The sequence below is a fragment of the Cucurbita pepo genome, chromosome 11 (assembly GCF_057944985.1).
Source record: "Cucurbita pepo subsp. pepo isolate OVF chromosome 11, ASM5794498v1, whole genome shotgun sequence".
Classification (NCBI taxonomy): domain Eukaryota; kingdom Viridiplantae; phylum Streptophyta; class Magnoliopsida; order Cucurbitales; family Cucurbitaceae; genus Cucurbita; species Cucurbita pepo.
In genome coordinates this window covers 14,049,673-14,100,319 of record NC_141808.1, presented here as the reverse complement: position 1 = coordinate 14,100,319, position 50,647 = coordinate 14,049,673, and the positions used below count along the sequence as shown (strand labels likewise).

The following is a 50,647-nucleotide window of genomic DNA, read 5'->3' as shown; positions in this document are numbered from 1 at the left end:
AACTAAAATTAATATTTTTAAAATTAGAGGTCCAATATATATATATATATATATATAAACATAGAAATTTAAAGATTAAAATAGGGTTTAAACCTAATTCATTAATAAAAAAAAAGTAATTAATTAAAAATTTAGGATATTCGAATTTCCTTTAAATAAAATTACACGTTATATGGAACGAAACATTTTTTATAATATGTAGAAACTTCTCCATAGCAGACCCATTTTAAAATTATGAGGCTGACAACGATATATAGCCGACTAAAGCAAACAATATCTACTAGCAGTGGCTATAAACTGTTACAGTAGTAGTGTGACAGCAAAGACGCTAGCCCTAATGAGAGTGATTAACAGGGGGAATAAAACATTTTTTTTTGTGGTTGATTTATTATTTACCATCATATCCTTTTTAATATAATTTTTTATTTTTCTAATTCAATTTTTTTTAGCGTCAAGTTTTAATAATACTCTTAAAATTTCTAAAATACCTTTGAACTCTCAAAAACATTCCAAGAATTCCCTTGTACTTTCCCTTGTAAGGCACAATAAAAATTTTAAAACTATTAACCTTTATGAGTGTCAGTCTACATTTTATAAAGCGTTTTCTTTTTTAATTTTAAGAGTAGTTACGGTAAAAATTATTTAATATATTATGTAAAAATGAAATAATATTAGATATTAGTGAAAATTTTGAAATTAAGGATAAATGTGTTTTTTAAATATAAAATTATTATTGAAAATTTGGAAACTAAAAAAGCATTTTTAATAGAAGTTTTTTTATTTATTATTAATTTAACATTAAACAAAAATAGTAAAATAGATTATATTGTAATAATTATATCTCTTTATCGAATTCAACAAAAAAAAAAAAAAAAAAAAAAAAAAAAAAACACTAAAAATTTCAGAGTCAAATAAATGGAATTAAAAAAGTGAAAAAGTTTTTATTTTTTATTTTAATCTTTTAATTCGATAATTGAAAAAATATTAAAAATATTTTATTTTCTCTGGCAGTACAGAGCTGAGCTGAGCAGTGGCAGAAGCCTCGAGAGTTGGACCGGAAGTCACATCCTTGTGAGGTTTTCTCGGAAGATCCACCGTCAGATTCCACCTTCCCGTCTCTTCCAAAACCCGATCTCCACCGTCCGATTTGCTTACTTTTTTTTTTTTCATCCACCAAAATTCCCACCGGCCCTACGCTGCCGTCCGTGGGCCGGACCGGCCGGTTCCCTCCCTTTCTGTACCCCTTACTTACTTACATGTACCTTAGTCTACCACGTCCTTGTACAACGTACTACAACCCACCTATAATTATTGGTTTTGGTTTGGTTTGGTTCGGCTTTAACGGAAATTCTCTCGAGTTAGGTTCGCCTCAAATGGTGGGGAATCTTAGGCTTCAAATAGGATCGAAATAAGATTTATCTCGATGTAGTATCGTAATCATAGTAATGAAGATTCGAAATCTTCAAATTTAAAGAGGTTTATGGGTATTTTGATTGTCGAGTTGTTTATGTTAGCTCGAATTCTGATTAATATTTCTCAAATTTGATCTCAAATGGTGTGAGAATGAAGAGCGGAAAGCTTGTTTATTGAAAAACAGAAAGCTTTTGTGAGATCTCACGTCAGTTGGAGAGGAGAACGAAACATTCTTTTTAAGGGTGTGGAGACCTCTCTCTAGCAGACGTGTTTAAAAACATTGAGAGGAAGCTCGAAAGGAAAAGCCTAAAGAGGATAATATTTGCTAGCAGTGGGGTCGTGCTGTTACAAATGGTATCAGAGCTAGACACTGAATGATGTGCCAGCGAGGAGGCTGAGTCTTGAAGGGGGTGGACATGAGGCAGTGTGCCAGCAAGGACGCTGAGCCCCAAAGGGGGTGAATTGGTGGGTCCCACATCGATTGGAGAAGGGAACGAGTGCCATTGAGGACTTAGCCCCAAAGAGGTGTGGATTTGTGAGATCCTACATCGGTTGGAGAGAAGAACGAAACATTCTTTATAAGGGTGTGGAAACCTCTCCCTCGCAAACGTATTTTAAAAACCTTGAGGAGAAACTCGAAAAGGAAAGCTGAAAGAGGACAATATCTGCTAGCGGTGGGCTTGGGCGGTTACAGCTTTTGTCCTTGTTCACATGTGGGAACTTTTTTCTAACGGGTCAACATAACCAAATAAAAAATAAGGTTCATTACTCAACCCAGCCTTACTCTACCTTTAAGATTGTTACGAAGATGAAGAATAATTGATGCTCGTAATAGCGATCAGTTGACTTGTAAATGTTTAATATTTAAATATTATATGATTTTTTGAATAATTAAAAAAAAAAAAAAAAACAACCCAACCCAACCCAACCCGAAAATGAGAGGGTTATGTTGGGTAATGAACTCTAGTTAGGTGATTCAGGTCACCAACCAAACCGTTCTGAAATTTTGGATTGGTTCAAAACTTTTCTCAAACCCCAACTCGTGCACACTCGTAATTCTGACCCCAACCAAACCGCTCTGAAATTTGGATTGGTCGACAACTTTTCTCAAACCCAACACAGTCCGAACTCGTGCCCTACGCGTAACTCTAGGTTATACAAGTCTAACCTATACGCCATAACTTATATACCCTACATAAATTATTGAATGAAGATGAATTTAATTGTCTCCTTAACAACTACCAAGTAATGATATAGTGTTGAATGGTCTATTGTGATATAAAGTCATTGTTTAAACATTAAAGGGTTTGAATTTAATTAGGGATAATGTGGTGACCACCATAATATGTCTAATTTTTAATTAAATATATTAAAAATATTAATGAAGCTTTTGAAAAGATTGCGATTATATTTTTAAAATAAAATATTAACAGATCATCTAAAATTAATTTATTAAATTTAAAATTAATTTTTGTTTAAAAAATTCTCAAAATTTAAATTTTAATAGACATAAAAACAAGATATCTAAGGATCTATTAACACAAAATTATGTAGGTAATACTTAATTTTTGAAGTTTAAGAATTTATTAAATTCAAAATAAAAAATGGAAGAACTTTACGATTACGAACATGTTTTAAATATGTTTACAGAACCTAAAAGAAGACGTTTATTCGGAAAGTAAGTTCACGAGCGTACTCTTCCGTTATTCCATTCGCCGTTTTGGAAGAACTCAAAGCATAAAAGATTTTTTCCATTTAAGACATCAAATTTAGTTAGGCAAATAAAAGGAGTGGAAAGAGGAGTTTCCATTTTCCTTAAAAAAAAAAAAAAATTAAGAACAAATAAAAAAAAAAATAAAAGAATCACGTGGGGATAAAAAAGAGCAATGCATATTTATTGCATGTTGAAAAATAAAAAGACACGTGAAAAATGCATAAGGTGTGAGGATTTATGCCAAAGAATGTCTAATTAAAGGCGTTATTGGATGTCATGTGGGTGTTTAGCTAAAAATGGTTGATACCTCACTGGCATTCTTTGGTGTCCACTACCACTATGATGATACTATTATGATGATGATGGGCGTTTGGCTTTTCAATTTTCATTTGCATTTTCTTTCGTGCTCGTTTTTGTTTCTGTGAGTTGGGTTGAATTGGATCGAGTTGAGACATTATTTAGATTAATAATGATCGAGTTGGTTCAGGTTGTTCGTGTTGAGAATTATTGGGAATGAGTCTCACATTGGTTAATTTAGTGGAAGATCATGAGTTTATACTCAAAGTGAACAATATCATACCATTGTGGAAAATCGTGATTCTTAATATGGTATCAGAGTCATGTCTTAAACTTGTTAGATGAACACGACTCTCCACAATGGTATGATATTGTCCACTTTGAGCATAAGCTCTCATGACTTTGCTTTGTGCTTCCCCAAAAGGCCTCATACCAAATCCATGATCATTCCCTACATTAGCCGATGTGGGACTTTCATCGTCCAACACCTTCCCTCGAACAAAGCACGCCTCCCCTTAATCGAGGCTTGATTCCTTTGGAGTCTTAGTCATTTTTTACTGCCTTCATGCCTTTGAGGAGGCTTGATTCCTTTTTCTTTTGGAGTCCTTTGTTCGACATTTGAGGATTTACCGATCTATTGGTAGGACTAAGTTTAGGGCATAACTCTGATACCATGTTAGATTGTTGGATGATGAAAGTCTCACATCCGCTAATTTAGGGAATGATCATGGGTTTATAAACAAAGAATACTTTCTCTATTGGTATGAGGCCTTTTGGGGAAGCTCAGAGCAAAGCCATGAGAGCTTATGCTCGAAGTGGACAATATCATACCATTGTGGAGAGTCGTGTTCATCTAACAAAACTTAGCCATGACAATAGAATCCTTAAATATTAAACGAAGAATTGTGAGCCTCGAAGGTGTAGTCAAAAGTGACTAAAGTGTCGAACAAATGGTGTACTTTGTTCGAGGGCTCCAGATTATTGGGAATGAATTCCAGATCCGTGTTTGAAAAAATCTTACTGTAAATCGAATTATTGATATGTAAAATGCAAGTCATTTTGGTGGTGGTTAGTGGTTTTGAGTTATGTGGTCATCTATATCAACGCTCTGAATATAATGATAAACGTTTGTTCACCAAGTATAATAGCTAGCAAACGAGTTTTAAAACCATGAGGTTGATGGTGATATGTAACGAGCTAAAATGAACAAGATTTGCTAATGGTCAGCTTGGGATGTTACAAATGTTATCAAAGGCAGTCATCGGATGGTGTGAGACATTGGTCGGAGTAGGGCTATACCCTCTCCATAGTAGACGCGTTTTAAAACTGTGAGGTTGACGACGATACGTAACGAGTTAAATGTTTTAAAACAGAGAATATTTACTAGCCGTGGACGAATTAAAACATTAAAAAAATTCAATAAATCAAATTATAAAATAGTAGACATGTTGAATCGGCTACAAATGTTATTCTCACCTATGCAAATCGAAAGACAAGTTCTTACAGACAAGAGTTCCTAACTCACCCAAGATTAAGATCGAGTCGCATATGATCATCCTTTGAAATATTAATATTCTCAATTAACGGATTTATAAAAGGAGATAAAATATTTCGTGGTCAAATCTCATGCAAGCTCATTGCATAGGATATCCCCATACACATATCTCCACATGAACGATTTGGATCAAATCATTTGTAAAATTACAAATTGGGCCATATCAATAATATTATCGGGAGAAGACACTCAATCTTATCCATATACTATAGACCTTGTGACAACCATATTTTTCTATTAAAAATAAGATCGTTATTGCATGCTTGACATGACCATTGCGTACGGAAATATTCATTTAAAATGTTTCATAGACGATGTCATAGGCTTAAACGTTCGTAATCAAATCTTTAAAACAACAGAGTGGAAAATAAATAACGTGAAGTTTAAATAAAATAAACTAATGTCGTGATCTAACCTAATGACTATAAATAACATGAATGCATCTACCCTAACTTCAATTCCATGGTCATCACCGTGGTGTTGTCATCCGTGCAGATGTGCCTTATCTTTACCTGAAAAATAACAACGTAACTTGAGTATTTTAAGAAATACTCGGTAAGTAGCCCCACTATTGGGTCAGGAAATGCATACACATGCAATATGGAGGGATCAATCATTTTATAAAAACATCATGACATGGCCTTAGGCTACTTTTTAGTCGTGGGCAGCGTTCGATGTGTAGTACTTCCCTACCATGGTCTACGCAAGCGCACATGAACCCACTAGGTAGGCTCGAATACGTACCCCTGGGCTTGGCTTGTCGAACTAGCGCATGCTCACTCTACTAGTCATCGTGAATGGAAAGAGCATGGTTAACATCATGGCGAACATAAATGTTGTAAGGTACGCATCCATACTAATTACAACGAAAAAATATCCAGATGCATATGATACAAAAAAATGCATGAGATCCTTATAGCTTAAAATCATGACATAAATTAACGAGGAAAGAAAGTGAGGTGTATTTTAATTTATTTTTCGTTCTTGGAAGTACCTTAAACATAGAATAACTCGGGATACTTCTCTATTATTTCATCTTCCCATTTTCATGTTGCATCCTGTGACTTATGATTTTTTCAAAATACCTGACGAATGTTATCTCTCTAGTGTTTGAAGTCTTTATTTCTTGAGCTAAAAATTGTATGGGTCGTTTCTCGAAACTTAGGCTCAAATCTAATGACAAAGGCTCATAGTCCATCACATGGGTCTGGTCAATTACGTATTTATAGAGCATTAGACACTTGGAACACGTTATGCATAATAGAGAAGGTTGATGACAAGGCCAATCAATACATCACTAATATAATCTAATCTAAAATTTTGAAGGACCCAATGAAGAGTGGGATTAACTTTTCTTTACGTCCGAACCTCTTCAAGATACCCTTCATTAATTTTTTTTAATAATTTGTGGGTTTGTTCGAGTACTTGAATCTTAACCCTTGCTCTAGTTTCTTGTCCGTGGTTCTTGGTTCTGGTTCCTTTTTCTTGTTCTTTGAAACAGTCTCTCTAGGATTTATGGTATGAGACATGGACCTAATAACTTGTGTACAAGGCTTCATGGTTCCAAGCAATACAATCTAAAAACCTACGTCCATTACTTAATGCATTCCAAGTGGCGTAGTCTGAATGTGCATCAGGGCCTCATGCATTCTCTGCAATACAGTTTGGAAACCTACACCCAAAGGTTGTTACATTCCAAGCAGTAGCCTAAGTCATGAACATGTTGTACAGTAGAAAGTCTAGGGGTTCTTGAGTTATAAGTCTATTGATCTTTGTATTTTGTTTGTGAGTGGTACCTAGTAGTCTTCATGTCTTAGTGGACTTAGAGTGTTTTCTTAGTTTCATGTGTTCTTGCTCCGAAGGGTTATTCTTAAGGAACATTTGCGACATAATTCTTATCATAAATTTTTAAGCCCCGATTCAAGCTCATAAGTCATGAACATTTCGTAATAACAAGCATAAATCATTCATGGTTATTTGATTCCCAACCAAAACATTCGGTTTAGATCATTAACTTTCGGTTCTTGTCCTAATTCTTCCATATTCAATTAAGTTTTACTTAACTTAAGTGATATGAACTACGACCAAGAAATTTCCATACCTCAAGGTCCAATTACAAGGACGAGAGTCAAGAAGCTACAACAAACCTTGTACACTTATATTCAAGCTATGGTGAGCTCATCAAAGAAAATTCTAAAAGACGTTGGAAACCTCCCTTATATGTTGTGCAAAGTTGAGCTTCAAGAAAGAGATACATTAAATGCACATTAAGTTGCATTCAATGAACTCAGCTAAATTTATGGAACTAGTCCAAGGGTGACTAATAAACAGATTTCATTCATTGCACTACTTAATTATAATTTAAATATTTGTTTCTCATGTTTAAGCTAGTTTTTTTTTATGATAGAAGTTAAGGTTATACTGTAACTCACATGCCATATTCCACCGTTAACTAGCCATTTTACCATGTTCCACTATTAACTAGTCATTTTAATAGGAAGATTATTAATATTTCTCGTTTACTAGCCAATTTAATTTGGGAGTTATGTGTCAGATGGGTTAAGGTTGTAAAGGCTATATAGAGCCTTTCTTTTCTTTCATTAGAGTTCTCTCCTTTTGGAATTAAAAAAGAATATAAATTTTTTTTTACGTTTGTTGAGGGCTAAGATTTTCTTTGCAAATTGTTGTATTTAGAACTTGGATGCTAGAAAGTGGTATTGATCAAACTTCTTGTGGGGTGATTCGAATCACGAGTTTAGAAACGAGTTTTCTTTACTCCTGATATTGATCACAGATCTTGATCATCAAGGTAATCTATTCCATATTTGTTCCATACTTTCTCCTGGATTGATTTCATATCATTAAGGCTCATATTGATTTCCAAGCATTTCCTACCCGTAAAACTTGAGAGAGACTAGATTGGCTACTAGGAATTTTATGTCCCTAAACTATGTCTAGACCCATTACATAACGTTCCTCCTTTAAAATGGTCTACTATGTCTAGAGACATTACTTTGAGAGTTTGTATTGTTAGGATCACACAACAACGCACACAATCGATCGAGATGAACACAAAGAACAGGAGACATAAAATTCAACGAGGAATATTTGGATAAAGGTTTTTATCTAAAGAGTTCAAATTATATCTATATTGTTTCAGTTTACTAAATATAACTTTTACAAATTTAACCCAAATATATATATTTACACGTGCAACGGTCAAGATTCACCGCCACCAGATATTGTCCTCTTTGGGCTTTCTTTTCTGGGCTTCCCCTAAAGACTTTAAAACGTGTCTGCTAGGGGAAAGTTTCCATACCTTTTACAGAGGGTGTTTTGTTCTCCTCCCCAACCAATGTGGGACATCACAATCCACCCCTTCGGAGCCCAGCGTCTTCGCGAGCACTCTTTCCTTTCTCCAATCGATGTGGGACCTTGCCAAATCCACCCCCTCTTTAGGGCCCAACGTCCTTACTGGCACACCGTCTCGTGTCTACCCCCTTTGGGGAACAACCTCCTTGCTGGCACATAGTCCAGTATCTGGCTCTGATACCATTTGTAACTGTCTAGATCCACCGCTAGCAGATATTGTCCGCTAGCCTTCTCGTTGTTCCTCGAAGGGGGGTAGACACAAGGCGGTGTGCCAGTAAGGACGCTGGGACCCGAAGGGGGTGGATTTGGTGGCGGTCCCACATCGATTGGAGAAAGGAACGAGTGCAGTGAGGACACTGGGCCCCAAATAGGGGGGATTGTGATGTCCCACGTTGATTGGGGAGGAGACAAAACACCATTTATAAGGGTGTGGAAACCTTCTCCTACTAGACTCGTTTTAAAGCTGGAAAGGGAAAGCCCAAATGCAATATCTGCTAATGGTAGGCCTGGGTCGTGACACCACCAAAATATTTTACTCCTTTTAGACCTTTATTAAGCTATTATGACCGGGATATATACTAGATTAAGAACCTCTCCAAACATCTAGTTTGCGATATTTACAAAACCTACGAGCCTAAGTGAGTCAAAAAAACATTATCATAACTCATAACTATGTCGAAATTTAGAGAAAATCTTTGATACATTGCATTTTTTAACTCGTGTACTCGAGAGAACCTTTATTTTTGGAAGAATACATGTCGTTGATGCGCTAATCGAGTATTATTAAGTAAACCTCTAAGTTTGTTTTTCAGATTAAACAATAACCTTAAAAGGACAAAAACACTTCCTAAATAATTATCAACCAGAATTGAGACAGGCGCAGCTGGGCTGGAACATGGCCACACTCAACCAAAACATTAAAAATATAAATATATTTTGCTCTTCAAAGACCAATAATTCATGAGGTTATGGGCCTTTGTCACTCTTTGTCTATGCAACCCCCCTCGGTCTAATGATGTAACGTGGTGGAGTACATGAACGATCTGAGACCACGTCCCAATTTGAGTCATCCTGAGAATCTGAAATCATTCAATCCATACAAATACAAATAAGACGTTATCTTCTTTCTTCAGATGCTCAATCATATAAATATCAAAATTAAGAGTGCTTGACTTTGAACATGTTCGATATTTGACGATGCAAGTCAAGTATGTAATGTGGTCATGTCGTAAGAGATACAGAGGAATGTTAGAGCCATTAGATACCAAATCTAGATTCCAAAACTTAGTTCGAATCTTGAGCATGGAGCGTTACAAATAAAATTTGTTCTCGTTAGCAGAAGCCCATTCTATCTTATGATCTCTCTCGGTAAAATTTTCTCAAAATATCACTTAACTATTCTCAACTCACAAAAACAAAGTTTATACTGATCCACCCCAAACTCGAGATTACATCCAATCTTCGATAACTGCAAATTCTATTACAATGGAGACTCCAAATACCACAATCTAGTATCTCGGGATTAATAAAAAAAATAGATATTAGAGATCGTGCAAACCTAACTTCAGGCCTCACAAAAACTTAAAACAGTTTTTGGTTAAAGACGATAACTTCGTAAAAACTAGACATGCCCACGAACAATTTAGAACGAAAATTTCAAGGTAAAGAAAAGATCTAACTCGGAAGAAGAAAATGAACACGAAAAGGGTCGAATACAATTTTGAAAACGCTTTACTTGCTTGAAACATCAATATCAAATGATAGGACATGTCTAGACCCTATTTGAAGGACAAGAAAATGGGGTATATTCAATCCATTTTAGATATCTCATAGCTATTGCAATTTGCAACTTCTAAACCATCCTAATATCATGTGTGGTAATTGAGGTGACACATGCCCAATTTAGCTCATCGTTTCGTCAACGTGGATCAATCTTGGTCATAGATAATAAATTTGATTCTAGTAACAATCGAGAACGGATAGCTCGTAAATAGTCAATCTGAATAGCTCATAACTTGCAAATACTCGACTAATATTTACAACTTCTTCGTCATGGATCAGTATTTAGAGTGTGACGTTGTACGTGAATCACTGTTTGGAGCTTGACACTGTTCATGGGTCATTGACAAGACACTCGTGATCATTAGAAAAATTGTTTGTCGGGTTAAAGGATATTAACGAAACTTTTAAAATATTTAAAAAGTACGGGAACGACAACGAAATTTGGTCGAATGGATATGAGGATAGGATGGTGTTAATATAATTGGAATGGGAATTAAAAAAAATGGGGAATTGTTAGATAGGACGAAGGAACACCATATCGAGGATATTTGATTTCGGTTTTATCAGAGGTGTCAGAGCGAACCGGGTGGTCTAGTCTGTTCCCGAACCGGTTCGTCGTAATGGGGCTCCACGCCGGACCTTTTTCCGTCACCGTCAGGGCATTCTCGACCATTTACCCATCCCCTTACTGCCACTTCCAACTTGGGATCTACGCCTTCTCTCTCCTCATCTCCTTTCTCGCTCTAAATTCTCCTCCACCATGCCTCTCACCTTTCACTCTCAGCCCCTCTGATTCACCGGCGCCACTCTTGCCCCACCGGAAAATCGTTCTTCTTTTGGTTTGTTGGTGTTCATTTATATTTCTTGTTCTTGAGTTTTCTTACTGGAATGTTTTGATTTTTGTAGTTGCCGTTTGTATTCTGTTTAGTTCGTCGTCTCTTGGCTCGTTTATTGTTGTTCTTCTTTGCCCTATTTATGTGAGTGGAGATCGAGGTAAGTTGTTTTGTTCTTTCTGGTTTGTGAATCGCTCCTTTGGCGATGATTAGCTGTTGGTGCATTTTTTTTTTTTTTTTTTTTATATTTTGTGTTTCTGAGTTTTGAGGTTTGGAATTTGTGAGTGTGTGGGGGTTAAATGAGATGAAATTTGTTGACTGTGATGCTACTGGTGAGTTCAGTCGGTGAACTGATATGGTAATGTCTAGATACTGAGATTAATTTGAACTACTTGTATTGTTTTTTTCTTCTTTCAATAGTTTCAATGATTGGCGGCTAATGAATGGTTAACTTTGGAGCTCGTCCTGGTGCGTCCAGGAAAAGAACAAAAGAAATAAGACTGTGTGTTGCTCGGAGTTTGTGCACAGAATGTGAATTGATTTTGTGAACGTTTCGGCTGACCTTAGCCGAAAGATAAACGAAGAGTCGTTCTAGCTTACTTTAGCTTGAAGGAACCAAAGAGTACACACACACTACATGCCATCTTTTTGCCAAATGTCAAATTTCTCTCTGTTTCAGTCACAAATTTGAACACAGTTTTTGATTTTTGGATATTAGCTAAGTGGATTACAGCAATCTCCTGTCCATGTGCTTCCTTTTTCAAGAGTAACATGATAATGTATTAGAATAAGAAATCATTTATATGCTTGTTGAGGGTTTTATTTCTCCTTTTTCTTGTTCAATCATTCGGGTTGAGTCCGGAATTAGAAGTTTGCGGTAATTGACTCCGGAATTAGAAGTTTTTACTTTGCTAGATTTCAAAAGGTACTATGAATATGAATTGTGATGGAGATGAGAACTTATGTTCATACTCATGAACGCTTATGATTGTAATTTTCGTTAGAATTTTGTTCTACGTAGTCTTCAACTTTTGCTTCAATTTCCCCTTATTTCAGGTTGGAGAAACATGTCTACCTCTAGACCTAGTCAGTCTTCTAGCAACTCTGGGCGGTCCAGACATAGCACTAGAATTATTGCTCAGACATCTGTTGATGCGAAGCTGCAAGCTGATTTTGAGGAATCTGGGAATTCGTTCGACTACTCAAGTTCAGTGCGTGTCACTAGTGATGTTAGCGGAGATCAACAGCCTAGGTCAGACAAAGTTACTACAGCTTATCTCCATCATATTCAGAAAGGCAAACTTATCCAACCATTTGGTTGCTTGTTGGCCTTAGATGACAAAACATTCAAGGTTATTGCGTATAGTGAAAATGCCCCTGAAATGTTGACCATGGTGAGCCATGCTGTCCCAAGCATGGGGGATTACCCTGTTCTTGGCATTGGCACAGATGTAAGGACTATTTTCACCGCACCTAGTGCTTCTGCACTGTTGAAGGCCTTGGGCTTTGGAGAGGTTACACTTCTTAATCCTATCCTGGTGCATTGCAAGACTTCTGGAAAACCCTTCTATGCAATTGTTCATCGTGTTACTGGAAGCTTAATCATTGACTTTGAGCCTGTGAAGCCTTATGAAGGTCCAGTGACTGCAGCTGGAGCTCTACAATCATATAAACTTGCCGCCAAAGCGATTACTAGATTGCAGTCTTTGCCTAGTGGAAGCATGTCTAGGCTTTGTGACACAATGGTTCAAGAAGTTTTTGAACTAACAGGTTATGATCGAGTTATGGCTTATAAATTCCATGATGATGATCATGGGGAAGTGATCTCTGAAGTCGCAAAGCCCGGACTTCAGCCATATCTTGGTTTGCATTATCCAGCAACTGACATTCCTCAAGCTGCACGTTTTTTGTTCATGAAAAATAAGGTCCGGATGATTGTTGATTGTCGTGCAAAACATTTAAAAGTACTCCAAGATGAGAAATTACAGTTTGATCTAACTTTATGTGGTTCAACTTTAAGAGCTCCACACAGTTGCCATTTACAGTATATGGAAAACATGAACTCTATAGCCTCTTTGGTTATGGCAGTTGTGGTTAATGAAGGGGATGAAGAAAATGAAGGCCCTGCTTTGCAGCAACAAAAGAGAAAGAGATTATGGGGCTTGGTAGTATGTCATAATTCAAGTCCCAGATTTGTTCCGTTTCCTCTTAGGTATGCTTGTGAGTTCCTAGCTCAAGTATTTGCTATTCATGTGAACAAGGAATTAGAGTTGGAAAATCAAATTATAGAAAAGAATATTCTGCGTACGCAGACACTCTTGTGCGACATGCTAATGCGTGATGCTCCTTTAGGTATTGTGTCGAGGAGTCCTAACATAATGGATCTTGTCAAATCTGATGGGGCTGCCTTGTTATATAAGAAAAAAATTTGGCGATTAGGATTGACACCTAATGACTTCCAGTTGCTGGACATAGCTTCGTGGCTTTCCGAGTATCATATGGATTCAACGGGGTTGAGTACTGACAGTTTGTATGATGCAGGATACCCTGGAGCTATTGCTTTAGGTGATGAAGTGTGTGGGATGGCAGCTGTGAGGATAACTAATAATGACATGATTTTTTGGTTTCGATCTCACACTGCTTCAGAGATTCGATGGGGTGGAGCAAAGCATGAACATGGTCAAAAGGATGATGCCAGAAAAATGCATCCAAGATCATCTTTCAAGGCTTTCCTTGAAGTAGTCAAGACAAGAAGTTTGCCCTGGAAAGACTATGAGATGGATGCAATCCACTCTTTACAACTTATCCTTAGAAATACTTTTAAGGATACAGATGCAACTGAAATAAATAGAAAATCAATTCAAACAACACTTGGTGACCTAAAAATTGAAGGGAGGCAAGAATTGGAATCAGTAACAAGTGAGATGGTCCGGTTAATCGAGACAGCTACTGTGCCGATTTTAGCTGTTGATTTAGATGGGTTAATTAATGGGTGGAATACAAAAATTGCTGAATTGACTGGACTGCCTGTGGATAAAGCTATCGGCAAGCATTTACTTACGTTAGTGGAAGATTCATCTGTAGAAGTTGTCAGGAAGATGTTGTTCTTGGCATTGCAAGGTATTTTTGTTTAATTTTCCTCTTCAACATGTTTATATTTTGACCTAAAGACAAACAAGATAATCACTTAAATCATTACTTTACTATTTTGCAAGTTCACATTGTGACATTTTTAACCTTACCTTTTCCCACTCTTTCTCAACAGGACAAGAAGAGCAGAACGTTCAATTCGAGATCAAGACGCACGGTTCTCACATTGAGGTTGGCTCCATCAGCCTAGTTGTAAATGCTTGTGCAAGTAGGGACTTGCGTGAAAATGTCGTGGGTGTGTGTTTTGTAGCACAAGATATCACTGGTCAGAAGATGGTAATGGACAAGTTCACTCGATTAGAAGGCGATTACAAAGCCATTGTACAAAATCCCAATCCATTGATCCCTCCAATATTTGGATCAGATGAATTTGGATGGTGCTCAGAGTGGAATCCTGCAATGGCGAAATTAACTGGGTGGTCACGTGAAGAAGTAATCGATAAGATGCTTTTGGGAGAGGTTTTTGGTGTTCACAAATCATGTTGTCGTTTAAAGAATCAAGAAGCTTTTGTTAATCTTGGGATTGTCTTGAACAATGCCATGTGTGGTCAAGATCCTGAAAAGGCTTCCTTTGGTTTCTTAGCTCGGAACGGGATGTACGTGGAATGTCTTCTATGTGTCAATAAGATCTTGGATAAAGATGGCGCGGTTACAGGGTTCTTTTGCTTTTTGCAGCTTCCTAGTCATGAGTTGCAACAAGCACTAAATATCCAACGCTTATGTGAGCAAACTGCATTGAAGAGATTGAGAGCATTGGGATACATAAAAAGACAGATACAAAATCCTCTTTCTGGGATAATCTTTTCACGAAGATTATTGGAGCGCACCGAGTTGGGAGTAGAACAAAAAGAACTTCTGCGTACTAGCGGACTCTGTCAAAAGCAGATCTCCAAGGTTCTCGATGAGTCAGACATCGATAAAATTATTGATGGGTATGGTACTTTCAACGTATCAGTAAAATAGTTCTTTATTTTTCTTAATATATTGTTGATTTCACCGGAATTTTGCTACATTTTCTTTTTCTGAAGTCTAGTTTTATACTTCATCAAGGTTGGTATATTTGCAATGAATTGTTACTATTGTGGGTAGAAGAACAACAGATTCATTATTAATTATCTTTTTTTTGGACACAGGTTTATTGATTTAGAAATGGACGAGTTTACATTGCATGAAGTATTGATGGTATCAATTAGTCAAGTGATGCTAAAGATTAAAGGAAAGGGTATCCAGATAGTTAATGAGACTCCAGAAGAGGCTATGTCCGAGACCTTATATGGAGATAGTTTAAGGCTTCAACAAGTCTTGGCGGACTTTCTATTGATATCAGTTAGTTATGCGCCTTCAGGAGGCCAACTAACAATTTCAACCGATGTGACCAAGAATCAATTAGGAAAGTCGGTCCATCTGGTGCATTTGGAGTTCAGGTACAAGCTTTTATTGCTAACTACATAGAATATATTAGATTCCTAATTTTTAGGATTCTTTCACTTTCAGAATGTCTATTTCTGTTCTAAATTTTTTTTAAAAGGAACAATATCATTTTGAACCTCACCATTATTTTGCCATTGATCGTATGTATCTGGATGATATTAATTTATGCATGTGTAGGTGTTGAACAAGGCATGTGTTTGAGCTACATAGCGTATATGGGTAGGGATGGGGGATAACATTATTTAGCAAAATTGTATAAAAAATCAAAATAGATATTTTTTAGAAGTTTTCTGAATATTTTGAAGTTATTTATGGACCTTGATGGTTACGCTTTTTTTTTTTTTTTTTTGAAGTTTTGGAGTAAATAAACAAGTTGAGTAAAACCTGGATCAAAATTAGATATAAGAGTTGAAGGTTTATTTATATTGCTTGTGTGAGATCCTATATCGGTTGGAGAGGAGAACGAAACATAATTTATAAGGGATCAAACCACTGGCTTGGGCTATTACAAATGGTATCAGAGCCAGACACTGGGCGATTTGCTAGCAAGGACGTTGGGCTTCGAAGGGGAGTCCCACATCAATTGGAGAAGGGAATGAATGCTAGCGAAGACGTTGGGCTCCTAAGCGGGGTGGATTGTGAGATCCCACGTCGGTTGGGGAGGAGAATGAAGCATTCTTTATAAGAGTGTGGAAATCTCTCCCTAACAAACGCTTTTAAAAACCTTGAGGGAAGCCCGAAATGGAAAGCCCAAAGAGCACAATATCTGCTAGCGGGGGGTTTGGGCTGTTACAACTTGTATCAGTGGATTACCCTAGTTCCCGGCTATCTTGTTTCATATTCTTAATAGTTGTAGATTCTCGCTGTTCTTTTTGCTCCTTACTTCTTATCTTGTTATTTTCTCTACGAAAATATGGTTTTTGATATACGTATATATAAATTATAAACTCATTTTATACCTTATAAGCATTTGATAATTACTCGTTGAAACTAAAGTATTTGTTTCGGATTAGGATAACATATGCTGGAGGAGGTATACCGGAGTCGTTGCTGAACGAGATGTTTGGAAGCGAGGAGGACGCGTCCGAAGATGGTTTCAGTCTGCTCATCAGTAGAAAGCTGGTTAAGCTGATGAATGGAGACGTACGATATATGAGGGAAGCCGGGAAGTCGAGCTTCATCATAACTGTTGAGCTTGCTGCAGCTCACAAGTCAAGGACAACGTAGGCCAAAGACAATTTGAAGCATCAACCTTGTATGAATTGCTGCATTCTATGTTGAAAGGAGGGGTTTGTAGTGGGTAATGATTTTGTATAGTGCTAAGTTGCTTCTCTCGTTTTCAAATTTCAATCTCCTTTGAACTTTTGTTGGAATACGATCTAATTTATGCGTAACTTGCTGCTGATTTCGGGCGTACTCTAAATGCACAACTTGTTGTATAGTTGTATTTCGTTTATTGAAACTTCATTAGTCAGTACTTTGGTTCTTTAAAACTTCTTTGACATATAGTCAGTTTGGTTTCGAAAAATGGATGAAATGGCTATCCGTTTGGGCTTTCTCTTTCGGGCTTCCTCTCAAGGTTTTTAAAACGCGTCTACTTGGGAGAGATTTTACTCTTTATAAATAATGTTTTGTTCTCCTCCTCAATCGATGTTGGCCTTGAAGGGGGTGGATTGTGAGATTTCACATCGATTGGAGAGGAGAACAAGTGTCCTCGAGCCTCGAACGGTGGTGGATTGTGAGATCTCACATCGATTGGAGGGGAGAACAAGTATCAATGAGAACGTTGGGTCCCGAAGGGGGTGAATTGTGAGATCCCATATCGATTGGGGAGAGAACGAAACAACTCCATGTCTCCCCCTATAAGTATGTTTTGAGGCATTTTCAATCCTTCACGAGTAGACGTCATTTTGGCGAGTGGACATACAGTCTCTTGTGAGTTCGTCGATTATTCGTTTGACACCAAGTTTGGTGTGCTTTCATCTTTCATATCGACGGACTTAATTCCCGAGCTGCATGTTGAAACTCATATCGAAAGCCCAACTTTTGAGGTTATGGCTTGGGGTCGTACCTAGCCCTCTTCGAGTTTGTCTTCGACACTCATGTCGCCTCGTTCTCTCGAATTTTGTGTATGCCTCAACTTATCTTCAATATACACTCTTGGTGTGTTGGATTTTGCACCTGCTATCCAGTATGGTATCTGTAAATGACATGGAATGGGTATGGGAGAGCCAATGCCTCAATAGAACCCGGATGGATGGATGTTCGAGATGTCCCGATGTTATGAGCGACACGTGGGCCCGTTCTCGGAGACATGACCGAGTGAGTTGCAATGGCCAACGACACCCCTTGACTTGGGATGGCGTCAAGACATGAGGGCCATATTGATTGGGAACCAAGATGATGTTTGATGCGACTTTGCATTGAGAGACCTTAACCCTAAGTAGAGGCAAAGTCGAGTCAAATGACTTGGCCTAGTGTAGAGGCAAGTCGGTTGTGTCACAGATGACCGAACATACACACGCAGGCGGCATATGTGGCCAAACAAACTTGAATTCTGCATGAGCAATGTTCGGCTGGCGAAGACACATATCTCGCCTAAGGTCCGACGAAGTCAGAAAGTTAGGCGAAAAATGAATATGGGACTTGAGTTCTCCTTAAGGCCGGTGGATGTTGAAAATAATGCACTTGCCATGCTAATACTTAACAACCACCATGGCTAGAGTCAGCTTTAAGCTAGCATTAAGGAAGTACAATGATTTTGGTTAAAATGACATAACATGATTATGTTACCTATGAAATAAACGAAGTTATAACTTGCACCACAGACATGTGCCAGGATTTTAAACTACAGGGACCTCATGCATATTGTCGGTTCACGTGCATTGAGATACTTTTCCGTTATGATTAGTATGAACGTGTGTACTACGATTTTATGATACGGTATTATGTACACATGATACTATGTGTGTTCCGTTCCCTCCGTGGTATACCAACAACGTGAGTGTATGCTAGTCGAAGACCAAGTCTAGGAGGTACGTATGATTATAAATCATAATAGCATTCATACGAGGATAACTCATATCAAGAATCTACATGGCATAACATACATCAAACAATCATCCGATCAAGCATATAACATTCTAGAACTAAGATCACTTACCTCGAAAACCGTTAAATAATTAAGAAGAACGCTAAATACAAAGTTGCATGAATCCAAGGACTAAAGAATCAAGTAGATGATACCCTTTTCTAATTACTTCCATGAGAATGAACAGAAGATATGGATTTTGCAGAAACAGAAGCGGTCGGGCTGGTGACGTCTCGATCGATGTTACCGAAGGAGCCTTTTCCGGTGAGCATTTTGATAGCAATCTGAGCAACTTCGGCGAACCAGTCGTCCTCCGGCAAAGCACTGCCCACAACAAAGGTAATGGGTATTTGTTTTTGATAATATGAGCAGAGAAAAGATATAAAACCTGTAAGGATCTGTTCCAGTAGCAGCCAAGGATTCTATGGCTCTTGCTATGATGTTCTTGATCACTTGATGCAAATTTCGGGATAGATATCGGCCTTGTGATGCGAAAAGTATCACGAACTCCATGTCTAAGTATAGCTGCAACCAAATAATGTAAACTAATGACTATTTTTCGAGTTTTCTCGGGGTTTCTTCTATTAGAAACCCAAACCACAACTTCTACAATAGTACGATGTTGTCTCCTTTGAGTAGAAGCTCTCGTGGTTTTGCTTTTGGTTTTTTCAAAAGGGTTCATACCAATGGAGATAGTATTCCTTATTATTTATAATCTCATGATCTTTTCAAAAGGGCTCGTCCCTTGAGGCCTGCTTCTCTAGAGCCCTCGAACAAAATACATCATTTGTTTGATACTTGAGTCATTTTTGGCTAAGTTAACGGCATGACTCTAATACCATGTTAGGAACCACGGGCTCCACAAGGTATGATATTGTCCATTTTGAACATAAACTCTCCAAAATGTCTCATATCAATGAATATAACATTCCTTAATTATAAACCCATGATCTTCTCCTTAATTAGGCACGGTAGAACTACTCCTTTCAATAATCCTCAATGTTTGCTAGACGGAGAAATTTGAATTTTTCGGTCTTACCGAGTCTAAATCTTCTCTTGTTCTCCCAAATCAAACGACACGTCTCCTCCATTTATATGGAGAGGGAACGGGGACGAGGACCAGAACGAGAATGTCATTTCTCAAATGATTTTTTAGGGGAAAAAAAAAAGTAATTTTAAATTTAAATTATTATTATTTTTAATCAGCTAAAAATTAAAAAAAAAAAAAAAAAAAAAAAAAAAAAAAAAAAAAAAAGGAAAAAGAGCTTACTTGCTGAAGGCCGAAGGGGCCCAAAGGGCGAGGCCCAACCTCTACTTCTTCCCAGAAGGCTTGATCTTCAGAAAGCCATAATATCACTGTTTCAGTGAGTCTCATCAGAAGAACAGTCGCAAATCTCTCCCTTCCCACGAACATCTCTGTCGCAATCCCTGCAATCAGCGTCAATTTCGCGAAAAGCGCCTGAAACCGACCGGAAAACAATCAGGTTTCTTCGATTCGCTTCTTTTGATTTCGAGTTCATCTAAGATAGGTAGATAGATAATCACCTGAAATATCTGCGATGGAAACCACTCCGGCTCTTCCACATTTCCATTCCCGTCCATCGATAGGTACACCTGTGCATTCAGCCGCGTATCGCCGTCTTCCGTGAAGATCAGTTCTAGAGCGTGTTGACGGCAGAAGCTGTCCCTCAGTCGATCCACCGACCGCTGTAGTCTTCTCTTCCACTCTCTCTGCTCCGGCAGCCTGCTCGATGTTTTTCTTGGCGTTTCTGATCTGTTCTGTGGAAATATCTTGGACGCCGCTCGAGGAAGCAACTCATCGGCCAGCAATGACGCGTTCGCTAGCAGCGCTATCTGTTGCGGTTCGGTCTCCGCCAGCCGTACGATCTTCGTCGCTGATCCTTCCAGATTCATCTCGTTTTCCACTGAACTTGACAGAGCTGTTATGAGCAAATTGATGTAAGAGTTGAATACTTGCAGAACTCCTTCCAAGGTTAGTGAATCCAATTGCAGGCTTTCAAGTGATCCCATGTCCTCTACAAATTCCTGATATCATACTTCAATTTTCAGATTCTAGCAGAACTTAAAAATACTTAACCTACTACCTTCTGAATCGCAGATGAGATCAGTGACAGAAATACTTCAAAACTGGGCTCAAGATAAATGAGGTACACCTTCGTTTGGTTCATAATGTTAGTTCATAAGGTTAGGAATCATGTTAGGAATCACGAACCTTCACAATGGTATGATATTGTCAACTTTGAGCATTAGCTCTCATAACTTTGCTCTTAGTTTTCCTAAAAGGCCTCGAACCAACGGAGATGTATTTTTTACTTACAAACTCATACTCCTTAATTAGCCGATGTGGGAGTTCTCTCCCAACAATCCTCTCCTCGAACAAAGCACACCATAGAGCCTCTCCTGAGGCCTATGGAACCCTCAAACAACCTCCCCTTAATCGAGGCTCGACTCTTTTCTAGAGCCCTCGAACAAAATACACTCTTTGTTCGATACTTGAGTCACTTTTGATGACTACACCTTCGAGACTCACAACTTCTTTGTTCAACATTTAAGGATTCTATTGATATGGTTAAGTTAAGGGTATGACTCTAATATCATGTTAAGGATCACAAATCTCCACAATGGTATGATTGTCCACTTTGAGCATTAGCTCTCGTGGATTTGCTTTTGGTTTTTTCAAAAAGCATCATACCGATGGAGATATATTCCTTATTTATGAACTCATGATGAAACTCCTTAATTAGCTACGTTTCTCTCCCAACCATCCTCAACACATAACTCATCTCTTGCTTGTAAATTAAAGAACGACAATATGAATCCCATAGAATCATTACCTGAACCATTGTGTTGAATCTATGTGCACTTCTTGAAAGCTTTGGCTGTGAGACGACACTGCTCAGCGACGAAGTTGAAGACGACCCCGGGAAAAATCGAGAAGAAAGGGGGGAATAAGCAAGCAACCAATCATCTGATGCAGCCAAGGCAGCACTGGTCTGTTCAATTCTTCTCAAATTAGCGGTTATAGCATGCTCAATGAAGGGCCTGAAGTGTCTGAATAACACTGGCGTAAGGGCCAACCCACGAGCCTCCAGAAGAGAGCAATGCCCCATACATATATGCACACACTCAGCTGCAATTCTCATGCTCCCCACAGCAGCCGATGAAGCTATGACATACCTTTTCAGGAACATAGCAAAAGAATCCGTTTGTCTCACAGACCAAGTTACCAACTCCGAGGCATAAGCTGGCTCTTCCCCGAACACTCCCAATGAATCACTTGCTGCTTGAGAAATGGTTGAGAACACAAACTGTGATATTGCAGCTGTGTATATCCCGCCACCCGAGTTCCCTGATGCCCGAAAACTCTGCAAGCTGCGCTGCAGCTTCTGCTGATGGGAATTCAGCAGCAACATGTGTGCGCGGGAGCCATCCCCGAGCTTCTTCAGAGCCTGAGCAGCAGACCGAAGCTCCACTCCTCGTGTTGAAGGTTGGGAAATTGTTTGCTCCAAGAGACAAGCCAGTTTGTGCCTTTGGTTTCTAATGGCAGTATGTAATGTGGTGAGTGCAGCTGCGCTCAACGACCTCCGACGACTCGTGTCTTCAGCGATCCGTTCCCCTTCGTCTAAGGCAGCCAGAGCTTCGTCCATTCTTTTCTCAACCAACAGAACTTCAAGGCTGTCCAAGAACTCCACCAGCCATTCATCTTTATTGGGGAGCTGACTGCTCTCATTGGAAGAATTGTCTACAGTTGAAACTTCAATATCTCCAGACAGAGATTCAATGCTGTTTCCTTCTGTTAAACCATGAATGAGAGCTGCCTGAGTGGATAAATGGTTTCTTAGTAGGAGTAACTCTCCTTCAAGATCTGAAATCTCTCGAGATGTACTGCAAGGATTAAAAGAAGAAGCAAACAAAACCAAACCCATCAGAGAGCTACAGAAAGGACATTGAAAAGCATCATATTTGAAGAACAAAAGAAGAAAGGGGAAATGATGGGAATTGCTCGCCGAATGAAAGCTCCATAATTGGCGTAAACACTTTTGCGCATTTCCTCTGCAGAGGCCTTCTTGAGCTCGATAAGGTAAGAGCATAAATGCTTGATTTCCTGATGAATTATTAGAATTTAGAAAAAGAAGAGGGAGATAAGAGTAAGAATGGGTGGGTGGGTGGGTACCTTCTCGGTCATGGCTTGGCATTTGGAGGTGACATAGGAATCAATGTCGAACTTGGAGGTCTTGAAGCCCTTTAATCTATCGCTGAGTGGTAGATTTGCTTCCATTTCTGAGGAGTCTCCTATGCTTGAGAATGGTCCTCTGGTAAGCGACGAATAGGCCGCAGAATCCATGTTTTCTTGATGGGGGAATCAAATATCAGAAGGAAATGGAAGAGAATTGGGAGGGAAAAGAAAGAATGATTTATGAATGGAAATGGGTTGACGCCATTGATGGACCTCGAGGAGGAAGAAGAAGAAGAAGAAGAAGATGAAGATGGGAATGCGGAAAGATCCAAATGAGATGGAAATTTGCTTCGATTCAGACAGAGAATGATCCGCTGAATTGGTTATGCCCCGGTGAGTTTGTTATGGCTTATTAGTTATATATATATAACTTTTTTTTTTTTTTTTTTTTTTTTTAATTTAGTCTCAATTATTAAAAAAAATACCTTACACTTTCGTCTTAAAACTATTTTTTTTTTAATCTTTTGCAAAATTTCAATTCTATCCTAATTTTTTTTTCAAATGTTTTAACTTTTTTATTTCTATTTTTTTTAAGAAAATAAAAGTACAGTTTCAATCTAATTTCAAAATCTATTTTAAATGGGTTACATTTTTTTATTTTTATTTTTAATTTATTTTTCTCTTTGAGTTTCTTCTTCTTTTTTTTTTATTTATTTATTTTTATTTCTACTTTCATTTTTTTAGAATAATTTAATATTTTGCCTTTCTCGTTAATCTACTTCATTTTGAATGAAAAAAAAGAAACCTGAGAAATACAATTTAATTTTTAAATTATTTTAGTTTATAATATAGTTTTATCAAAAACTAAAAAATATATTTTAATTTACAAAATAATTATTTAATTTTACGTAATAAAATAGATTTTAAAATTAAATTGGATTTGTATTTTTATTTATCATAAAAGTTAGGTAAGTATATAAAAAAAAAATTAAAGTAAAAAAAATAGAGGTCGAAATAGAAAAAAAAAATAGAAATAGAAAATATAAAAGTCTAAAAAAAAAAAAAGAAACGAAAAACTACGTATAAAAAATAAATAAAAATAATAATAATAAAAAGTGACACTCATGAACGAAAAAAGAAGTAAAATTGACTTAGACTAAGGGAAGATTAAACTTTTGAAAATATAAAGATATTTTTTAGACAAGTAAAGGTCAATGATGTTTTTTTTGTTTAGGGTGTTTCAAAAAATTTGATGACCTGGAAAACTCGATAACATTTGAGTTGAATTATAAACTTATTTAGATTGGATTGAATTTAAATAAATGAAATTTTATGAATTATGTTGGTTAATATGTACGTACAATTGCATGAATTGTGTTTCTATTTTTTAGAATTTAGAATATCTCAAAACGATCTTGTAAGGTACTGTGAGTCGATCTACTTGAATTTCTATAACAGGATTCAGACTCTTACATTGACGAACTCAAATTGTTGGATCCATCCCCACCTAATGCAGTGATCGGAAAATTTTGTGTCAGGTTCTGTTGAGAATCTGATCGAAACAGAGAAGCGTTTTGTAAAGCGCATCTTATTTATTGTAGATTTATAACGAGGATGGACATAGAATAATATCTCTTTTTATATGAAGCCTTTTGGGAACACCAAATATAAAGCCGAGAGAGCCTAGTTGACGACTACGACATGCAAGAAAGACCAAGATAGTTTTTTCAAGCCTACTAACAAAGCTAGGCCGCTCTTTACTCCCTCCGATACATTACTAGTACTATTTAATGACCTAGATTTGCCTTAATAGTGCCTTTGTCAAATGATGGGTATTCAGGAATTCGTACCATTAAGCTTGGCCCATATTAGTCAAGTAAGATAGTGCTTCGAGGCTACTTCAAGTGCCACTATCGTGTGTGAAAATGGTCAAGGACCTTCTGAACACAGTTTTGTAAACCCGTCTTGAAAGGGGGCAAGAGACCACACAGATAGAATTCATAGTTGGTCGGCACATAGGTGTTGGATGATGGAAGTCCCACATCGACTAATTTAGGGAATGATCATGGGTTTATAAGTGAGGAATGCTAACTCCATTGGTATGAGGCCTTTTGGGGAAACCCAAAGCAAAGCCATGAGAGCTTATGCTCAAAGTGGACAATATCATACCATTGTGGAGAGTCGTGTTCGTCTAACATGGTATCAGAGCCATGCCCTAAACTTAGTCGTGCCAATAAATTGGTAAATCCTCAAATCCTCAAATATCGAACAAAGAACTCCTAAAGAAAAGGAGTCAAGCCCCTCCTCGAAGGCAGTCAAAAATGACTAAGACTCCAAAGGAGTCGAGCCTCGATTAAGGGGAGGCGCACTTTGTTCGAGGGGAGGTGTTGGATGATGGAAGTCCCACATCGACTAATTTAGGGAATGATCATGGGTTTATAAGTGAGGAATGCTAACTCCATTGGTATGAGGCCTTTTGGGGAAACCCAAAGCAAAGCCATGAGAGCTTATGCTCAAAGTGGACAATATCATACCATTGTGGAGAGTCGTGTTCGTCTAACAATAGGGTCACTCCCCCCAAATTTTAGTGCGACTTTATTATCCGGTGGAAGAATTACCAGCTAAACTTATACAGATGATGTTCAAGAGATATGATCTCATACTATTCTTTATGAGATAATTATGATGAGGTTGCCCCTCCAGATTTAAGATACTGATGATTCACTTCAAATACAATCTAATCGCTGAGTCAGAAGAATAGAAAAGTCATACAGTAGATCCATGGTGCCATAATAGGTGAACGACTTCTAGACCCCCATTGGATTTGATGTAAGAGAACGATTTCCAAACCCCGATTGGGTTTGTGACGTGCATAAGAGTTGTTTTGAAACTTTAGGGTCTCCTAGAAGCTCAAAAATCTACGCAACTTAGGCTTGAACTTCCTATGGCCTAGATCGAAAACTAGTGGTAACTAACTAGGTCAATGATTTAGTTAAAGCCTACCGGTCGGATGCTTACTATGTAAGAGAGATTTCTAGACCACGATTAGGTTTTTGACATGGAACTCCCAGATAATGCGATTAGAGTAAAAATCTCAAATTTTTAAGAGTAAAAATCTCAATTTTAGAGTTCAAACTCGTTCATTCTAAGTCTTATTTTTATATACCATTTTGTGGGTATTTATAGCCTCCGTGGGAAAGAAGCTCCAACCATTGATTACGGACATGATTAACAAATAACTCCTCCCTACCCTTTAAATGTCCACTAAAACAAGTTATGATGATGATCGAAGTTTGATAACTCCTCACTACTCTTCAAATGTCCACTTCAAAAAGTTATAAAATTAAACTAATAAATAAAATTATCAATCAATTATGACAACCTCATGATCCACGTTGATTTCCTAACTCATGAAACTAAGGTTGAGCTGAGTCTATTCAATTTTGTAGACGAAAAATGAACACTTATTGAATTTTCGTGTAATAGGTCCAATTGAAACGTGTAGAACACTATGATCAATGTCACTTTCTCTTCCCACAAAAGGTACTTCTGCCTAGACTTCATTTTTGTAAGCTATCCCGTTTCAAAAAACTAGGTAACATATCAAACGTTAATAATAGTAGATTGCAGCTTCAAAACTTTCTATGAAAGACCTTTTCAGACGACCTCGTCTCTCTACATCGTAACATGACAATGACGACTGATGTTGCATCGAGTAATTTTCCCAAATTCAATACCTTTTCTTATCAAACGTATCTTAATATGTATATATATATAAACCCGTATGATTATCTACCAAACCAAAGTTGGGTCTTATGATCAAAAGTGCTTCAAATAATGGAAAGGTTAGGAAGAATAAAACTTTATGGAAGTCTTTGTGTCGTTACTTTGAGGAATATGCTCAATAAAGTGTGAGAAAATGAAGCAATTCACAGCGTAGTGGATGATATAGAATCATTATCCTCAACAAAAAGGGGAACCTGATTCCATTACCTTCTCTTTTTTATGTTCCATTCATTAATAAAATAATAAAGCTGAAAATTCTACTTTCAATTAACAGCTTTGGACACCAAATTTGATCTTATTTGGAAACACAAACAACTACTTGAATACATAATTAACTAATACTTTTATTCTTCCCATCAACTTCTTCTTCAGCTCTAAAATTTTAAAGCCTTCAAGATCAAACCGACCGCTACCCAAATCCCTGTACAAAGATGAAATAAGGATATGTTAGGAATAACGACTCTACACAATGGTATGATATTGTGCACTTCGAGTATAAGTAGATCCTATAAACCCATGATCATATCGTAAATTAGTCAATGTGGGACTCCCTCCTAACCATCTTCAACAATCCTCTCCTGAGGCCCATGGAGCCCTTGAACAGTCTCTCCTTAATCAAGACTCGACTCCTTCTCTAGAGTCCTTGAACAAAGTATACCCTTGAGTCACTTTTGACTACACTTTCGAGGCTCACAGGTTTTTTGTTCTACATTTGAAGATTTTATTGACATGGCTAAGTTAAGAGCATGACTCTGATACCATGTTAGAAACCACAAACCTCTACAATGGTATGATATTGTCCACTTTGAGCATAAGCTCTCGTGGCTTTGCTTTGGGCTTCTGAAAAAGCCACGGACCAATGAACATGTATTCATTACTTACAAACCCATGATTATTCCCTAAATTAGCTAACGCCCTCCTCATCAGATCAGAAGATCTGAAGGAAGTTAGGGAGGTGTAATTGAACTTACATGATTTTTGGTTTGGAAGAAAGTTTGAAGCGCCATTGAAGGAGTCACCAAAGAAACAATTGGTGGTGGTGTTGAATCCAGGAGGACAATTACATATAAAAGAATCAAGAGGGCCTGAGTACCCACAAACCCCACCACTTTGTTCACAACTTGAACACCAACTTGGATAAACATTATCAATTGCAAACTTATATTTGATAGCAATTCCATATTTCCAGCTATCAGCATCCGACTCTCTACCATTAAAGCTATAAAACCCAGAATAAGAACCGCATTTAAGCTTCTCCAAGTCCATTTCAAAAGATGGCCCAAAATTCACAGGCGTGTAAACACAGCATCCAGAGATTGGAATATTGAGGCTAACAATTGGCTTGCACCCATACAAGAATCCACAAATGGGTAATCCTCGGTTGTCGCAAAGAGCGACCCGAGACGAGTTGTTTCGGTCGTTGAACATCCCGTTCGGGGAATAAACAGGAGAGGCGCTTGAGCAGTCGAGTAGGGCGAAAATAGTATCGCCGTGGAAGGTGAACGGGGCGTCCCAATCGAGGCCGAAGCCCTTGCTAGGCTGGTTGCAGCTGCAAGTAGACATGGTGGGGTCGGTTATGTAGAGGACTTGGTTGGCATAGTCTATGTAGGAGATGGGGTAGCAGCCGGTATGAGTTGTGAAGGTTAGCTGTTGATGGTCGTTGCAAGTGATGTAAGGGTGGAAGCGTGGGTCGCCGCAGCCGGTGTCGCTGCCGAAAGGGTAACGGAGCGGGATGTCACCGCAGCTCTTTTGGCAAGCTTGGTCGGCGATGGAGGGCGAAAGGAAGAAGAAGAATATTGTGAGAATTAGCAATGCATGAGGAGAAGGGAAGAGGGTTTGCTCCATTGTTTGTGGAAATGTTTGAGTGTTGTGGGATTGTGGTGTAGTGTATATATTTTGAGGTGGCTTTAGTATTGGTAGGGGTCAGCTAGGGTTCGCTTTTTTATCTCTTTTTGAACCATGGTGGCGCATAGAAGGGAAGTGTTCTTGTTTAGTTGGAGATAAGTTTTGGAACTTTTGGTTTGCTTTTTCCTCTTCCAATGCTCTCTTCTTCCACTCTTGGATGCCTTGATTTTAGTCATGATCTTCATTTATATACATTATTACGTGTGATTCGGTTGATCGCTGAATACTTCATTATTTGTGAGACAAAAAATAGCACCATGAGTGTAAGAAGTACTCAGTAAAGCAACTTACTTGTAGGCTTTTGTTGGATCTAATCTCCTATTCAATGTCCTTAGTGCTATGTGTCAATGTTGTGGTCCTAGAAATAGCCGATTCGATGGTCTTATTATCAAATCCTATCAAGTTGGTATGTAACTTGTCCTTCTCATTCTATGGATATGAGTCACTTAGCCTTTCAGCCCTCGTCATTCCTATTCTAAGGCATACTTCACCATGTTGGATGATAAAGTCCCACATCGACTAATTTAAGGAATGATCATGGGTTTATAATCAAGGAATACTGTCTCCTTTGGTATGAGGCTTTTTGGGGAAGCCCAAAGCAAAGCCATGAGAGTTTATGGTCAAAGTGGACAATATCATACTATTATGGAGAGTTGTGTTCATCTAACACACCATCAGGATTACTTGAGGTTTTAAGTGCATTTAGCCAATTGAATATCCATCACTTTGGTTAAGTCCATACGTGATTTGCATAGAATAACTGAGTGCCCCCATCAAATGTCAAGCTCTAGAGTAGATCTAACAGGTACGAATCAAGCCATCCTATTAGCAACCTCATGACCTCCCTAATAGGTTCTTTACGATTTCAGGCTATGAATAGTTGAGGAGGAAATACTGTTCGTCTTTCTTTCTTCGGTTTTGGGCGATGATTCCTGGCCACTTCCGTCTAAGAGAATCTCATCCTCAGTCTTTGCTGAGTCTGATACCTCAGTCTTTGCTGAGTCTGATATCAGTGGCGTATGCGCTTGAATCAGCCTGTCTTTGTATAAACAAATAGTCTACGGAAAGACGCCTCTCTTTTTCTTGTTTTATTGTTATTGTTTTGAGGAATTGAAAGATCAACTAATTGAGCTACAACCACAACAGCCTTAGGCAAGGGAGAAAGACAACCAAGAAAAAGAGTTGAACCAAACAAGAATGGAGAACAAGCTAGACCTCCAATTGTCACTGAGACCACTTCAACAAGTGAGCTGCAGGCTCGGGCTGGAGAGGGAGTTCAAGTGGCTCTCTTCGTCTGTCCCTGCCTGAGACTGTAAAGATTCCACCACCTCTCCCAATGGTACCTACCGAACATAGGACTCTTCCTGAGGTGAGCTTCTCTACCCATTTATTTGTTTTCAAGCTAACAAGGTTTTTCTAACTAAAGTTTATGTCCATCTTCATTCTCAGGTACCAACTCCACAAAGTGCCGGACTATTAGGATCCACCATGTCTACTCAATCCCCTTCAAGTGTGCACTTAACATCAAGGAGTGTGCTAGCAAAGCTTTCAACAAGGATCAACACCCCCTTTTTCATATGGCGATACCTTAACTTTTGACCTGACTATTAGATAAGATATTTTTCGGAATAAGCAAATCATAATGATTACTGATTCTATTTTCATTCGTTTTTTAATGATTGCTGGTCAATGGTTAAAGTACATATAAGAATATGTGCCATTAAGTGGGTGATGTTAAAATCGACTATCCTATATAACCTTCACTAATTGAGGTAAGTTCATAATCAAAGGTTGTGTCTTAACCATCCCTACAGAGTACTAGCCAGCCATAGTGAACCTTAACGTGGATCATGGACCTAAGGATAGTGATTTATAAGGCTAATGCTCCAATATCTTGCACAATATCTCTAGGTCACATAGCGATTACCCAACGTTCATATGTGGGCATTTGTTGAATTTCAACCACCTATTATGCTTATTAGGAATCAACTTAGGCATATCTTTCTAAACATGGGATAAAATCATAAATGTGAAAGTTCCCATGAATCAAACATAATAATATACATACATGTTAAACCGGTCGAAATTCCATTCTACTTTGTTTAGTTCATTAATTCTTTAGTATTTTCCTACTCGAGATATACTTATATGCACAAAAATTCATCAACTGCATACATCATTCAACTAGGCTTAGTTCACAAATTTCTTAGCATATTTTGATCCTAAAACATATTAGCATCCAATTCTGCCCAAGTTCTAACCGATTCCTACAAATATTTTTTTTTAAGAAAGACTAGATCGGTTCCTTACCTGGTCAAATGTGTTTCTGTTTATCAAATTATGGTCTCTCGATGCCCTGAATCAATCAAATCAAAACAGGAAATCGAAATAAACTAAAACTCGACTCATACCGAACCGGAAACATAATGCTTCCAATGACATGCATAATTAAACTGCTCATGAAGAATCAAAATCCTATGTGAATTGGCTCACCCAAAAACAGTTACTTGTACCATTCCAAACCTCTCCTACCAAAAATCAAACTCTTCATTAAAAGTTCTTACTTTTTTTGACCCACCAACCTTTGACTTTATAACACACATTTACACCAATTCTATAGCATTCCCTTCTTTGTTCCTAGATTAGGAATGCCACAACGCTCAACACCGATCTTTCATTGTACCGATTTTCAAATTTAGCTGTCGAAAATATTATAGGCCCGAGAGGGGCGTGAAAAATCGATTTCCTCCCTAAATTTTTCGATCCAAATAGCATAGAACTTTCCATATTTATACCTTTTCTTGGAGGAACGACTACTTGTTGAACTCAAATCCGTCCTCTCTTCCGAATGTAATGATCCCAGTTTAGCCCTTCCGTCTCCGGTAACTAACCAACTCTACCCTCGTTTGATCGTTGGACCCCACTCAAAGAGTTTAGAATAAGCAGATTAACCGCGCTCTCGGATCGATGGGATCGATAAGTGAGTTGATTTTGAAGTAGGCTGACATTTGTTTGGCCCAAAATCTCACATGGGCCTCGGCCCATTTTCAATATATACACATATTATTTTATTTGTACAACGCTCTATTTTTTATTTTTTTTTTTAATTTTCTTTTTATTTTTTTAATTCCAAATTTAACCCTATGAAAATTTTAGCTCAAGCTAAATTTCATCAAATCTTTGACTTTTCACCACCGAAATCAAATTAAAAATAATTTCCACAAATAAGCACAAAAAAAAAAAAAAAACAAACAAAAATAATTTTAATAACGCGGGACTCAACATTCTTTTCAATACCCAATATAAAAATTTCAAAATTAAACGTGTTGAAATTAGGTAACCCGACCTAATCATAAGGTAGGTAAAAAAATTTCAATATATGTCGAGTCATAATGGGATTTTATATGAGTCGTAAGTACAGTGTTCTATACTTATAAACTCATAATCATTCTCTTAATCAGCCGACGTAGACTACTCTGCCTCACTTATTTCACAATTTTCTCTCGTTAATTTATTTCTTATAAAGTTTTCTCTCGTCATGTCTCCCTCTAATTTTTTCGGTGCTTAATTTATTTCAATTACAGTGCGTTTCTCCGTCTTATTCCGATTATTTTATTATTTTTACTGTTTTTGAATTGGTATTTAAAACATTTTCCATGATTAAACGTTAAAAATAAATTATTGAAATGATAAGTACATGAATTTGAAAATTACCCATAGTTGAAACTTACTTACTCTAAAATTTAAGGACATAACTGTAATAAGCTATCCGCGAGATAGAATTAATTTAAAATAAATTTAAAATTTAAAGATAAAAACAAATTATATGATATTTTTTATAATTAGATAAAAGAAAAAGTCGCATCAATGTTTGAATGATCCAGCTAGTCAGCTTCTATCAATATCACTGAATAGAACACTTGTTTCGTTTTACCGACTACTTTAAATAAATTTTTAAACGGTAGGTTTTTAAAATTGTAAAAATTTAAAAATAAAAATAAAATACTTCTCCTTTAAAACGTGCAAGCATATTATAATTTTTATCTATATAGTTAAAGAAAAAAAAAAGGAAAAATGCTGGTATATTATTGATTCAAGAGGTCAGAAGTTCGAATTTGTATAATTTAGGCAGGTGTGTGTTCTCCAGTGGTGGAAAAAAAAGGATGCGGTTGTCCCAGCAGGAGCCTTATAATGCCACAAGCTCTCACCCCATGAAAGAACAATCTCTCTCTCTCTCCTCTGTTTTTTTTTTCTCTCTCTTCGAACTTCTCATACTTCACGTAACTCTCTGTTTCTCTCTGTTTCTCTCTGTTTCTCTCTGCCACAGCTATGGCGGACGGAGCAGTTTACGCGCCACCTTCCTCCGACGTGCTTGATTCCCTCATAATTCCCGGTAAGAATCTTGAATAATTCATGGGTTTTCCGGCAAATTCTGAGCTGACCCATTAATGTTTTTCAGGCGAGTTCATCGGAGAAACAAACGAAGACGAATTACTGGACGGAATATGGCGGCAAGCTTCAAAAAAACGGCGGCTGTCGGTGGATCAAGTTCAATTTCTAGAGAAAAGCTTCGAAGTGGAAAACAAACTGGAACCAGAGAGAAAAACCCAATTAGCTAAAGAATTGGGTCTTCAACCAAGACAAGTAGCGATCTGGTTTCAAAACAGACGAGCTCGTTGCAAAACAAAGCAGCTAGAAAAGGATTACTTGTCACTCAAAACCAGCTATGATAATCTCAAATCCAGCTACGAAGATCTTGTTCGTGAAAAGGAAGAACTTGAAACAGAGATTCGGAATTTGGAAGAGAGATTAGCGATTGGAGAGAAAGGGAAGCGAATTGATTATTGTTGTTGGGAGAATCAGAACTCATCAATGGCGGATTCTTCACATGGGTTTGAAACAGAGCTGTCGGATTGTTTCTCGCAGGTTGAAGAAGAGAATTTGAGTCGGGATTTGTTGCCGATTTGTTTCCCCAAATTGGAAAGCTGTTCTTATGATGATGATTTAACAGATGGTTGTAATTTAATTGGATTCCAGATTCAAGATCAACCCTTGGGTTTCTGGCCTTGTTGACACAATTTTAATCTGGAATTACTCTGTTCTTCAATTATGCTTAAATATACCTATTTTAAAGCTAATAAACTTAAATTATGTGGGTTTTCTCAATATTTTTGCGTTATATACGCTACATTAATAATTAAAATTTCATAGATTAACGTGAAACATTTGTATGTATATAAATAAATATATATTTATAATTCTACGGGATGAGACGCCCGCGCAAGGACCTCAATTCTCATTAGGAGGTCGAACCAAGGACCTATAGAAGTCAGGGCTACCCCCTCCCCATGGCCAAACAGTGTCCTGAGGAAGGAGTTTAGAGGGCTTATAGTAACACGGACTGATTTTTCTTTCTGGGTCATGCGAAGGGGGCCAGTCCAAGATCCTACTCTTCCTCTACAAAGACAACAGACGCTCTCAACGCCTAGGCCCCATTCTCTGAGTTATTCCAGCTTCTTCATGATTTCGTGCCGCGAAACAAAAGGGACGTCTCAGCCGAAGGAGTTTAAAAAAGTAAGGGAAAAAAAATCATTTTTGAACGGGGTTAAATTAAAAATTTAATCTCTAAATTTTGAAATTTCTGTCCAAATGGTCCTAAGGTTCAAAATTATAATAAGTTCAAGGTTCCATTAGGTATCAAATCTCAATTTATATTTAATAACTTAATAGGAAGATAAAATTTCTAAATTAGAGTCATTGTTGTAATAGTTCTAAGTCGACGGTTAGTAGATATTGTCTTTTTAAAACTCTCTATCGGGTGGGCTTCCCTTTAATGTTTTTAAAACATGTCTACTGTGTAGAGATTTTCACACCCTTATAAAAAAAATGTTTTGTTCCTCTCTCCAACTGATATGAGATTTCAAAATCCACCCTCCTTTAGAACCAGCGTCATTGTTGGCACACTGCCTGGTATCCACACCCCACACCATTTAGTGTCTTCCCTCTTTATGACTCAGAATCCTCGCTGACACACCGTCGGGTGTCTAGCTTTGATATTATTTGTAATAGTCCAAGCCCACACTAGTAGATATTGTCTTCTTTGGGCTTTCTCTTTTGGATTTTCTCTCAAAGTTTTTAAAACGCACCCACAAGAGAGGTTTCCACATCTTTATAAAAAAGAGGCACATGAATGAACAATAACCTCGTGAACATGGAATTAAAGTTAAAAAAGAGTTTTAAAATAACATAGTTATTACTTATACGAACAAAATGTATCATTATTTCGTTTAGACTAATTCTATATTGACGTGATCTCTTAAGAATTTTATTAAGAAATATGTGAGTAACTATAAAACACGAACGTAAGAGAATGTCGGGACTATCAAGTACCAAATTCGAATTCTAAATACGATTCATATGAAAGAAAAAAAAAAAAAAAAAAAAAAAAAAAAAGTCAAAATTGCTATTTGTTTTGTTTGGTAGCTACGCCACGACTTTTAAAAGGCTACAGCTGTTAGGGAAAGCTGAGGTGACACTTAGATTTCAACTTTAAATTAAAATTAAATATAAATAAAATAATATTTTGGATAATATTATATATTATTTATATAGAAACGTCACGTTTGTTTCTTTGCCACAAGATTGTGTCCACTACACTAAAATCTTGTCCCTGCAATCATCTGTGGACGCGTGGAATTTCTCGCTCCTAAAATTAATTGTCTTTTTCTCTCTCTCTATATATACATAATTAATTATACTAATTAATTAATAAATAAATAAATAAATAAATAATTTAATAATTTAATCCATTTGGCCTTTAGATTTGATTAGTTCGATCAAGCTTATAATCGAACTGAAAATCAAATCCAACAAGACATTACCGTTATCGAGCCTGCTTCAATTACAATCTCGATTGGTTGAAAAGTGACCAATAGTGTTGTTTTTCGATCGTAACTACAAACTTGTCTCTTAAAAGATATTGTCTCCATGCCCTTAGACAATTGCAATCTCGGTTGCTTGAAAAAAGTTGACACTCTCCATTCTCGTGTGACTTTGATCTTACCATCCTCTAGATTGATCTTTCTACACTCGGTTATATGTCCCAAGAAACTTATACGTTCTTGTGCGAACAAGCATTTTTTTTTTTTTTTAATGGACATTGGTGATGCTGAAGGGCATGCCAAAAAGATGCGTCGAATTTTTCTTTGATAAGTTCGTAAACTTCGAATCTTATGTTCCTTTCTTCTCGGGATGACTGGAAGAGATTTTTGGCCTAATGTGCATCTGGTTTCGTCAATGGATTTCTGACTTATTTTCAATTGGATCCTTGTGATTTCAAATATTACAATTCGATATTTATGGTTTAATTAAATCCAACTACTGTAATAAATCATTTTTTATTTATCAAAACAATAACTCATTTTATCTTCTTTTAATTTGATCTAAAACGGTCTCACTATCTATTAGACAATACTAACCCTAAATTCTAACCCTAAACCATAATCGAATAGGGATGACCTAGTTAGATATTGTCCAAGCAAGCCAAGTGTACTATTGTATAGGTTCTCGAGACACTAAGATTATAATTAGTTTATAATAGATATATATACATAAAAAGCTTAATGCAAGCTATCTTTATGCGTTGATCGACCTCTTCCTTTAGAAGTATTAAATCCTCATATAGCATCTCGTTAAACATTTCGATAAGAAATGTTGTGCGGACAAATTGTGATGCTGAATTAGTACTTAGATCAAAGTAGTTATTCTAGTTGAGTTAAAAGTAATTTTGTGTTAGTTGATAATAGAATGACTTTTACTATTTATAATTCAACAATTCGACTGGAACCAAGCTCGATACACTTAATTTGTTGGCTTCCGAGCCATACGTGAAGCTTACTAGGCAAGTACTTGCTCACATGGTGCAACTATTATTTATAAAATTATGTGAAAAGTTAAAATTTTTCCTTGCTCTTTATTAGAATGTACACGGGTTACGAGTTGAAAAAATTTCTTATACCAATTCGAAATTTTAAATTAGTTAAGTTGGTAACCAAAACCGTCGGAATAGAATTTACAACTCAATTAACCCTATCCCTCTGTTTTCTGGTCAGTGCGAGTTGTTTTTTTTATTTAATAAAATCCTACTTATCCACAGTATATGTTGCGTTGTAACCCTTTTTCAATTCGACCAAAAAAATGTCTAGTTTTCGTTTCTCGAAAAATTCAATTAATATCGAAAAAAATCTAATCCAACCCACCTTTATAATTTTGGTTGGATAGTATGGACGGGTCCAACTTCCCCCTACTCGATAGTTATATGCAGTAAGCCGTTGTTGCCTTTTGCTTACATTCTCATATAACACAAATTTCAATTTCTCAAATCTTGTTTTCAAAATGTCTCTGCCCTCGTTTTTAAAACTTTTTTTTTCTTGAATCAGGGCCAAAGGCTCGAGCATACGTCGTTTGGTCGTAGGCGACGTGAAAACGAATAGACTCAACTCACTTGTTGCTGAGAAGTGAGTGTCGCACAATCGCAAGTCTACTGCTATCTATCGACTCATCAAATCATATGAAATCCGTTCCAAATTTCAATCTTCAATTGCCATCCAAACATAAGCTTGTAAAAAAAAAAAAAAGAAAAAAAGCGAGTGGGGAACATAAAAGCCACCTGGCAGTGAAATGTCATTCCACGTGTCAAGATATGAGATACTAACAACACCCATTTTAGAAAACCGATGATCGTGAGCCTATACCTCATAAGGATTTAGATTCATCTCCCACTTACTCCACATTGTCCACGTCAGTACAAACAAATCATTCCACGTGTCAAATTATCAGATGCCAACAACACCTATTTTCAAGAAACCAATGACCGTGAGCCACATGTTCGTGTCTTGATTTGTAGCAAAAGGATTTAGATTCATCTCCCACTAACTTCCACATAGTCCACGTCAGTACATGCCACGCAAAGGCAGATCCATAAACCGTCTGGCCCACGTGGCCGCAGGGCCTACGTGGAGTTTCAACGTGGCAGTAATCAACGATGCTAAGTAGGGCCCAGCGGAAAAGGAGATAAGATGAGTGGGGTCAAGCGTTGAAGAATAAGAGACAGAGGGCCATGTGGGCAGTGACAGGACGAGATTGAGAAAATGACGTGGGATCCATGCACCCACGTGCGGACCATGTCCCATTGTTAGTTCGGACTCTGCTTTGATTTAACACACGTCTTCAAAACCCTAATAACCTGTCAACACCACCTTTTCACCTTTAGATTGGAACCTAACATCTTCGATCACTGCACATGTTTATATGAAAATATCAATGTCCATGTTTGTGTCAATATCGATAACTATAGTTAATTGAAATATCGACGAATGTTCTCGTGGAAAGACCACCGATCATAGAAACTCGTAGAATGGATATTTTATGAATTTTTCAATAAAACTTTCGATTATATCTTTAACGACTTGAACGTGTACTTGAAAAGATTAAAATTCGGGGATTTGGTCAACATAGTTTAAGAAGAGACTTCTTTTATGCCTAAGTCAATATTGATCGATCCTTGTCTAGGTCATGTCATTCCAAATCATTGATCTGCTTTCACGTTGTATTACTTATTATTATTATTATTATTATTATTATTATTATTATTATTATTATTATTATTATTATTATATATATATATATATATATATTTTTTTTTTTTTTGTACCATCATTCGACAAAATCATGTTTATTCCTACCAGACATGATTTGCCTCAAAATGTACTATAAGGGGAGACCAAGTAGTTGTTTAACCTCGTGTGACTAAGTTTTGTAATATCTCTTACTCACATATTTTTAATGCAATTGACATTCAAAATGTTGAGTTTCAAATTATTTTAAACTAATTTATTCATTCGGCTTTTATAAAACATTTTCTCTCAAAACATAACTCGAGGCTCGATTGAACGCCAGAATTGTTTGCGAAGTATGATTTTACATGGCTGACTTGTTTGCTGGATTAGAAAATGTGTCATACATTCATTGTCCCGCTACTAATAAAATGTGATTGTGACAAGTGGTTTTAGAGCTTAGTTAGCTCCTTGACCTATCGAGATTGAAACAATGCTGACGAAAAAGTCGATGCCTAAATCGCTAGCCGATCGACTTACCTTGATGGAAGAAGAAAGGACGTTCTTAAAAGAAATGCCCAACACTATGCATTTCTTAGAAACCCAACTAGTGGAAATAGATGAAAAAGTTGGTGATATAGACGCTAAAAAGCCTGACCGAATGAGTTTTCGATCAAAGAGTTGATATTTAAGGTCTGATACCAAATGATATGATATCAGCCCAAGGGTTCTGATACCAAATGATATGGAATCACTACAAAGGGAGTAAGATTCGGATTACCTTATTGATTGAATATCTCAAGGCAAAAACACTTGTTTGAGATTTCATATCTGCTTGAATGATTCTTGTTGATCAAATATCTCAAGGCAAGAATACTTGTTTGATATTCAAATCACTCCACATGCAAGATTGATCATGTCAAGCTTGAATGATTCTACATGCAACCTAAACTACATAGAATTGCAGAGAAACTTAGTCATTGGCTAAAGAAAGCACAAATGCTTCTTTTACTCTATTTTCCAAGTCTATCGTACAAAGATAAGATACATAACTTTATATAGCCTCAAAATAAAAACTTTTAGGTAGCCAACATGTATACTTTATGGCTATAATTAACTATTATGTAAATCAGGCTTAAAATACATTAAATAAACGACATAACTCACAATTATGATCCATCCACAATTTATAACAATGAAACTTGATTCTTTCTCATTGTGACGTGAATTGAAACATCTTTTGATAATTTTGACAACATTTTCTTCACATCTTGCTTAAAGTTTATATTGCATGATTGATGATTGTGTTCATATCAGACTTCCTATAAGAAAAAGCTACTCAACCGAGTAGAACAGAACACAGAGGTAGCTTCGAGAGTTCTGTTGTACACATAGAGAAATGTGTCGAAGAGTTGGATAGTTCACATAAGACCATGCTAAAGTTATTTAATGAGGTTGTTGAAGACTACAAAATAACTTAAAAGACCAAAGACTTGTCAGGAAGTGCAAAGAACCAGTCAAAGTTCTCAAAAAAATCGGGTTTACGTCTTACAAAATGATTACCCATATGGATGAAAATTGAACTAGTAACTTAGAAGAAAGATTTTATGAGAAGGAAAAGGTTAGGCACATAATGGGATATGGTTAGGTAGGGAAGAGAGATGTCATGTTGTTAGTAGTCAAATTTACCTTTTCCTTTTTCTATGGAATGATTTGTTTGATCTAATGATATTAACAATTATTTATATCTGAGTTAGAAAATATGATAACTTAGCAAAAGAGTCATTAAAATTAGTTTGAATATTCTCAACCAAATCAAAAGAAAAAAAATAATAAAATAAAGAGGAAGATTTGGAAAACCGAATCAAATGAAAAAAAAGAGAAAGAAATACAAGTAAAGAGAGGAAAATTTGAAAAATAGATATAAAAAAAATACAAAGAAATAAAAAATAAAAGAAAAGAGTTAGGAGTATACACATAGAAGACCAAATACTAAAAAGAGAAAATACGATCCAATGTTAACAAAATCAAAAGAAAAAAAAAATAAAAAGAAAGAGTTTGTAGTAAGAATCTATTAGAATTGACCAATAAGATTCGTAAAAGATAAGCAGAGTAGATGCATGTAAAATAAAAGATAACAAAAAAAAATTAAAAGATAAAGCACGTAGATGAAATCAGAAGAAAAGGAAGTAGTCATTTAAAATAACTCCATCAAATTCTTTCTTCCAAAAACGGTAATAATAGAAAATGAAATCTTAATAAAAATAGAATTATATATATCAAAATCTTCCTACGGGAAGAATCAGTCCTATAGTTTACAACTCTTCTTTTTATAGTAATTCGACCTCTATCTATCTATCTATCTATCTATCTATCTATCTATCTATCTATCTATCTATCTATCTATCTATCTATCTATCTATCTATCTATCTATCTATCTATCTATCTATATATATATATATATATATATATATATATATATATATATATATATATATATATATATATATATATATATATATGTATTATAACGTTCCAAGACTTTACTCATGCAAAGTCTTTAATACTTGCATGAGTCTAGCACATGAACCATTGTAAGATTTAGAGAATTGAACGTGAAATTGATGTCATTGGTTCATATAGGTTGACTTGGATACAAAGAACAAAATTGAACTTTCATTAAGGATAAATTGGTGGCACTAACCTAATCTAATCAGGTAAGTGACTTACTATAGAATAGGCTAAAAATTGTGTGAATTATGGTGATGTATGAACTGTGTCGTATGATGCCTTATGTTAGTATATGATGATGTATGAGGTGTATTGTACGATGCCATATGTTATATTATATGATGATGTATGAGTTGTATCGTATGATATCGTATACTAGTATATGATGATGTATGAGCTATGGTGATGCGTGAGTTATGATGCTTGATGATGTGCGTAGTATATATATATTTCGATGAATGACGTACTTGATATGCTGGATGCTCTTTATGGAAATATGATGAATATGATGATTGCATGACGTTTACCTTAATATGATAATGTTTTTCATATTGAGCATGTTATTTGATGATGAGTGCCATATTGTATCATGTCGTTACATTGACATAGGACACAACTCTAAGAGCGTGAAAATGATATAATATGAATATCCACGAGTAAACCTAGAGTAACAAAGAGATGAGATTAGAGGGTTGTGTTAGAAGAGATATTATGATGGATTTAGAAGGACCTCAGGTATATTATATGTTCATAAGCATAGGGGTACTTTCCCTAGAGATAATGAGTGCAGACGCACACAGTATGATGATGAGTGCGAATACGCACAAATGTGGGTGTTCATGAGGCACATGACACTATGGGGTTCCGTCAACCTCCAGATGTCACTACAGATTAGATTGACTAGAGGGTCCAGGCGGTGTGCGAGCGCCTTAGGGATTCACACTTGCACGTTTGAGTCGTGTGTAGGGAAGTACTACACATCCAATTTTTTCGAAACTGGAGGCCACCCATATGATGATTAGAGATGTGTCCTTAAATCATGATTTCATGTGTTTCCATTTGCATGACCCCCAATAGTGGGGCCACTTATGAGTATTCTTTGAAATACTCAAGCGGTGTGCCACATCATTTTTTTCAGGTAAAGGAAAGACGCACTTGTACTAAGGACGGCGACATTACGAGCAGAGACTGTGGCACGTGAGTAGATTCATATTTAAACTTCTAGGTTTAGGTTAGAATAGGTTGTTGTGCATTTTGTTGTTTTAAATTATTTTGTATTGCTTTTATTTTCTCTAAATTTCAGTATTTCTTATTTAAGCACGCAAGACCATGACTATGTTTTTCAGAGGAGAGGTTGTTTTAAGTGTTTTTTGAAGTTTAAGTTATAAATGATGTTCATGTAAGAGTTATATTTTCGCATTATAGATGAACATGAGACTTTAGTAGCGACTCTGAGTATGTGGAAATTTAGGGTCGTTACAAAGATACGGTGAAGTCGAAGTGATCCTAGTCGACCGAGTTAGGAAAGTTTGAAGATTTGTATAGAGAGTTCGAAAATTCCTCATCAAATGGAAGAACCTCCCTATATAAAAGACAAGTTGGGAACGCGCCGAAAACCTAGACTCTGCCGCGATCCATATTGTTGAATTTAAATATAGTACGTTGACAGAGACATTAACCAATTAGGTGGGAGAGTATGTCACGATCATGCTTGTCGAAGACATGTTGCTTGTGGACATGTTGTATTAATTTTTATTATATTTGCTTTCATGTTGTATTAATTTTTATTATACTTTCTGTATGACCGTTCGTCAAAATCATGTCTATTCTTATCAAACAGGATTTTCCTCAAAATGTATTATAGGGTAGGACAAGTAGTCATCAAACCTCCCCTGATAAAGTGGTGTAGTATCTCTTACCCACATGTTTTCAATACAATTGACATTCACAATACTTTCTTTTAAATTGTTTTGGACTAATTTCTTGTTCACGTTTTGTAAATCATTCTCTCTTAAAACATAACTCGAGACTCAACTGAATGTTAGAACTGTCTACAAAGTACGGTTTTTGCATGGTTGATTTGTTCTCTAGATTAGAACAAATATCACAATCGTTATCTTGCTGTCAAGAAAGTACGATTGTGACATATGGCATCTTGAATATGTTCGAAAAATCATACTCCATTAAGAATGTCAGGCATTGTCAGGTCTGAATGCTTGAAGATTAACATAGGAATGAATTTTATATTAAATTATGTGGTATTGTGATTAATGTAAGAGTAATTAGGGTTTGATAAGTGGTAGTTATGGATATGACTTTCTATATATACATTTTGGCCATCCAAAATAGTTGTTAACGTTGTATATTTAATCGGCTGAAATCAAGAAAAGGAGCCATCACTCCTCGGCTCGGTTGTAGCCAGCTCGATAACACCCTTCCTGCCCTCATTGGCTTAGTTTTGAGGAGCCTTGCAAGCCTTCATTCCCATTTCGAGCCATTTTCGCATAATAGAAATGTGGAAAATCTAAAAGAGAAATTCACGCATGCATCATAGACCAACATTCTCATAATAGGTTAAAGATGAGAGCATGATTTTTACTATCAAAAGAGACCAATATTTAAGAGAAATTCACGCATCCATTAGAGACAGACAAATCTTAACTTCAAAAATGAAAGTCCTTTTGGTGTTAGCTCATTGATTCAGCACCTTACTCAAGTTAGGATTACAATGCTCGATTCTTCTATAAAGAGGATGAATCGAGCTAGAGTAAGAACCCTCGAGTGCCCGTGTTTTTCTTAAGATGTGTGGAAATGCCCAAGTTGAGATAAAATGAACTTATTTTTTATTTGGTTATCGTAAGAATAATCTAACCACTTCCACACTCAATGAATAATGGTGTGTTCCCTTACACGATTTAACTTTCTAAAACCCTAGGTCGAGCCGTGCTTGTTACTATATAAACAGTACAATTTTCACCCATGGCCACAAATTCTCCCTACCTCCACAAGCGTCGTACTCTCTTGCCTTATTGGAGTTAGATACGTGTATAGTCACAATAGATGTTGAGAAATCAAAGAACCTACCATTATTCGAAATTGGTTAATGTCCCTTGTACACATAGATGAGTAGTTGCTACACGACCTACTCACGAAAAAGTAGGACAATTCATGCACATACAGACAGATCATTAGTCTCAAAGCCACTCCACTTCACATAATCTGAAGTAATTTTCATGCACATAATTAGGTAAATTACTGTGATACCCATGCATACCGCTATATAAATTATCTTACGTCTTATGTAATTCCGATGTACACAAGTAGATAATTACTATAACGTTGACCGATAGCCGAGTCATCGACCGGAGCCGAGCCGCACAGTGAATGGAGCCAAGCCATATGTAGGAGTTGGGCTAAGGTTGCTGGAATTGGGTTGAAGTTGGAATGGGCCTGATTTGACTTGGAAATTGGGCTGGGCTGTAGGTGTAATGTTGGGCTGGACTGGTGGTTAAAGTGGGCTTGGGCTTATTTGGGTTGAAAAATGGCAATTTATTGGGGTGAACGAGTCCAAACAACTCGAACTATGAGAGGTCTGAAAACTTAACCACTTCACACTTTTTTTCTTCCACAAATAAACTTACCCTATCCATTATCGGAATAAACCAAAGCATGTTCGATGACGTTCGGTACTAGAGATGTCCACGGAACAGAGCGGAAAAGCCTTCCTTATCCCCAACCCTCCCACCTATCATTGACCAACTCCGCAAAATTTTCCATTTATTTTTTAAAATTTTCCATTTAATATATATTTAACATGTGTTGAAAATATTCTATATTGAACGGGGTGGGGACCCAATGGAGTGGGAATGGGGATCTCGTGTGCGAGCCAGCTTCTGGGTCAACTTGTGTGGTCCTACACCCCTCCTCTGGAACGAATTTACAGTATAGAGACCCTGTTCACGACACCGTCGGTCATTTCTACATGGTTAGGGCATCTAGTTGTCTCGAAGCACTTTCCCTATCGGACCTATGCCTACCTCAATAGTATGAGTACCAGAGTGGAACCTCGATGGAATAGGTACTGAAAACTCTAACGACATTGTCTTACTACTACCATCCTGAAGAGCTACCTTGGTCGTTCTTGGTTGTCATGGAGGTATGCTAGGTTAGTAAGGGCTTCTAGGTAGTTTAAATCTCATCTATCATTTTTAAGACACTTGGGGTTAGCTCCTCGGGGCTAATCCAAATCTTTGGTGCACTCAGGTCTAGACCTCAAATTGTTGCTCACGATCTTGGGGTGCAGGGTCAATTGAAATCGTTTTGACCTAGGTCAATGTGTAAACCGTACTAGTTCGAGCACCATTATCTTAACTGAGTTCTCTCTTGCATGTTTTACTAGGGAGATATATCTATCGATCACCTAAGCATGTAACCCATAATTTAAACTTCACCTTAGACATATGTGGGAACTGAGAAGGTTTATTGGATTCCTAGGGGGGCTAAGTGGGTTAACGAGTTCTTCTGGCTCTAGGTTACTCTGTTCTGACTCAAGTCTTCCTTAATCTTGGAGTACTATGGTCTAGACCCTCTAACCCTTGCTCGTGATCCTAAAATGCTCAGTCTATTGGAGGCGTCTTGACCTAGGTCATGTTCTAGCCAACCTAACTCTGATGTCCTAACTTTGTGCACATAAACACGCTATATAAGGAGAACACTTAGTCAAACACCACGTTCCAGAGGGAGATAGCATCCATCAATCATCCGAAGCACACACCACAATAGTCCATCCTCCTTTCTAACACGATTGAAAGCATATAAAATAACATTTATCACAAATCTCATCAAAAGGGTTATTTTGGTAATATCTTACATCATGCATAACATACTCATCTATATTACCCAACTCATATCCAAGTCATGCATATTCTCTTTTAGCTTTACAAAATACATAAAATAACATACTTCTCGGAAATCTCAACTGAGGGGCATAACAGTAATTTTACCATATACTTATAGTACATACTCATCCAAAAATATCTTTCCGAAGTCTTTAACATGCATGTAATGATAAGGAATGCTCATCCAAAAATACTAACCACCTAAGGTAAGGAATGCTGGAATGCTAGCACGATCCCTACAAGTATTACTTGCTTGGATGATGCAAGCCTTTTTGAGCTAGATTTTCCATGTGTTAGGAACTCCAAAGTTCGTGAATTTCTCTTAGAGGTCCTAATTCAAGCCGTAATAAAGTCAATTTTGAAGTCAGAACGAAAAATAATCGTACAGGAATCAAATCACGTCAAAAACTAACGCGTGAATGGATTAGAGAATACACACGAACCACGTTAGTAGAGTTTCCTTTTGATTTCTTCTTACTCAGTCGCTAACGCGTGTCAATTTCTTCTTCCTCACAACTCGATTTTCTAGATTTTCCTTATGATTTCGTGTTATCCCATTTTCTTTTGATTTTTATATCTTTTTCTACGCATCTTGAATCAATTCGATTCCTTCACCAAATTAGTCGAGCTTTAATCAATCTTTACATAGATATTTTTATCATTTACAAGTTAAACAAATAATTCGACCCATTTGTAAATTCTTCTTTTCTCAAGACCTCTTAAATTAATCAAATCATCACTCGAACAAAAAAAAAAAAAAAAAAAACGTTTATATCTGTATATAATATATTGAACGCTTAAGTATCGAGAAAGATACAATAACATAACATATCATCGTAGCATATCACTTGCTCGCTAGGGTGGACCGATATTTATACTTGATGGCCCAAAAAAGGAAATGCAAGAAATTCAATGCACTAAGCGCACACATGAGCCAGTAGAACTTATGAAGATCATAGTGATTGATGTCTTGGCCAGACAGCCAAGGCGAGTGGGAAGACTTGGCAGTGACATGGTTGACAAGGGACACAATAACGGAGCTTAGATAGTAGCCAACCGCCAATGAAGCCCAAGAGAGAGCCGTAGCCAAAGACCTCATGGTAGAAGGAGCCTCCGTAAAGAAAAACTCCAACAACCCCGCCAACGTGAACAAATCAGCAGACCCCAAAAACAAGTACTGGAAGCCAATCCAAAGGAACGTGATGGGGAGCGGGTGGGCAGCCGGGTGTGCGTCCACAATAGCCTTGCGCTTGACCTCGATGAGGGCGGCGATGGCCATGGCGACAATTGAGAGAAGTAGGCCGACGCCAATGCGTTGGAGGTGAGTGATACCGGATTCGGTTCGGGTGAGGGTGCGAGCGAAGGGGATTATGAGATGGTTGTAGAGCGGGGCGAGGAGTATGATGAAGAGTACAGGGAAGATGGGGAGAGAGGCGGGTGGGAGTTTGATGGATCCGATTTTGGTGTTCATAGTCGAGGCTTGTTCGACCGAGAAGGTGGAGAGTTGAGCGAGGCAGGAGTTGAGGATTATGGTGCATGCGAAGATTGGGAGGAGTTTTAAGACTATTTTGACGTCTTCAAGTTGTTGGGTTGTGCAGCTTAGTGATGGGTGGAAGGGTGGGGTTTGTATTGCTTTGTTTAGGAATTTGAGGGTTTGGGTTGGTGGTGGTGTGGTGTGTGTTGGCTCCTTGGTTGGCTTTGGGGTTGTGGTGGATGGGCTTCTTGTCATGCTTGCTACTGCGTTTGATGCTGTTTTGTTTCTCCTTCTACCGTTCAAAGGTGCCGCTACCAATACCTGAATCAACCAGATGATCGTTGAATGCAATAATACTCTTAAATTTTAAAAAATAAAAATCTTTCGAATTCAATAATACCTTCAAATTTTAATGATCTTTTTGTTAATAACATAAAATTTTTTAAAAAATTTAAGAGTACTAACGTTCGAACACGTTACTCCAAAATTTTAAAAAATAATACTAATATCTGATCCTCAAAACAATTTTCATAAATTTTTAATAATACCCTTAAATTTTTCGAATTTGGTAAGAAATTGTTTATGACATAAAAATTTTAATAAAAAATTTAAGAGTACAAATGTTAGTCTTAAATTTGAATATGGATACCCTTCATTTTTCATTTTTGTAAAGTTTTAATAATACCCTTCAATTTAAAAAGCAAACGTTTGAATCTTTTAAGAAATTCCAAAAATACCCTTAATAGCATATAGACATAATTTTAAAAGTTTTTAAAAAAAAATTAAGAATTTTAAAAGTCTTTTTATAATTTTTTACAAAATTTTACTCTTAGATAAGAACCCATTACTTTAAATTCATAGAGGTTAGATGAACACGACTCTTCACACTGGTATGATATTGTCGACTTTGAACATAAGCTCTCATGGATTTACTTGGACGTCCCCAAAAGGCGAGTAAATTAGGTGACGTGGGACATACATTTTTATAAACAAAAATTTAGATAAAAAAAAAAAGAAAAAAGAAAAAAAAGTTTTACCTTGAGAATGGTGGTAAGAGGAGCAGCAGCGGGGATCTTATTACGATAAAAACAGGAACCAGCAAGGAACAAAGGAATAGACACCAAAATAGCGATGGTTGAGATTCCAAACCCCCACTCCCACCCCAAGTTGTCTTCCATCCACACCACCAACGTCACCGCCACAAGCGCCCCACACGACAAACTAAACACAAAGTAGTTGAAGAAACTCGACCTCCCCTTCCTCCCCTCCGCCGTCCCCTCCTCCAACTGCTCCGCCCCATGCGCCGGCAACGACCCCTTTATCCCCCCCACCCCCACCGCCACCAGGTACAGCCCCACGAACACCACCGCCGCCGATGCCGCCGTTGCCGCCTTCGCTTCCACCGTGAGAATCACCAACCCCTTTTACACCCAATTCCAAAAGAAAATTAAAAAAATAAAAAAATCAACCCTTTTATGTCGTCAACAACACACTCTCCCCTCATGTCTTTTCACACCAAATTATTTATTTATTTATTTATTTATTTATCATTTTCCTCCATCCAAATTATACGTCATGCAATTTGTAAAAGCTGTGGGAATACTATTTTTTTATTTTTTATTTTTTATTCATCATAATCATAAAAATTTTATAAGTCTGGTGAAAGAATTTGAACCTACGACCTTTCTTTAACATTTACCTTAACTGGGTTGACCTATGTTCAAGTTTTGAACGTAACGTGAAGACGACGGTATGAAATTTGTTTTTTTAATTATTATAAAGATGGGTTTGTTGGGATGTGTGTCGTTATCTTGGAAAGAAACGGGTACATACGTTATTTTGGCTGTGGGGACATTATTTTCATTCAATTCATTTCATTTTCCAACTCAATAAAAACAAAGCAAAAATTATTATTTTTCTCACTTTCTTTTTAAAAATTAACTTTTAAATAAAAAAAAATTACACCCATTTAAATATAACTTAGTATATTGAGAGGAGAGTACGAGTACGAACCAGAAACTCGAGAAGAGAGGAGAATAGGAAGACGTAATAAGTGGTGAAAAAGGCATCGGAGAGGAAGCCACCAAGAAGGGCGAGAAGGAAGGCAGTGCCCATGAAATTGGTGACATGGTTAGCGGATTTCGTCGGTGAAAATTGCATGTACTTCCTCAAAAACATCACTAAGTTGCTTGCATTAGCCAAAAACGCTAAATTCTCGAGTACTTCCACTCCTAATATAACTCAGTGTTAATTGACATGTACTACAAAAACAAAAAGGAGATTAGAAGAGTTCACTAACCTAACACAAACCCAGCTGCCCTCATGCCGCCGTGCCGCCCTCTCACGGCCGGCCTCCTCCGCCAGTCGACGTAGCCTTCCCATACGCCGGGGTCGCCCTCCTCCTTAACAACTTCCTATTAACAAACAATCCAAGAAACATTATAGAACGATCAAAGGTTGACAAGAAGGAAAATTGGAGAAACCCACCATTTTTGTGAATGGATGGAGGCGATTTGACTGGAAATTTGGGGTTTTGTTGGGGTGGCTGAGGTGAGCTGAGGTGAGTTGATATTTATAGAGTGAAGAAAAATTGGAGAGAGAGAGGTTTAAGGGAAACGCTCCTCTCTTTAACAAATCTGAATTATTCCTTTTTACTTTGGTACCGGACAAGAACAACTTTTAACTATTTTTTTTTTTTCAATTATTTCACGTAATTATTATTGTTATATTTTATAAAACTAAATAGTGATCTATAAATTATATGCTTTTTGTGATTTGAAATATATACGCTTTTTTCTTTTCTTTTTTGGTTCGGTTTAATTCAATAAATTGCTTTTAAGTTCATATTTGGTTGCGTAAAATAATTTGCCGCTGCTATTTTTTGGATGAAAGTCCCATATCGCCTAATTCAGAGAATCATCATGGATTTATAATCAAAGAACACTATCTCCCCTTAGTACGAGACTTTTTTGGGAAGCCCAAACAAAACTATGAAAGCTTATACCCAAAGTGTCATATCTGTTAGACGAACACGACTCTCCACAATGGTATGATATGCTCCACTTTGAGCATAAGCTCTCAGTTGAAGGAAAGGAGGTGGCTCCACTTTGAGCATAAGCTCTCAGTTGAAGGAAAGGAGGTGGCTCCACTTTGAGCATAAGCTCTCAGTTGAAGGAAAGGAGGTGGCTGGTCTCACTGGAGAGGAGAGTTTTGATAGCGAGGGAGGCAGGGGTGGGGGTGCGTTGGTATCGTATATGTATATATATATAAAAAGGCTGGCATTTAGGAGTGATCCTTCCTTTTTCTTCCAGTGGCGATCTCACTTGAGAAAGAGAGTCTGTGCTTAGTAGCGCGTAAACAGAACACATAGCTCCATAGCTGAACAGACTTTGTTTTGGGCTTCCCCAAAAGGCCTCATACGAATGGAGTTAGTATTCCTGACTTATAAATACATGATCATTCCCTAAATTCGCCGATGGACTTCCATCATCCAACAATATCGAGTTGTTTGAGTCATTTATTCAAATTTTATTTTTTAATAAAATTTTAAATATTTAATTAAGATTTGCAACTAATTTAATTTATAAAATTTTATTTCTTTGAGCTAATGTAACTAGTACAG

General features: G+C 37.0%; 5 protein-coding genes across 8 annotated transcripts; 2 read left to right on the top strand and 3 right to left on the bottom strand.

The window, feature by feature from the left end:
- The first annotated feature begins 10,682 nt into the window (after nt 1–10,682).
- On the top strand, nt 10,683–17,021 carry PHYA (phytochrome A). Of its 4 annotated transcripts, none has more exons than XM_023690255.2 (5): nt 10,683–10,976; nt 12,023–14,086; nt 14,232–15,048; nt 15,250–15,540; nt 16,561–17,021. In XM_023690255.2, the coding sequence occupies exons 1-5, from the start codon at nt 10,754–10,756 to the stop codon at nt 16,772–16,774; spliced, it is 3,609 nt and encodes a 1,202-aa protein (XP_023546023.2). In that variant the 5' UTR covers nt 10,683–10,753; the 3' UTR covers nt 16,775–17,021. The 4 variants fall into 4 exon arrangements, with proteins under 4 accessions (XP_023546023.2, XP_023546021.2, XP_023546022.2 ...); XM_023690253.2 differs by having other exon boundaries at nt 10,683–11,126; XM_023690254.2 differs by having other exon boundaries at nt 10,835–10,972.
- Nucleotides 17,022–18,630: 1,609 nt separating this feature from the next.
- LOC111805294 (Vps51/Vps67 family (components of vesicular transport) protein) lies at nt 18,631–23,418 on the bottom strand. The gene is made up of 7 exons (XM_087128704.1): nt 22,834–23,418; nt 22,667–22,764; nt 21,494–22,544; nt 20,184–20,684; nt 19,909–20,097; nt 19,027–19,163; nt 18,631–18,962 (listed from the first exon to the last, which is right to left on the bottom strand). The coding sequence occupies exons 1-7, from the start codon at nt 23,002–23,004 to the stop codon at nt 18,800–18,802; spliced, it is 2,310 nt and encodes a 769-aa protein (XP_086984830.1). The 5' UTR covers nt 23,005–23,418; the 3' UTR covers nt 18,631–18,799.
- Nucleotides 23,419–26,793: 3,375 nt separating this feature from the next.
- Nucleotides 26,794–28,509, bottom strand: LOC111805281 (Putative membrane lipoprotein). Its single transcript, XM_023690274.2, has 2 exons — nt 27,594–28,509; nt 26,794–27,043 (listed from the first exon to the last, which is right to left on the bottom strand). Exons 1-2 carry the CDS (start codon nt 28,465–28,467, stop codon nt 26,997–26,999), a joined length of 921 nt encoding a protein of 306 aa, XP_023546042.2. The 5' UTR covers nt 28,468–28,509; the 3' UTR covers nt 26,794–26,996.
- Nucleotides 28,510–32,683: 4,174 nt separating this feature from the next.
- On the top strand, nt 32,684–33,693 carry LOC111805287 (homeobox-leucine zipper protein ATHB-20). The gene is made up of 2 exons (XM_023690279.2): nt 32,684–32,920; nt 32,987–33,693. Exons 1-2 carry the CDS (start codon nt 32,857–32,859, stop codon nt 33,598–33,600), a joined length of 678 nt encoding a protein of 225 aa, XP_023546047.2. The 5' UTR covers nt 32,684–32,856; the 3' UTR covers nt 33,601–33,693.
- Nucleotides 33,694–46,304: 12,611 nt separating this feature from the next.
- On the bottom strand, nt 46,305–49,636 carry LOC111805275 (protein NRT1/ PTR FAMILY 4.6). Its single transcript, XM_023690267.2, has 5 exons — nt 49,513–49,636; nt 49,325–49,439; nt 49,039–49,256; nt 48,063–48,446; nt 46,305–47,346 (listed from the first exon to the last, which is right to left on the bottom strand). Exons 1-5 carry the CDS (start codon nt 49,513–49,515, stop codon nt 46,396–46,398), a joined length of 1,671 nt encoding a protein of 556 aa, XP_023546035.2. The 5' UTR covers nt 49,516–49,636; the 3' UTR covers nt 46,305–46,395.
- Between the last annotated feature and the right edge of the window lie 1,011 nt (nt 49,637–50,647).

Excerpts from the sequence above, each read along its gene's own strand:
- LOC111805294 (XM_087128704.1), bottom strand. The coding sequence starts at position 23,004 with ATGGATTCTGCGGCCTATTCGTCGCTTACCAGAGGACCATTCTCAAGC. Across the intron at positions 22,765-22,833 it reads GCCAAGCCATGACCGAGAAG|GAAATCAAGCATTTATGCTC; the intron begins GTACCCACCCAC and ends ATAATTCATCAG. Across the intron at positions 22,545-22,666 it reads AATTATGGAGCTTTCATTCG|TACATCTCGAGAGATTTCAG; the intron begins GCGAGCAATTCC and ends TAATCCTTGCAG.
- LOC111805281 (XM_023690274.2), bottom strand. The coding sequence starts at position 28,467 with ATGGAGCAAACCCTCTTCCCTTCTCCTCATGCATTGCTAATTCTCACA. Across the intron at positions 27,044-27,593 it reads TCTTCCAAACCAAAAATCAT|GGATTTGGGTAGCGGTCGGT; the intron begins GTAAGTTCAATT and ends ATCTTTGTACAG.
- LOC111805275 (XM_023690267.2), bottom strand. Across the intron at positions 49,257-49,324 it reads GGCAGCTGGGTTTGTGTTAG|GAGTGGAAGTACTCGAGAAT; the intron begins GTTAGTGAACTC and ends GAGTTATATTAG. Across the intron at positions 47,347-48,062 it reads CTCTTACCACCATTCTCAAG|GTATTGGTAGCGGCACCTTT; the intron begins GTAAAACTTTTT and ends TGGTTGATTCAG.
- PHYA (XM_023690253.2), top strand. The coding sequence starts at position 10,754 with ATGGGGCTCCACGCCGGACCTTTTTCCGTCACCGTCAGGGCATTCTCG. Across the intron at positions 11,127-12,022 it reads TTATGTGAGTGGAGATCGAG|GTTGGAGAAACATGTCTACC; the intron begins GTAAGTTGTTTT and ends CCCTTATTTCAG. Across the intron at positions 15,049-15,249 it reads ATCGATAAAATTATTGATGG|GTTTATTGATTTAGAAATGG; the intron begins GTATGGTACTTT and ends TTTTGGACACAG.
- LOC111805287 (XM_023690279.2), top strand. The coding sequence starts at position 32,857 with ATGGCGGACGGAGCAGTTTACGCGCCACCTTCCTCCGACGTGCTTGAT. Across the intron at positions 32,921-32,986 it reads TGATTCCCTCATAATTCCCG|GCGAGTTCATCGGAGAAACA; the intron begins GTAAGAATCTTG and ends AATGTTTTTCAG.